Source organism: Gossypium hirsutum, chromosome D04, assembly GCF_007990345.1.
Source record: "Gossypium hirsutum isolate 1008001.06 chromosome D04, Gossypium_hirsutum_v2.1, whole genome shotgun sequence".
Lineage (NCBI taxonomy): Eukaryota > Viridiplantae > Streptophyta > Magnoliopsida > Malvales > Malvaceae > Gossypium > Gossypium hirsutum.
The window spans coordinates 16343488-16415576 of NC_053440.1; the positions used below are offsets into that span (position 1 = coordinate 16343488).

The window sequence follows — 72089 nt, forward strand, 5'->3', positions numbered from 1 at the left end:
TATTAAACTAATGGTTTAATTTCCTTTTGAGTCCCTTATTAATGTTTTACATTATGATTTAATAAAAAATAAACTTTTGACACTTTTATGATTTAGTCCCTATACTCTAATTAAACATTATTTCGACACTATTATTTGACCAAAGTTCAATTCACTTCTAATCTAACTCTATAAATATTTAATAAAAAATACTTACGATTCCGGTTTATGAAAATGGGGTTCTGAAACCACACTTTTTGACACTACTGGCTTTCGGGTCTTTACAATCTTGATCTTGGAACTTGGCTATTAAGGGACACAAACATGTCTTGGTAGGCTTTAGTGATACGGATTGGGTAGGGAATGTAGATGACGGGAAAAGTACCTTAGGGGATTGTTTTTATCTTGAAACCAACTTGGTATCTTGGTACAGCTAAAAGCAATATCCAACCTCTTTATCTATAGCTGAGTTAGAGTACATAACTATAAGAAGTTCTTATGCACATATGTTCTGGATGAAGTAGAGGTTAGAGGACTTTGAAGTTGCTTCTCTAGTTGCAACTAACTATTATGACAACCTTAGTTCCATCAATACCACAAAAAAATCCTATGTTGCATTCTAGGACTAAGCACATTGAAGCCAAACATTAGTTCATAAAGAGTTGGTAGATGTTGAAAATATCAAATTGAAGCATGTTCCAATTGAAAATAAATTAACAAGATTGCCATAATGCATCTCTGTAATGCCCCAAATTTTTTAATTTCGTTATTGTGAAAATATGACACAAATATCTGTCAGCTTCAGTGGTTAAGTGTTCTGGGTGTGTGTGTGAGGTCCCAAGTTCAAGCCTTACTTGGGCAGATTTTGGTATTTTTATAAATAAAGCCTTAACCTTGTTCAAAGGGCTTAAGTTTAATTGTTGGTGAGTTTATATCAGAATGGGCCTACTGTTTGGGAATTAAGTGGAGTGTTGGAGTGTTGGAGGTCTTGTGCTCAATTCTCTGTGATGGTGTGGAGATAGTATTTTTGCTCCAACTTCGGCTAAGAGTTGTGTTGGGCCAAAATTCTGAGTAATTGTGTTTTAGTGGGTTAATAGGGAGTGATTTTAGGAGATAATTGGGGAGAGATTATTAGAAAATAATCTGATTATCTTTTTGTTGCAAAAAATAGAGTTTCAGTTTTCTCTCCAATTCCCCAAACTGTGAACCTACTGTAAGGTCGGTAAACGCTACTTAGATCCCTAAATGTGTGAAATTGTCTGAATGATATCTGTACTGAGCATGTTAATATCTGAACTGAATATATGTACTGAAATTGCATAATAGCATATCATCCATGGTATGTTGCATTGCATTGGGCTGGGGGTTGTTATTCGGAAGAAGTGTACTGAAAGGCTTTAAGCCTAATTTACTGGCAGCTCAGCTACAAACTACTGTTTTGTGCCGCATTCGGTACTACTTGGAGTGTAGGGATAGGTGGGTTGATTATATCCCCACATGGAGTGTAGGGTTGGACGGAGATTGTGTGTAGAGGCTGGTTGGGTAGGATTTTGCTACTGCATAACTGTTACTGCTACTGTACTGTGATCGGCGAAGGCCCTATTGTATTTTTGACACTATACTGAGATGGGTTAAGGCCCATACTGTCACTGATACTAAAAAGGGCTTAGGCCCAAGACTGTTTAACTATGCACTACGAATACTGATTGTTTGTTTGTTTCTGAGAGATTACACACTTAGTTTACGTAAACTCACCCTTTTTGTTTAATGTGCACGGGTAGTCCCCAGACTTAAATGGATCGGTACGACAGAGGACCCAGTGGTGACCACAGTAATTTTTGGACTTCATGGTTTTCAATTTACGTTTTATGATTTGATTATTATTGATTATTTGGGTTGTAATTTAAAGACCCTCTGGGACTTTGGTTTTAAATTTGTGTTTTTATTTATTTATTTTACTTTATGGACTTATACCTGCTAGTCATAGGAAATTCGGTTTTCAAAAAGTTAAAGTATTTTCTAAACGCATGATCACTTAAACTGTTTTATTAAAGCTTCCGCAACGAGGGATGTTTCAAAACAAATGTTTTAAATGAATAAAGACGACTTCTTAAGTTCTAACAAAGGTTTACTAAAGATAATAACATGAAATGTTTTCATCGTAACAACGAGGTTTCAAAAACACTATCGTGTGACATTGCCAGATACGGCAATAACGTCTAGGCTGGGTTTGGGGTGTTACAATATCAGTTTGAAAGGTTAAGGAATAATGTAGGAGTATTATGCATTTGACTTGGTTAGGGGGAAACTGCACCAAAACTCCAATCTTAAGTGTCCTTTTGATTATGATGAACATTTTAAAAAATTATTTATTGTTATCTTAGAGAGATTACTATTTCCAAGTCCATTCTCTTAAAATTTTTTAAAGAAAGATTCAGTAGGAGATATCTTGTATTAAAGGAACAAATTATACTCACTAATTGAGTTTGATTTTGCCTCAAGTACCAAAGCCCTAAATAAAACTTTCTTTAAAGTTTTCTTTCACTGCCAAAATTTCATTCAAGCTTTCTCAGATATTTCCTTCAATATTGTTACAATGGTGAGAGAAATCTTTAAAAAAAGAACATTCATCTATGCTTGAAACCCAATAGCTCCCATGGTAGTACAATTATTGATCCCAAGTCATCCAAAGGTAAGGGCATTATTATACCAAAACCTTAAAATGATGATTATGTTTATCCAAAATATTATTTTGCTTTCTAAATATATTGTGAGTAAAGAACTTGATGATGTTGAAGGACCAAAAAGTAGCATATAGTGCCCTAGCTCAAGATCTTTAATTGATTAAGACCAGGCCATATATTAAATTATTGAAGGATTACACTAGGGTATTGATGCCATTGAAACATGAGAATCCTTTGAAGGAGTCTCTCATAGTAATATCAATAACATCAAGTTGCTAAAGCAAAAATAGAGATAATGTATGAAGAACTAAAGGAAGTTGTAACTTTAGTCAACTAAAGTTACAACTTAATGTGTAAATCATGCAACAAAAAACAAGGTTGTTGAAGAAGCTTTTGATCAGAAGAAGTTGCTGAAAAAGAGAAAGAACATGTTCTTAATGCTCAAAAAAAGAAAATACTGGTGCATGGAAATATAAATAAATTTATGAGAAATTAACTGAAGTCTTTAATGTGTGAAACCATGCCACATCTCTAAGGTTCCATTTTCCCCAACTTATATTTTAGTGTACAAAAGAATTACTACAAAATGAACCTCAAGGATACAATGAAACCCAAATACTATCTACGTTTTGCATTGATGGAAACAGTCCACTAAGCACCAAGCGGAACATAACAAGAGTATCAAATTCTATATAGAACTTATTCAGTAATTCTTTATAGAACAATATTTGAATATCTAAAGATGGAGAAGAATAGATTTGTTTCTCAATTTTGGTGTGCAATGCAGATGAAATTTCACTCCTATTAATATGAGTTATCATGTCTCTTCCTCAAGACGTAATTATCCATTAGGTACCTTTGTTGATAGACATGTCTCTTAAATAGACCTAACTATTCAATTAAGTGACGTAAATTTTGATATTCAAAAGATATAACTTATCACCATAAAAAGTGACAATTCTTGACCAAGAAGTATAACTTTTTATTACTAACAACTTTTTATTTGCAATTATTGGAACATTACATATATTTGGAAAATGTGTTGGATATGGTGTATGTAACACCCCTTACCCGAGACCGTTTCCGGAGTCGAGCACGAGACATTACTTAGCTTATCTTACCAATTCGGAGCATAAAAACTAGGTTTGAAAATTTATTTCATTATTCGCAGCAAATCTGTCTAATCGCGCAGCAGTTACTAAATTAATTATAAATTGAGCTACAGAACTTGAAATTTAATCCCGTAAATTTTCCCTGAAACTAGACTCATATATCTACTCACCATAAAATTTTTAGAATTTTTTGTTCAGCAAATTAGTACAGTCTATTAGTTAAAGTCTCCCCTGTATCACCACCAGACTGCCCTGACCTCTAGTCACTAAAAATAAGTTTTCTCACTATAGGATTTTCATATGAAGTTCTTACTTGTTTCTATAGAAAATAGACTCATTAAGGAATCTAAGCATGTAAATTTCAACTCATAACCATTTTTGTACAATTTTTAATTATTTTCTAAACTCAGAACAGGGGACTCCAAAAATAGTTCTGACCCTATCTTACTAAAATTCACATATCTTAAAATATAAATTTCTTTTTTCTACACCGTTATTTTTCCATGAAAATAGACTCAACAAGCTTTAATTCCATATATCATTAACCCTCTAATTCATTTTATACTATCTTGGGTGATTTTTCAAATTCACGTCACTGTGCTGCCTGAATTCTGTTTCTTTGCAAAATTTTATCCTTTCATGATTTCCATGCATAATTTATCACCTAATCTTTCATAACAACAAACACCTTCATCCTTAATCATTTTAATAACCATACATCATCAAATACTTACACATCACTCATTAGCAAAATCATCACTACAAACATACAAAATAACTAAATCCCTATACATGCCATAATTTAAACGTGTTTCGATATAAAATACCGAGCAGTTGTAGTTGATAGTGTGGACGATCTCCGACTTCTTTAGGATCCTTGAAGTAGCTTTGCAATACTATAAGAGAAAGAGAAATAAAAGAAGTAAGCATAAAGCTTAGTAAGTTTACTAACAAATAAATAACAATATTTAACTTAAATAATTAAACTCAATGTCTATATCTCTAGTTTACTCTTTAGTTAATCTCATACTAGTTCTCTTACTTGTTTACTTAGAATATTTGTGTGCATAACTTACTCAATCCTTGCTGCATCGTTGAACATCAATTGATAGTATAATAAGTTCTTAAGTCTTACAACTTACCTGAGCTTACCATTTATGCTTTAAACTGAACTTTCATGAACATGATTCGTTTACAAGCCCGTTGAACTACATTGGAATAATAAGGATACTCGGGTCTCTTCTGATAATAACATGCCAAAGCCATGTCCCAGACATGGTCTTACATGGGATGTTCTCGTGATGGTGCCCATGCCATGTCCCAGACATGGTCTTATAGGGGACCTCTCATCTCGGTGCCAACGCCATGTCCCAGACATGGTCTTACATGGGACCTCTCGTCTCGGTGCCCATGCCATGTCCCAGACATGGTCTTACAGGGGACCTCTCATGATCTTAAGGATGCCAATGCCATGTCCCAGACATGGTCTTACATGGGATCTCTTTACCCAAATGTCATGACATTCGTATCCAATACCATCCTTATGTATCAACGGGACTTTTAAATTTTAATTCTCTATCATTTCATGCTTGGATCATCATCAAATAAATTCATAAAATAAATTCATAATTGCTGGAAATTAACAGCATTAATAATAAATATTGAAATATTGCATTTATTTACCGTAAACTTACCTCGGTACCAATTATAGCCAAATTCACCAACTTTTGAAATATTGCATTTATTTACCGTAAACTTACCTCGGTACCAATTATAGCCAAATTCACCAACTTAGTCTTCAACTTTATTCTTCCCTTTGTCTAACCTCGAGTTTCGTACTTCTTGATCTGAAATCGTAAATTTAACTTATTTAATAATCACATTCATCAAAATAGCCCTCGACTCTAACTTTTTCAAAATTACAATTTTGCCCCTAAACTTTTACATAATTACATTTTTGCCCCAAGGCTCGGAAATTAAACTTCATCTCTTATTCTTATGTTTTATAACATTCTGAACATTTTTTCCTTCTATGGCAACATCAAATTCTAATTTAATCCCTTATCAATACTAATTTTATTTTTGCATTCTAACTCTATATTCTCTCTTAATTCTTACTATAAACTCAGTTTAATTCTTCAATTTTCCCATAAATCCCTAATTTCGGGATTCTTTCAATTTAATCCCTATCAATTCAAAACTTATATTTTATTTTACAAATCAATCTTTTACTAACTTCTAACTTAAAATTCAATCATTTTAACCTCTAGTTCATCAATTAATTCAACATAACTCATGTCTAACAATCTACTAACTTTCAAAATATCTACATAAATCAAGTAGTATTTATCTCTAGGATTCCAAAAACTCAAAAATTATAAGAAAAAGACTTAATTTGACTTACCAATTGAGCTTGGAACCTTAAAACCTTAAATTTCCCTTTTTCTTTTTCTTTCTTTCTTTCTTTCTTTCCTTCCTTCTCTGCCCGTTTTGCTCTCTGTTTTGTCTCTTCTATTCTGTTTCTTTTCTTTCTTTTTCTATTCTTTCTTTTGTTTTATGTATATATATATAATATAATATAATATAATATATTAATAATAATATAATATAAAAACATAATCATTACTATAATATAATAATATTTTTTTAACACATAAAAATCTCAGATTTTTATACTTATGCCGCCTCAACTTTGGAAAAAGGCATAATTGCCTATTTGATCCTTTTAACTTTTCTTTAATCTATAATTAAACTTTTATCCCTATTGCAATTTAATCCTTTTTCATAATTAACTATCGAAACGTTAAAATTTCTTAACGAAACTTTAATATTATCCTATTGACACTCTGTAAATATTTATAAAAATATTTACGGCTCAGTTTATGATATCGAGGTCTCGATACCTCGTTTTTGACCCAATTTACCTAATAATTTCTTTTAAATCACAAAATTCACTAATTCAAAAATATTTCTAACTTTTTCATCGAATTTAGTGAACTCAAATCATTGTTCTGACACTACTGAAAATTGGGCTGTTACAACTCTTCCCCCCTTAAAAAATTTCGTCCTCGAAATTTCTCACCTGATACAGGCTATTAAGTCAAATCTTTCTTCCACCCTTTCAATCGAAGTCCATAAAAATTAATCATAACTCATATCACTTCCGAACTCATATCAAAACTCATTTTAGAAATTGATACTATGCCTGAACTTAACTGAGCAGCTCTGATGTTCTCTTGCCATCACTTTTTCACTAGTAGTATGACTACCAAGAAATGTCCAGTAATTGTCTGTCGAAACATAACTGAGAAACCCGAATTATCTTATTTAATACCTTTGAACGAAGATCTTGGAAACCCATCCAGCGATAAGAAAACAGATAATTTAAACCCATTGTGGAGACCCAAGATGTACTGATTCCATCACTGATTATAACTCAATTAACTTTTCAATGAATAACCCACTCTGATTAAAACAACTGAGTCGATTTTATCTATCAGATAATAACATTTCAGAATAATCCAATCTTCTTGTTGTCAAAACAATCCAGATATACCATATATCATAATCCTCTCGGAACACCAATCGAAAATTTCCACAAATAGCATTTAACTCAAACGAATTTTGACATTCCATTATTGACTTGTTGACATAATTTCAGAATTACCTGAGAAGTGAAAACCAAAATACAAGTTTGAGCTCAATCTTCCTCCATCTACACTTTTGCCGATGTCAACCCTTTCACGAAAACTAGAAAGGAATTATATATATAATAAAAATATTTCAATCATTAACATCGAAGCTTTAAACTATACCGAAGCCACAATCATCAGATAGATTAAAAACCATAATGCCATAATAGAACTGACGTTCCAACCGTATAGATAGAACAATACTTCAACATCAATAATGCACTCCAAAATAGTTGAAGAAAACCGAAGTAGTCTCAATAACAACTAGTGCAGTAATACAACTTCTATAATCTGAGATCCATATCACCGAGTTCCCATGATCAAACCAAGATTTATAACAGTAATAAATATAGTTACCTCCGGCCAATGAATATCTTGTACGGATGAACCATGGTTAATAAATAAGATTAGACCATAAGAATAATAAGAAAACCGAGATAATAAAATCCAAGATGTGAAGCTATACTAAATTTCCGAGAAGAAAAACCATATTGAATGATAAAGAGATCGATGATATCCCAGAGAAAATCCAAAAGAAGAATATCACTTGTACGTACTAGGAATAGTTGTGATAAAGACAATATAAATTCCATATATATAATTCGGAGCTTCAACCAGTAGAAATAGAAAATAGCTTCATATGAGTCTTATCATCAAATCTTCCATCGAACATAATAGATTAGAAAACCAAAGAAAGATAGAGGAATCCCGATCATGAATCAACCAGACTAATAATAATTTCGTCTAACAATACGATTAGCCAACCTTGCTATATGATAAGAATCATATCTGAAAATAAATAATTGCATATACCTCTGAGGATAAAAGAGCATATAGAATACCCATATAGAATACCCAGAAGAGATCATTGTAAAATACTCGACTATAACAACTGCATTCAGATATGTTTGCAATTTTCAACACAATCCCACTGATTACTAAAGTCATCAATAATCTCACATTATCTCAATCATTAAAGAAATCAATTCAGAAGAAATTCCGATTAACCTGCTCTTTAAATTTTATACCTGAGTAAGTCGGTTACTCGTGAATAGCTTCTTCCTTAATAGCGACATTGCAAATCCCAATAATCATTTAAAAAAAAATCTAATATCCTTTCTAGAACTCTCTTTACTTGCTATCCCATCCACAATTCTGACTGCATTATTATTCCTTCAATTATTGAACTCTTCAATTTCACACTTGTAAACTTAATGAATACAATTCTTGTAAATTCCATTGTTCAGGTGAGGGGGTGAAGGTCGTAAAGCCTCAAAATTTGACTCTTATATATATACTTATATATATATACACATAAAATGACTTTTATCGTCAATATATTCATTACAAACATTCATTTCATACCTTATAAATCTTTACTCATAAAGGCAACTCCCCTTTCTCTATCAAATACTCAAATATCACTTTCATCACTGTCGGAACTAGATCAATTGGAGACATTTTTGTCTATTAGTAAAACATTTCTCATTTATCAAGGTTACTCTTTTAAGTGTATAAATGTATATTTTCATCCTTATCTATAAAGATTACTATTTTAAATCTCCATACAGAACTAAATAACATTTACTTATTCACAACTTTAAATTATTTTATTACAAATACATACTTCTTTATTCACAGCTTTGTAACTTATTTTTCCTTTATAATCATTCATCATTGAATCAAAGATAATCTTTTATCTTGTAACATTTTTTTTTCTTAGCAGAGGCCCAGTAGACGAAACAGAACACTTAGGAAATATGGGACTGATATAACATCTGATGGCACCGTCCCTTCTGCGGGAATAGGTGCATTACTCTCTACTTCATCTGTACTAGCTCGTTCAGGATCCATAACTATAAAAGAAAACATTTTAAAATCGTCAGGAGTCGTCACACTATCAAAATATATAAGTATGGCATGTATAGGTAGACTCTTATTCTTACTGAGTATTTCCGAGAACCGACTAAACCTGCTCTGATACCAATAAAATGTAACACCCCTTACCCGAGACCGTTTCCGGAGTCGAGCACGAGGCATTACTTAGCTTATCTTACCAATTCGGAGCATAAAAACTAGGTTTGAAAATTTATTTCATTATTCGCAGCAAATCTGTCTAATCGAGCAGCAGTTACTAAATTAATTATAACTTGAGCTACAGAACTTGAAATTTAATCCCGTAAATTTTCCCTGAAACTAGACTCATATATCTACTCACCATAAAATTTTTAGAATTTTTTGTTCAGCAAATTAGTACAGTCTATTAGTTAAAGTCTCCCCTGTATCACCACCAGACTACCCTGACCTCTAGTCACTAAAAATAAGTTTTCTCACTATAGGATTTTCATATGAAGTTCTTACTTGTTTCTATAGAAATTAGACTCATTAAGGAATCTAAGCATGTAAATTTCAACTCATAACCATTTTTGTACAATTTGTAATTATTTTCTAAACTCAGAATAGGGGACTCCAAAAACAGTTCTGACCCTATCTTACTAAAATTCACATATCTTAAAATATAAATTTCTTTTTTCTACACCGTTATTTTTCCATGAAAATAGACTCAACAAGCTTTAATTCCATATATCATTAACCCTCTAATTCATTTTATACTATCTTGGGTGATTTTTCAAATTCACGTCACTGTGCTGCCTGAATTCTGTTTCTTTGCAAAATTTTATCCTTTCATGATTTCCATGCATAATTTATCACCTAATCTTTCATAACAACAAACACCTTCATCCTTAATCATTTTAATAACCATACATCATCAAATACTTACACATCACTCATTAGCAAAATCATCACTACAAACATACAAAATAACTAAATCCCTATACATGCCATAATTTAAACGTGTTTCGATATAAAATACCGAGCAGTTGTAGTTGATAGTGTGGACGATCTCCGACTTCTTTAGGATCCTTGAAGTAGCTTTGCAATACTATAAGAGAAAGAGAAATAAAAGAAGTAAGCATAAAGCTTAGTAAGTTTACTAACAAATAAATAACAATATTTAACTTAAATAATTAAACTCAATGTCTATATCTCTAGTTTACTCTTTAGTTAATCTCATACTAGTTCTCTTACTTGTTTACTTAGAATATTTGTGTGCATAACTTACTCAATCCTTGCTGCATCGTTGAACATCAATTGATAGTATAATAAGTTCTTAAGTCTTACAACTTACCTGAGCTTACCATTTATGCTTTAAACTGAACTTTCATGAACATGATTCGTTTACAAGCCCGTTGAACTACATTGGAATAATAAGGATACTCGGGTCTCTTCTGATAATAACATGCCAAAGCCATGTCCCAGACATGGTCTTACATGGGATGTTCTCGTGATGGTGCCCATGCCATGTCCCAGACATGGTCTTATAGGGGACCTCTCATCTCGGTGCCAACGCCATGTCCCAGACATGGTCTTACATGGGACCTCTCGTCTCGGTGCCCATGCCATGTCCCAGACATGGTCTTACAGGGGACCTCTCATGATCTTAAGGATGCCAATGCCATGTCCCAGACATGGTCTTACATGGGATCTCTTTACCCAAATGTCATGACATTCGTATCCAATACCATCCTTATGTATCAACGGGACTTTTAAATTTTAATTCTCTATCATTTCATGCTTGGATCATCATCAAATAAATTCATAAAATAAATTCATAATTGCTGGAAATTAACAGAATTAATAATAAATATTGAAATATTGCATTTATTTACCGTAAACTTACCTCGGTACCAATTATAGCCAAATTCACCAACTTAGTCTTCAACTTTATTCTTCCCTTTGTCTAACCTCGAGTTTCGTACTTCTTGATCTAAAATCGTAAATTTAACTTATTTAATAATCACATTCATCAAAATAGCCCTCGACTCTAACTTTTTCAAAATTACAATTTTGCCCCTAAACTTTTACATAATTACATTTTTGCCCCAAGGCTCGGAAATTAAACTTCATCTCTTCTTCTTATGTTTTATAACATTCTGAACATTTTTCCCTTCTATGGCAACATCAAATTCTAATTTAATCCCTTATCAATACTAATTTTATTTTTGCATTCTAACTCTATATTCTCTCTTAATTCTTACTATAAACTCAGTTTAATTCTTCAATTTTCCCATAAATCCCTAATTTCGGGATTCTTTCAATTTAATCCCTATCAATTCAAAACTTATATTTTATTTTACAAATCAATCTTTTACTAACTTCTAACTTAAAATTCAATCATTTTAACCTCTAGTTCATCAATTAATTCAACATAACTCATGTCTAACAATCTACTAACTTTCAAAATATCTACATAAATCAAGTAGTATTTATCTCTAGGATTCCAAAAACTCAAAAATTATAAGAAAAAGACTTAATTTGACTTACCAATTGAGCTTGGAACCTTAAAACCTTAAATTTCCCTTTTTCTTTTTCTTTCTTTCTTTCTTTCTTTCCTTCCTTCTCTGCCCGTTTTGCTCTCTGTTTCTTTCTCTGTTTCGTCTCTTCTATTCTGTTTCTTTTCTTTCTTTTTCTATTCTTTCTTTTGTTTTATGTATATATATAATATAATATAATATATTAATAATAATATAATATAAAAACATAATCATTACTATAATATAATAATATTTTTTTAACACATAAAAATCTCAGATTTTTATACTTATGCCGCCTCAACTTTGGAAAAAGGCATAATTGCCTATTTGGTCCTTTTAACTTTTCTTTAATCTATAATTAAACTTTTATCCCTATTGCAATTTAATCCTTTTTCATAATTAACTATCGAAACGTTAAAATTTCTTAACGAAACTTTAATATTATCCTATTGACACTCTGTAAATATTTATAAAAATATTTATGGCTCAGTTTATGATATCGAGGTCTCGATACCTCGTTTTTGACCCAATTTACCTAATAATTTCTTTTAAATCACAAAATTCACTGATTCAAAAATATTTCTAACTTTTTCATCGAATTTAGTGATCTCAAATCATTGTTCTGACACTACTGAAAATTGGGCTGTTACAGTGTAACACCTCTAACCCTTATCCGTCACCGGAATAGGGCTACGGAGCATTACCGAATAAATGTAACATAAAAACATACATTTCTAAACATTAATAAAAACATAGCATAATCCATTCATTTACATGCACATAGCCCATTAACCGAGCCTTTGAGGCCTTAAAAAATACTTTAGAAACAAATCGGGACTAAATTGAAAACATTTGGAACATTTAAGAAAAAGTTGAAACAAAATTGAACTGCAGGGGTCACACAACCGTGTGGCCAGGTTGTGTGAGTCACACGGTTGAGACACACCCCAATTTCTCAAGCTGTGTAACAATTGAAATAGGGACACACGACTGTGTCCTAGCTCGTGTCTGTGCCCGTGTAACTTTCAAAATTGGGTCACACGGCCAAGCCACACGCTCGTGTGTCAGGCTGTGTGCTAGACCGTGTAACTGCCTGACTTGTAAACCTTAAAACCTACAAGGGACACACGCCCGTGTCTCAGGCCGTATGGACATGAAATTGGCCAAATTCAATCCATTTCCATCACCATCCCAAACTGTACCTACAAGCATTTTGTGCATAACTTCAAAGCTTCAAAACCTTACCAAAACATGCATGAAATGACCAATTCAAAAGACCAAGTCCATACAACCAATAAGCCATACAAGGCACCTCAAAAGCAAATATACAACAAACCTAAACATATACACATTTGACCATATTTTATTCATATACATCTAGTTCAATACCTTTCCAAAGCATACCTTATCCTAACCATTTTGAAACTATTCCCTCACATATCATATTGGCCATTTAAACATGCATCAAACTTAGTCATATTAACACATACCAACAAGGCATCATAAGTACCAAAAGTACATTAATCCAAAATAACATATACATGCTAAACTTATCAACTAACATTCAAACATAAGTCCACCTATGCATGTCATTATAACTTTGGTCAAAACATCAAAATCTACCTATATAATTGCTGGATAGTGTGACGACAAGCTTCCAAACCGATCGAGCTTTCGATTATCTATAAAACATAGGAAAGAAAACTACGTAAGCATATAATACTTGGTAAGTTCGTAAAGCATGAACATAACTTATCGTTTCAAGCATAACATTAAAATTAAGCATGATATAATCCAACCATAAGCTTGGCACAAGCCTAAGCACCATCAAAAACACATGTTAGTGCATTAACACATAATTCACTTGAATTATCATAAGGTAAGCTAGGTGTACATGGATATACTACTTTTGAATTCATCCTTTTCATGAACATAGATATACTTTCATTGAACATTTCCATTTCAAACCTTTTCATAGTTTCATGACATAGTTCATTTGAACACTTATCGTTCCTTTCCTTTTCATGCCCGTTGAACCATTCAAAATAACATCAGATACGCGGGGAAGCTCACACGAAGTGTGCTAAACATATAACCCTTCCTTTTCTTTTACATCGTTGCTCACACGAGCTGTGAAATGAACTTGCTCACACGAGCTATGGGTCAGAATGTAAGCTACACGATTCTGCTCACACGAGCTATATAGTATCCACAAAAAATGTAGGACCTTAGCCATCGATAGGACATTCAAGACCAACACTCGAAACATGAAAACCCTAATGACATGTCATTTGTATCCTACGAATTCCTAAGGTTCAAACAAGGCTCAATAATCATTCTGACATCGTTGGATATACATAATTTAGTTATATGGAAAATAACATATTAACATTTAGATCAATATAACATTAAATCGATATTTAATCTTACAAACTTACCTGGATAACAAAGACGTAGAAACAGAGTTGACTAATCCGAAGCTTTCATTTTTTTACAATCTAAATTCGTTCGAGGTCTATCTTGATCTAAATAGATAAATTAAATTCATTCAATATTTCTATTATTCAATTCAGTCCACATTTCATATTTTAGTAAAATTACCATTTGACCCTAACATTTTCAATTTTTACAATTTAGTCCTTAAGCTCATAAATTGAAATATAAGCATTTTCATCCTCATTTCATGCTAGCCGAATACACTAGGGACCTATATCAACCCATACAAATCATTATTTCATAATTTCACCATGTACTTTTACTACTTTTACAAATAAGTCCCTAAATGACAATTTCATCAAAAATTACATTACAAAACTTGTTTATTAATCAACAAGGACTCATAATCCTTCATGAAACATCAAGAATCATGAAAGAATATTCATGGAAAAATCGTAAATCTTTAACATTTTTGTAAATTGATCCCCGAGCTAGCTAGATTAAGCTACAACTATCTCGAAAACATAGAAATCATTAAAAACGGGACAAAATTACATACCATTCAATCAAAAGATCTCAACCGAACCCTAAGCTTGAAAAATGGAGTTTCCTATGCTCAATTTCAGTGGAGAAAGAAAATTAAAGAAGATGACATCTTTTTCTAAAATTAAAGAAGATGACATCTTTTTCTTTTCTTTTGTTTTAGTTTTATTTTGTTATTTACTAAATTAACCTTTATAACTTATTAAAATTTCAATAAAACCATGCCATGTATGTCCACTAACCACACAAATGGTCTAATTACATCTAAGTCCTTTCGCTTTAAAATTTCATAGATATTTAACACTTATAACTAATAGAACTCTATTTTGGCACCTTTTACGATTTAGTCCTTTTCACATAATTAAGCATGCAACCGTCAAAATTTCTTAACAAAGTTTTATTACGACCCTACTAACATTTTGTAGACATTAAAATAAAAAAAAATTCTCATTGAATTTGTGGTCCAAAAACTACTATTCCGATTTCACTAAAACCGGGCTGTTATATATGGTGCCCTAAGTGTAGTATTTTCGTCTAAGTACACTTGTAATTTTTTTAAATAGATTGGTTAATAAAATTATTCATCAATTATATTAATACTTGTATATTTTCCTCACATAATTTTTGCACGCAAAGCAAAATAGAAGCAAATGTTTCTCATTGGTTGTCTAAATGTTTAACTAATACTAAGCAGTATTATGTAGTCGAATTGTAGTACAAAAAGACAACTTGTATTAGTAGACGAACCTAAACATATCCTTAGTCTAATCGAAAATGAGCAAACCGATTGAGAGACTAATATGTCATCTATCAAGTCCAATTAGGGAGATGTCTTGTCTTGGGCATCGGAGTGGATGACTCCTAGAAGATAGAGACATTGATATGACCGACTGGACTGATAGTACATTAGACTGGACCCAATCAGAATAGATTCTAAATTTATTTATAGATTTATTCACTTGTGACATTCATAGTGTGACATATCTAAATCCTGAATAGATGGAAAACTATGTATGTGTGACTAATACACTTTGATGTAAGTAAAAGCTTGAGTTCAAATAGATAAGGAACCAAAAGCTGGTGCCTTAGGTGTACGACTTCCGTAGTATGTAGTGTCATTCACAACAGTGGAATTCATAACCCAAAACATAGGTAAATGATATCTTGTCATTGACATTACATGGTTGATGAAAAGTAAATGTGACCACAGGTCATCCATCTTTGTGATGGATGACTTGATCACTATTTGATAATTATTGACTTTTTATGAAGGAAGATATAATGGTTATCATGAGATCAAATAGGATCATATTGAGAAAACATATATTATTCCAAAGAGATCAAGGATCCTATGAGGGTAGCACTAAGTTGTTAGGGAGAGCTCAGCCATGATACTATAGTGGAATGACTATGACTAAATGAGTTTATAATTAATGGGCGAAAAGCCAGAACTTAATTATAAATCATTTGAACCTCAACTATATATGTCCAATCGGTCCCTCCACTAGCTCGTCGAAACCATAAATGAATTACGTGTTTGAATAAAAATGAAATGAATGAATTAAAAAAAAGAGAAATGGAAAATATTCAAGAATGATTTGATTTTCTCCGAAATGGAGAAATGGAATCATTTGGAGAAAAATGTAGGTTTCCAAAAATGGAAATAGAAATAGAAATTTGCAATCCTATATAGAATTACTTAAAAATGATGGAAGAATGAGTTTATTTTTTTGGACTATTTTGAAGCCCAAAAATGAAAATAAATCATTTGGTCATAGTGAACACGTTGAGTTGTAACATATTGAACGAATTTTCTCAAAATTTTATCGGGGATAAAATCGTCAAATTTTACTAGAGTAAAATCAGGATGAGAAAATTATTTAATATGTAAATATAAAATTTTATTTTGAGAAATAGAAAAACTGAATCGGGTTGGATCATATTATAGAGTACTTGGTCAAAAAGCCCAATAAGTACTCGTAACTGACCCAATGTGAGAGAGACCCAAAACCCCTCATATAACACGAAGGGGGCGACAAACCTAGTAGAAATACAAAAGTGATTCGTTCACCCAGCTCCTACTCTAAGTAGGAGTTTTTCTATTTAAAATAAACTTCTACAACTCTACAAGGGTTCTACCTTCTCTTCCTATAAATAGATGGCATTGATAGAGCTATTTACACAACTTTTAAGAAATTGTTATTCTCCCAAAAAATAAAGAGAATTTATTCTCAACTTATAAATATATTTTTCAGAATAACAATTTTACTGGTTTCTATTATAGAAGAGAGAATTTACATTTTCACCTCAAAGGATAACTTTTTCTAGTTCTGTGTTTTGATTCAATTGGTTCGAGCTCACACTCGAAACAATTCATGGTATATGAATAGCAAAGAAGATCGTTTGGTTGAAAGCTAGAAAACATCAATGACCCTCTTATCCAAAAACACAAGTATGAATTCGGTTAAGGTTTATTGCTATAAACATCACAAACCGGGTCGATTTTCAAAGTTTTAATTTTTTTTTGTGCAAGAAAACCATTTTCAAACTAGATTTTTCACAAAAAAATTATCCAAAAAAAATTAGACAAAGGAAAGGCACTTATTTCTAGTGAGATAGTTAAGCATGCAAAAACAAAGAATAAGAGACATATGTTGTCATTTCCATCTCTGATTTTTCAAAGTTTTTCAAGCGAAAAGAGTGTGCTCATAAAGAATGATATCTATGAAAAGCAGCAATCTAAGCTTAAGTTTTCCAACAAGTGGTTGAACGGAAAGCATAAAGTTAATTTTCTAGCTGTAGTTAAGAAGATGCAAACTCAAACTCTAATGATGATTTAGGGCAGATGGAACTCAAGTTGCAACAACAGGCAAAATTAAAGTTGAGTGTGCTAGATTGTTGCAACATTTGGATATAATAATTAAATATCTAAATAATCAAATCATGTTTCTCACAAAGACAAGTCACATTGCTTATTATAAGGATGATATTCAAGCTAGTGCACCTTAAAGGTCTTTGGATTTTTGTCTGAAAAAAGGGGGGGGAGTGAGTTATTTAGTTACTAAGTTCAATGTGGAGTTTCTACTATGCATGTAATGACTCGAATTTCAATGGTGTCAAAAAATGCGGCATCAAAACTTCATTTTTGTAAACCAAGTCTGTAAATATAAAATAAAAATATTTACGGAGTTATTATGAAAATATTTTGAAGTTCGATTAAGAAATTTAACCGAAAATGTAGTTAATTAAAGCTCAAGGACTAAATTGTAAAAGTTCAATCACTATGGAGTTTTAACTAAGAAAAGGCTTGGGGCCAAGAGGGCAATTATCCAATGGACCAAAATGGTAAACAAACCAATAATGAATAATAAATAGTGGATGGTAATGATGATACTTATTTGGTTTTGATTAAAAGATAAAATTATATGATTAATTTAATTAATTTTTATTAATAAAAGTTTAATTACGTATATGATGCATTAGTGGAAGGAAAGATGATAACATCTTCTTCTTCCATTGTCTAAGGTTAAAAAGAAAGAAAGAAAGAAAACCATGGTTGAAGCTTAAGCATTTGGCCAAGCCAATTTCCAAGATAACCAAGCCTTTTTTCATTTAAGTTTTATAGATTTATGATCATGGGAGCTTGATTTAGTTAGTCCATGTATCAATTTGTTCAATTTTTAAATTTTTAGCAAATTTCCATTGTTGAGAAATTGATGAATTAGGCTTAAAAATGATAGAAATTAAGCTTAGATTATGATAAAGACTAAATTGTAAAGCTTAATAAGCTTGATAGTTAACTTTGTTACATAAGCGACCAAATTGAATAAATTCAAAACATGCTATGAAATTATGCTAGGAATAGAAAGTACAGGGTCCTTAATGAAAGAATATAAATTTGAATTTTGATCTGAAGCTAAATATCGAAAGATATGCTTATCTCGAGTTCAGGGACTAAGTTGAATAAAATGCAAAATATGTGTAGCTTTGTATTTGGATGTGGATTGAATGAAATTTGATATTGTTTATTTATTAAATTATTGATCACAGCGAAAGACGACGCCGAGTCGTCGAAAGGGAAAGGGAAAGAGAGAGTCGTTGACAAGTGACGCAAGATTTCGATTTGTATATTCATGTCGTATGAATTGATTTGCTGTGATTGACATTAAATATCGAGATAGTGGACTGAATTGAATAAAATGGAAAGTAGTATGATTTAGTGGAACATGGTTTGTAATACAAGAATGAATTAGAAGATGCTATATGGTATGAGATATTGTATGTTCATGATGAATTGAAATGTGATTTTGAAATTGAGTGCGAAATTATATATACAAATTGGATTGAATTGAAATGAAATGAAATGAGATAAATGATTGTTATGCGATAGAACATCATACAGGATACGAAAATACAAATGTGAACGAACACAGGGTATGATAGGAAAATGTAAATGATTACAAGGTATGAAAATGCAAATAAGAGTGATTACAGGTATGATAGTGAAAATATGAATATTGATGCCCATATGAACTTAGTAAAAGGTTAGGATATGATTGACATGTCAATAGGGTCATATGCGCACTTTTACGAGATATGTGATCATACGAAGATTATGACAGGTTATATTAAGATCTAGCATTTGTTGTGGATCATCGATTATTATTTGTCTTTATGGAAACTTTGGTGTGGTGGTGGGATGTAATTGAAAATATTTATACATTTGATGCCTACGGGCTTTGCAATTTAGTGTTTTGGTGTGGTGTAGTTTAAACTCATACGAGCTATTTGGAGTGGTGTAGTTCACCTGTGTATCCGAGTCCGTTTTACTAAGGTTCCATTGGGGGAAACATTGAAATCAAATCTTGGAATCAGAAAATGAAATAAAATGAATTTTGGTAAGCTATTGTAATGTATGATTTGAATTGAAATGGTATAAAGTTGATAATAATATATGAAATGACATTGATTAATAAGAAAATGGAGTATTAAATTGTTAAATGTATATGTTTGAAACTTAAATGGATTGTTGTATACACATCAATATAAGACATGATATTGAATGTTGTAAATAGTTATATAATGAAATGGTAAATAGTTTGGTATTTGTTGAATGGTATGGTAAGGTAAATTTCTTTGCAATGTTATATGACTCGTATGCAAATTGTTATATGCATACATATATAAATGGGAACGTAACTTCATGGCATAATGAAATATGTATTGGTTTGATATTGAACTTAAATTCAATGTGATCATTTTATATTTCTAATGTTTTATTGATTTGAATCATGAAAGTACCACCGAGCTTTATCGCTTAACATACGGTTTGTCTATTTCGTTCGTAGGTTTTAGTGGATTTCAAAGTTTCAATAGGTGATTTCAGCATCCAATCAACAGTTCTTGACTCAGCAAAGTTTGTATGGTTTCTTTTACGTTTTAATATATATGGCATGTATCTAAAGTTGAGTCGATTTTGTAATGCAAACGGTTATTTTGGAATCTTGAAATGGTATTGTCATTTGTGTCTAAGCATAACGATAGTTGAATGCATTCATGTGATTTAGTATAGTGTTGCATTGATTGAAATATACAAATGGTACTATATGCCAAGTTGGTTAAGTTTGAACTATCAAATTGCAAAATATGGTTTAAGTAACCTTGTAAATGGTATAAAGTTTTAAAGTGATGAATTGTGTAAAAATTAAATATGTTCATGTAGAAGAAAGTCCATATCAGGCAATACATGATTATTCAATCCTTTTGAGCACAATTTCTGGTAAGATCTTAGATTTGTATGCTTGACCAAAAAAGTAAGTTTTTAAATTTTAATCTCATTATAAGTTTTTTATCATATTTTTATACAATAGCTAAAATTATTCATATTTTTCCGAACCCTTAAATATATATTTTTTAAATGTAAAATTAGAATTTATTTAATGAATTGATGAATACGCAAAAACTATTTCAACTGATCTTTTTCCCCTCTTTGATAGATAAATTTCTTGTATTTTTCTTCAACTGGTTCCATCCAAAGTTCCCCTGGTCTGAGTAGCTACATTTAACCAATTAACCAACCAAACCATTGTCATCTACTTAAATGTACTTCCAATCTACTGTTCTTGTTTGCTTCTGTCCTAACATACCACGTGCCATAAAAAACCAACACTTGGATTTGCACTACGAACCAATTAATAATGCTAGCCCTTTGAATCTTCCATTCAACTACAAAAAAGTTTTCCACTTTTTTTTATTTGTTTTTGGCAGGCAAGGAAAAACTTTTCCTACATACAGACATGGGAAACAAAAATTTCGGTGATTTGTTAAATACCATCCCATTCTTTGTCTCATTCATAGGCTAACAATATATATATATTAATCACTAGCATTTCAATCATTCACATTTCATCAGAAACCACATCCAGTCCACTATTATATATTGGAATGGTGCAGTAAGCCATTGATTTAATGATTCTTTAGTACATTTAGTCACGTTTCCTTACATGGGGTGCCATTTTATGGTCGGCTACAGCGAAAACAAAGAGATTGCTTACTAGAAAACAAGAAAATAAAAGAAAAGATTGGCAATGTGTGGTCGAGAGCATGCATAGTTAGTACGACTTTGTAGCTAACTCGTGTCTGCTTCAATGCAATAATACATATATCAGATAGATAAAAGAATATGATAGGAAAAATGAGGGCAAATTATTACGGATCGCAGCCGTGGGTAGTAGTGCAGGGCATTTTTTGTGGTTAGTAATGATGGTAGTCATCTTTTATTGTTTCATTTCGATCATATATATAATATAAGACAAACATTGTCATAGTTATGTTTATCTTCTTCACTGCAACATTTTAAAGGCACGAGGGTTTGGTTTGGATACAATACCTTTCAATGAAGTTTAGACATCAATTTCCATGGATTTAGTCAAGTCAGGTCCAAACGTGTCTGCTAACATAACAGACATGAAGACAGGGTACTGTTTTTGTTTTTTCCAGCTTTCAAACATTAATACAATGACTTACACGTTTCCAAATTCATTTGAATCCAGGGCTGGTGTTAATGGAAGATTGGAGCATGAGTCCTTTGTCACTCATCCACCAAATTTATATAATTGATACCAGCAAAATAAAGCAGCTGAAAGAGGGTTTATAAAAAGCATCAAATAATAAAACATGGTAGTCACAATTTGACTACCATGGGAAACTTGAGTAGAATATTTGGAAGAGGATGAATAAGTTTTGTGCTAAAAGCCAATTGAATCCTGACAAAGTATTGCCTTAATCTTTATATAAAGAATGACTTTTGATAGTTCTATACTTTGGACAAAGATTAACTGCCCTATTCTTTAATCACTTTGTGAAAGAATCTTCTTGAAAAAGAAGAGAAATAGAGTAAACAATGAAATAATTACAGGCTTGTAGAAAAACCTGGCAAAGAAAACACACTCATCTATATCTTATTTCAAAACCTTTAAATTTACCATATCCAACACATTGAAGATTAACAAAGTAAGTTTTGAAAATAAAGCCACCATTAAAAATTAATTCAAATTTCATTGATTTATTGTTGGTGTACCTCAGGTAGAGCACAATATCATAATAAATCTCTACCTTTTTTAAAATATTTTATAGAAATATTGTTTTTCTCTCTTAATCCACCTTGGTAGTGGGTCAACTATACCTATTCATTATTTTGATAAAAGTACTAATGACTATAGCAAAAAAATAACATAATGTTTTAAAAATAATGAAACCAGTAGCTGAATATATATATATATATTCTCATACAACCATCTAGGAAGCTAGTTTTGCAAGCCCCCCTTGATGTTGCAGTTGCAGAAGTATCAAATTCTGCCATTTTTATGCTAATATGGGAATATTCACGTCTTTCTTTAAGCTTGTGCCCTTGGAGTTTGTGTTGATATCAGTGTTTTTCTCTTTGTTGCATGCAATCTTATGTAAAGTCTGCAGAGTTTCAGAATTATCAGGACATGGCCCCCCAAGTTATCCTATAATCGGCTGCATGATTTCTTTCTACAAAAACCGCACTCGTTTGATAGATTGGTATACAGAGCTCATCGCGGAGTCGGACACCAGTACAATTGTGGTTAACCGGCTTGGTGCTCGAAGGACTATTGTGACTGCAAACTCGGAGAACGTTGAGTACATGCTGAAAACCAATTTCAATAACTTCCCTAAAGGCAAGCCTTTCACTGAAATTCTGGGTGACTTTCTTGGCTATGGGATATTCAATGTGGATGGGGAGCTTTGGCGCATTCAACGCAAGTTAGCAAGCCATGCTTTCAGCACCAATTCTTTGAGAGAATTCGTGATGAGCACATTGGAAGAAGAGGTAGAGAATCAATTTTTACCTTCGTTAGAATCATTGGCTGCAGCATCAGCAGTGGTAGACTTGCAGGACTTGCTGAGACGACTTTCGTTCAATATGATCTGCAAGGTCTCATTAGGGGTGGATCACTGTGTTTTAGACCCTTCTCAGCTTGTTTCGCCTCTCAACAAAGCTTTCGACATGGCGTCGGAGATATGCGCCAAACGTGGAGCAGCTCCTTTGTTATTGGTTTGGAAGGTCAAGAAATGGCTCGGAGTTGGATCGGAGAAAAAGCTCAGGGATGCTGTTGAAGAAGTTCATGCATATGTTGAGGAAATCATTCGTAACAGGAAGAAAAAGATGGATGAAAGCCAAGAGAATTGCGGTGAAGATCTCCTATCGAGGTTGATATTGGCTGGCTGTGATGAGGAAGTGATAAGAGATATGATCATAAACTTCATCATGGCAGGAAGGGATACAACTTCAGCAGCAATGACATGGCTCTTCTGGTTGCTTTCATGCCATCCAGTTATAGAGCAAGAACTGCTGAAAGAGATACAGAGAAATGATAAAAGATTGTCAGATTATGAATCATTGGAGGGATTGAAATTGTTGAAAGCCTCTCTTTGTGAGTCCATGAGGCTCTACCCGCCGGTAGCTTGGGACTCAAAGCATGCCATGGTGGATGATATGTTACCTGATGGTACTTTAGTCCAGGCAGGGGATAGGGTAACCTATTTTCCCTATGGAATGGGGAGGATGGAAGCGTTATGGGGAAAGGACTGCATCGAGTTCAGACCGAGCCGGTGGTTTATTGAACCAAGTCACCAGGGAGGATCACTAAAGAAGGTAAGTCCATACAAGTTTCCAGTTTTTCAGGCAGGTCCAAGAATTTGTCTTGGAAGAGATATGGCCTTCATTCAGATGAAATATGTGGTGGCTTCCATACTGAGACAGTTTGAAATCAAACCAATCAGATCAGAAAAGCCTATTTTTGTGCCACTCTTGACGGCTCACATGGCCGGTGGACTAAAGGTTTTGATCAAGAAACGAGATCATTCAATATAAGGCTTTAAAAATTACATTATTTAGTGAGAGCCAATGTTTCCGAAATTAAAAAAAAAAAGATTTGTAAGAGCAATGTAAGATGGCAATATGCTATCATGTCTCATCTGTATTATAGTTAGGAGAAAAAAAAATTAGCTAAAACAATCACATACTTGTACAAATCTTTATTAGACCGTTCATAATTATTGGCATCAATCTAGATCATTGATTCAAAATCATGTGGTTATCCTTCAAGCAACAAATTTGTGATTGTAAGAGCATGAGCTTAGTTAATCACCTCTAATACACGGTCAGAAATGCACATGCATGCATGTTTGGAAGGATTATGTCACATGTATTGATTTTTTAAAGTGGGAATAGTATTAAATATTCAAAATAATATTAATTTCTTACAGCATGTATAATAAAAGCATCCTGTTTTAAAATTCAAAGCAACCTATGATATTCAAACATAGACTATCCTCTTCAGTATCCTGTTTCAATATTCAAAGCAATCTTTACGATTATAATAGAAGCTTTAGCTCAAATGGCATACGTGTTAGATAGAGACCCAGAACTTGACACTTAACTAGAATGAGGAATTTTATTTTTGTTCTTTCTCATCTTGCTCGGGGACAAAGAAATAAACAAGAAAAACAAAGATTAATAACACAAAATAGACATCATAGAAGTTTCTTTCTTTTCATAGAGGTTAAAGAAAGATGAATGTAACTGGTACAAGATGCTTTTCTTTCTTTTTGGTCGGGCCCTCATGGACACCTCCAGTACAACATGCTGATTAGTGCTTACAACTGTGGTTGTTTTCCACCACTTGAAAGAAAAAAAACAATTTCTTATTTTCTTATTTTCAGTCTTTCTAAAAACATAGATAAGTTTCTAAACTTTTCCAATCTTCATCGAGTACCAATTATCGGTCTTTCTAATGATAGATAAGCTTCTACATTGTTCCATTCTTCATACATGCCAATTCTTACAGAGAAACCGATGGCCTGGCCTCTTAATGCACAAGATGGCTTCAAGTGATCATGCTAATAAGAGTTCACTGTGTGGACATGGGGGCAATTTACTGCAGATTTGCATGTCATTACCTGAATTATTACTGGTTGCATATCCTTTTTCTTCATCCTTGTAATTTCTATGCCTTGTCTCAGACCCTTCCTAAGAGGCCCATATATGCATCCTTCACCAAGTTTTCCATATCTGATCCTGTGTAGCCTGCAAAGGAAAGATACTGGAAAAGGTAAATTTTGAAGAATAGCTAAGATAAACAAGAATAAGACAGAAGCTAACCTTCTGTTAACTTACAAGTGGCACCAATGACCTCTTCTGAAGGCTTCAAAAGTCCATTCTCCAGAATATTACCTACTATCGCGGCTCTTGCTTCTTCATCACCAATTAAACTCGGAAAAGAATTCTGTGTCACAATTGGCTAGAATTAGATAAGCTGAGTCCTGGCAAGTCTTCTCCTTGATGCTTCACCAAGTTACAAAATAACTACACTCATAACACGACTTTTCCATGATAGATATAAACCAAGAAATCTGCTAGGAGACTATGCTATAAACAAGCTACTTTGTGTTGCTAATAATGGATTGAACAAAATAATAAACCACCTTGCTAATTTCCATTTTTTGTTATCAAGTATGGTTATTATGCCTATAAAGGCTGCTTCCTGTTATACATTCCTCTCAATTGCCATCCAACAATATTTGGCAATTCTACTTCAATTAAGGGAAAGGTCTACACTCTACAGTAGGTAAATGATACAAATCAATGAAGTAAGTGAGGCCTATCAATGCTTTCAGAATGATAATTCATGTGCTTCCTGGTGCATCACTTCTAGCAGCTGGCCTGCAGTTTAGATAACAGCATCCTTGACCCTGTTAAAAATTTATACTGAACAAAATAGAACTTGATTATGTTTTCATCCTTTTCATAATCATCAGGTTTTCTATAAGAAATTTATTTAGGGAAGCCAAGTGTGTATAATCCAAGCACGCATTATACACATGAAAGAGTGGACTCCAACTACCGCAGGAAAGTTAATGTCAAATATTGGAAAGGTGGTCACACATCAATCAAAAAATCTTTAAGAAGATTCAATCTCAAAGCTTAAACAAGATCCGGGTCTGCCGTTTCACATGTGGTTTCTAGTAAAAGCATAAAAAAGCTTGAGAAATGGTATTACTTAGAATTCAGATATCAGAGGGAAGATTCAATAAATAGTTTTGACAAGGCACGCATATTAAATAGCAATAATGTTGAAGGGCCAATCAAAGACGGGTTTCTACCAAATCAATCACAATTCAATATGCCATTAGCAGCAATAACTGCACATCCAAAGTGACAGGCTAGGGTTTCGAACTTGAGGAAAATGATTCAAAACTCAACAAGAATTGTAATAAAACAGAAAAAAAAGAGCTTACCATGGTTGGTTGAAGAATTCGGATTTGCAGTTTTTCAGCACTTTGACTAGCTTCTCGAGCTACCAATTTTAGATCCATGCTCTGAGGCTCGATTAAAGCATTAACAAATTCCACTGGTGATTGATTGAAGCCTAGAAAGAACACACACCTTTTATGGTGCTAATGGATTTTCCTTATACTAGCACATATTGCTTCATGACAAGCATCAATCTCTTTGCACTTCTCTACATTTGCCAACAGAGAAGACAAATCATGGCATCAACTAACACATCATAGCATGCAGTTCCTGCAGGACTATTCCAGGAAAGATTGATTTTGTGTTCAAATGTATCGGTGGTGGAGACAAATGCTGTGATATATTCTGCGAAACCACAGTAAAATTTAACCTTTTTTCCCCAAAAACTTTCTGGAGTTGTTCATCACCATTAAAGAAAGATGGATCATTTGGGTTCTGAAGTTTTCTAGCCTTCACATAATGCCAAATTGCAGCAAAAGTTCTGGGGCACGTATCAACTTCAATACCAAGGACTTCAAATTAAAGCTGAAGAAAGCCTGAACTGCTGTACATAATTTGTTTCCAACCGTATATATACAGTGAACTCCTTATCTTCTTTTCTCTTCAGTTCAAAACCTTCATGAGGTGCAGGCGATCGTGCATGCTTCCATATAATGAAATGATTATTCGGATATAGTCCCTGATCCAAGGAATTTGTTACTCTCTTGAAGAAAGATAAGAACTTAGGGTACAAGGGGTTTGATTTTAGGACAAACCCGGGCTGATCTGGATCTACCCCATCTTCCAAGAACCTCTCAATTATCGTAAGGGTCTATGTAGGGACCTCTGAATTAGGCTTATTTGGAATTATCCTAATGTGACTAGCATATGTGTTGAAAACATATATTCGAAGAGTTTTTTCAAACAGAAGGTGGGTTAGTAAGTGCATCCTGAATATCAACTTCTTTTACGAGCTAACTCAAAATCAACTCGTTCCTAGAACTCCAGAAGTTGGGTATACAAGGCAGATTTTGGAAGAATGGCTGCCACTCTTTCCTGTCATTATTTCTCAGAAAGCTTCTGCTTCTTTCTATGTGCAGGGGTGTAAATTCCATTGCTCTCAAAGGGGGCATTGTGTTTGTCATAGGCACGTCAGGAGGACACAAAGGGGGCTTTTGAACGATCCTCTTCGCAGTTGCACGGCCAGGGTAGGCATGGAGAGCGAAGACGAGCCTAAACTCCCAATACCAGAATTCTAAGCCTGGTTAAGGGACAACCCTTGAGCTTGAAAGCGTGCTTGGAGTTGGGGATGAGCTACCCTCACTTGCGCAAGGTCCTGGGCTTGGGATAGCTGATTCTGAGCTTGAAAACCAACTGTGAGAATGCAGAGTTTCCAGACAGAGAAAATATCAAATAGCCACCAAAATCTATAACATTCAGAACAAAGTAAACCCACCCAAGCTATCTCAGCAAACACCTAACAACCCAAAGAAGCAAAATTTCCAGTAAAAAATCAAACCTTTATAAATTGAACCCTAAAGGATAACTAAACCTCAAAGACGCTAAATAAGAACTTAACCCCACAAAAGCAAAAGCTTCTAAATATGCAACAATGACGAAGTGAAGGGAATAGAGATAGAAAATGCAAGAAACGTAGAATTTGAATTACAATGTAAGATTCATGGAAAGAATAAATTTATTATTAAAAAAGATGTCTCACGAAAGAGTGAATTTGCCAGCAATTAAAGAGCAGCAGTCAGCAGTCAGCATTCAGCAACAACCTACGGAGCATTTGTCTACTCTTATGGGTCGGTTAATAAATAATTTCTTTTAAAAAGCGTACGGTAAATTTTTAATTTCACTTTTACTAAATTGAAAAAGAAAATACCATTCAAGTATCCATGGAAGGATTTCATTAAATCTCTCTTTTTGGACGCAAAAGTTGAATTATATTTTTTATTTAATAAATTTAAATTAATTTTTATATGTTAGATTAAAGAGTAAATTGATTTTGTTAAAAAATTTTATTTATTTTTACTTTATATATTAATATGACTGATAAAATAATTAGATAATAACACTTATTTCTTACTAACATGATCATATTTAAAAAAAATTAAATTCCTAAAAAATAAATATTCTTTTTTTTTGTCCATCTTCATTTGTACATGGTTTTTCAAATAACTATAGAAGGGCTCAAAATTAAAAAAAAAATTAAATCCTTACAAACTTTTTGCTCATAATTGAGTTATTAAACCGATAAAATTGGTCAAATAAATCCTTTGACGGATGTTGACAGTTAATTTTTAATAGCAACACTGACGTGGCCGTTAACAGACACCACATCTACATTGTTTGTTAATGTGGTAGTGTCATATCATGTTGAATGTTGATGTAGTAGTGCCGCATATCACCAATTATCTAGATTCATTCTAGAATTATTAATAAAAAATTTATTAAATTTTATATATTTTCTAAAAAAAAATTATTAAAAATTATAAAAATTTTATAAAACAATATTGTTATAAAATTTGTAAAAACTTTTTATAATTTCAAAATGTAGTGGACAAATAGATGTTCAGATTCATTGTGTACTTATTTTAAATATACTTTATTTTTTGCCATCGAGGATAACATTGCACTGCCATATCAGTGATTGAAAATGATGTGGTAGTGTTATGTCAACAAACAGTGTTGATATGGCGTTTATTAACGACAATGTCCATGTTGCTATTAAACACTATTGAATAATGTCAATCAAAGGGTTTATTTGATCAATTTTGTTAGTTTAGAGATTCAATTAAATGTAAAAAGTTTGAAAGAACTTTATCGATTTTTTTTAAAAAAAAATTTGATGCCATTAAACCTTATAAAAATATTAAAAATTATTTAAAAAATATAAAAAACTGTCTATAACGAACCTGAATAAATTCATCCAAGTTGATTTTAGATTAACTCATTAAATAATTATAGACAAATTATGAGGATGCCATCCCCGTAACTCAACAACTTAGTATAAGTATTTTGATATGAACCTAATATGTGTGATGAATCAAGAAACAGCTTTTATGAGTACCGGTACAACCGTGTCAACCCGTCTTCTACCAATATCAACAAGTAGAATAAATGGCCATATGGTTTTTTCTTATCTTTATAATTTAATATAATTGATAATTTTAAATATTGATGAAAGGATTTTGTTGATGGGGGAGAAATATTCAAGATTATTTCCAATGGATTAATGTTGGAGGAAATTTTAGCGTTTAGGGACGGATTTACTAATGTCTTTTCCGAAAATTTCTGTCGAAAAGACTCTGGGGTGTCATATGTGGAAAAGTTTATTAAACAGTAACGTGCGAGTACAAATTCAAGCCACCATGACTGAACAGTTGAGAAGAAAGAAGTTAAGGCGGTCTTTGCAGCCCTCAACGCGCCGCCATTTCAAGTCATCCGACTCCGGCCGCGGGCTGCAAGTGTAGATAGTCATGCCACTGCCATTGCCGCCACTTGAAACGGAAGACGAGAATCCGATCACCAGCAGTTCATTGCCAAGAGACTTGAATGCCACACCCCATCCTTCATGAAGATCAGCTCTAACTGGTACTTTTCCCAAATTCTTCCATGTCTTGCTGCTCTTCATGTACACCCTCACCTCATTGCATGATGTTTCAAGACAGTAAAGCTCATTGTTCACTACCGCAACAAGCGGTGGCGATTGCAGCAACATCGCAGCAGCGGCTGCAGCTGGTTGGGTAACAGTACTATCATCTTTCAACATGTCTGGGATTCATTCCCATGTGTTATTGTCCTTATCATAAGCCTCCCCACAAGTGAGCTGATTGTTGTGCTCATCTCTCCCACCAATCACATAAAACTTGTTGTCCATGAAACAACCTGAGCAAAGCTTCCTCTTCTGATGCATCCTAGGCAGCAACTCCCACGATTTCGTCTCCGGGTTATATTTCTCGGCCGAATTCGAGACTCTAGTATCCATCCCAATCCCACCAGCCACAAAAGAAAAGGTGCCACAGGTTGCAGATGCAAACAAGCACCTAGGATCAATCATGGAAGGACCCTTGAACCATTTACCTATTTCGAGTTCAAATCTCCACACAACAGAACCAAATGTTTCCCTGCCGGATACAATTAAATGGCTCCCAGCACAAACTGATTCCTTATCTCCATTTATAAAGCATATATCCAATGATGGTAACTCTGGGAGCTTCCTGCAAGACTTGAACAGCCCATCACATGCCCACCAACAGTTTTGGCCACTAGGTGACATGAATATGGATGATTCTTTGAACCCAATTTCCTTCCTGATTTTGTTCAACTCGCCACTCTTTAGAAGATCCGAGAAATGCTTGTTTAGCAAGTAAAGTTTCCAATGCTCTGACCTCGGAAATCGAGCCAAGATCAAGCTCTCTAGCTCATCACTGAGCTCAGGAACATATGAATAATCTACATCCTGAGATCTTAAATCTGAGGGTCACTGCAGCTCTCCTCAGCCATGTTGTTCATCAGAAAACAGGTAGAAGATTACATGAAAACGCCCTACAAAAGCATAGCATGTTGGACATAAAGCTTACAATTATTTCAGATCAAGCTGATATACTCATCTGACATATTCAGATTATATTAGCATATCCATTCATGAACAAATATATACATATATATAACAGAAAACAACCAATAGGGTGTCTGGAAATTATGAAAACTAAACAAAAGTACAACAGAAACAATACATTACACATAGAGAAATATAGAGAATGAAGAAGAGAAGCTTACTTACCAGAGAGGGTAAGTCAATAAAATGAAAAACAAAGAAGCCTACAGTTTGTAGAGAGTAAATAGTAACAACAGCTATAACATTTGAAGCAAAGAAAGAGATAGAAGAGATATATAGAGAAAGAAAAAAGAACAGGGTATCAGAGTAATGAATTTACAATTGCAAGAAACCCCCCCATTTGCCGGAGAATTTTGGCATTTAATTTAGTATGGCTCATATGTTGGATTTACAGTAATGATGCATTTGGTTTTATTATTTATTGTTTCAATCGTCAAAGAGATGTTTTCAAATCAGAAAACAAATATTTGATGCTGTCCATGATTAACATCTCCTTTTCCTTGGTTGGCTCATTTCTAGAGATACTGAAAAAAATGTAGTCTTTTGATATCAAAGAGTAACAAAAATTGAGAATGGCCAATACTCAATTCAAGGAATAGAATAATGTCACTGTTAATATTGGGCCATCACATTTACATTCAGATTATACCATATTAAGCTAAGGTTAGAGATTAATGAGAACCAATGGAAGAGAGTTGCCACACCCACAGCCTAGAAATGGCATTCCATTGGATGGACATCTCTTTTAGAGGGTTCGTTTTTTTTACATTTTTTAATGTGGTAGCTGTCCACTGATTAGTGTTGGTGGATTTGCCACTGATTTAATAAATCCAAGAGTCATTGTCATAGTTGAATAGGTATAGCATTTGTGTAAGATAGATGTCTTCATTTAGGACAAAGGCCAAATCAGCTTTCGCCCACAGATAAGGAAAAAAAGCATGTTAATAAACCTTGAAATGCTAACACAAGAAGTTAAAGCCCCCACAAGGTTCATGGAGGTGAAAGGAGTAACAATTATTGATTAAATTAACAAAAGGAGTTACCTAAACCCACCACTTTTTAAGGATGCTTTCATAGATCTTCTCCACCATTAGTGGACAATTGGAAATTGGAATAATGCCACTGCACTCGTTCTCATTCTTTTCTTAATACACAATCAACACTAATCCTTTCGTATTATATTACAAAAGAAGACATGTTACAGACAAGAACAAGGCTGCTAAAACCCGACAAAGCAACAACGACAACAGCCAAAAAAAGAGCTCGAAATGCAGTTAAAGATATGGTGGTGGATGGACCAGCCTTTGATTGGCTTATTTCATTTCATGCGCGGTAGAAAACTAGCTTTCTATTGTACGGCACTTGTAACTTAATATATAAGCTGAGGTGGTTTCCAAAATTAAAGAAGTCGCGGTCAACCTTTCCTTCTCTTTTACTTTTGGGATTTTAATTTCTTTTTATTTGTCAAATTTCTACATTGTTTTTAAACAAGTGTCATGTCGAATATCAATATGATAATAATAATGGAGAACCTTTGGATTAACCATATGTACACCAATGGACTCTCTCCTTAACTGCTAGCTAAAGCTTTTGGTTTTTCTCTTTCCATAATATTAGTTTTTGATAAATCGATATATATATATATGATTAAATGTAAGATTATTAAAAAAATTATTAAAATAACAACTAAAAGATACATTAAATAAATTTGAATAATGCGTAACTTTTTTACATTTGTGCAGGATGTTTTCTCATATGTTGAAACCGTTGAATACTTAATTATCTTATCTTTGTCAATGTTGCTAAAAATATGTCTTTCTTATATTATATCTATCATTTAAATGGTAGTTTGTAATATCAGTTCTCAATCTTGAATCGGCTAAAAAGTTTTCGAGGCTAAACTCAATTTGACTCTTTTAATCTTTTTTTTTTCTTTTTGAATTGGTTTTGTATCACACTTTGGCTATTCACTTTTGTTTTCCTCTTGTTCTTCCTCTACTTCATTAGTAAATTTTCTTTTGAAATATTTTCTCATTTCTATTAAACATTTAAAACAAAAAAATCTAAGCCTGAACTACAAAAGTTTTCATGAAGCCAACATACAACTAGTAATTTTCTTTCACAAAAATAAAAATCACTTTAAGTGTTTTTTGGTATCATGAGAATGCAATATGTTAATTTTCAAACGCAAGATTCACAATAATCACACTAGCAACAACAATTTCTAAATAAAATTGTTGTGTTTCTAATCAATATTCAAGAAATTTAAGATTATATAAATACAATCAATCCTAATTTCTTAAAGGATTTATATTAATTAACCTCTAAAATCAAAATATTAGTAATCTTGCATATAAATAAATAAATCTTGCATAGATCCTAAACTATCACAAGGAAAGTCATAATCCTAAATTTTTAGAAATTAATCAATAAAACTTGAAAAGAAAAATAAAGTTATTACCAAATTAGAGAGACCCACTTGAAAGTATTAAAATATTTATCACCTTTTTTGAAGGAATTCTATAAAGTGTGAGAGAATAAGAAAATTTTTTAAAAAAATGATGAGCGCTAAAAAGGAGAATAAGGATTATATTATAGAACTAAATGAAGAATACAAGGATTAAGAGAGAAAGAAAGATAAAGAAATGAAAGGATGATTCAACTTTCACTTAGTATACAATAAGCTTGTACATTCCCTCTATTTATAGGACTTCAAGTACTATAAGCTCCAAAGCATTAAGGACCAATATTAAGGTACCTTATAAATGATTTAGGGGTTATAAGATAATGAATTTAGGGGTTATGGATATTCATTCTTTAGGGGTTACAATAGGATAAATTTGAGGAGGTTATGTACATCCATTTATCAATGGATTTACAACATTCCCATTGGATGTCAAACAATGAAAATGTCTCGTAAAAAAAACTTTATTAGGAAAAACCCTATGGGATAAAAGCCTAATGAAGGAAAAGAGCACATAATCTATTATTACAAGCTGCTTCGTCAAAACCTTTACCAGGAAAACGTAATGGGACAAAACCTTGGTTAAATGAAAAGAGTGCAATGTATTTTTTACTCCCCTAATGGCAACATCAAATTACATCTTTGAGTCGACGCATTCCAATCTTGTGTAGAGTCTTTCAAACTTTGAAGTTGGCAATACCTTAGTAAAAAGATCTGCTAAATTATCACTAGAACAAATTTGTTGAACTTCTATATCACCTTTCTTCTCAAGATCATGAGTGAAGAATAATTTTGGTGAAATATGTTTCGTTCTATCACCTTTGATGTAACCATCCTTCAATTGAGCTATACATGTTTGTTAGCTCGATAATTCAACTCGAAATCCCCAAGAATGGGGTGAATTGACCTCTTAAAAATTTTTGGTTGCTAAGAAAATGATAGAGACAATGAACACTTCAATTTATAATGGTTTGACCCCAATTGCCTACTCCACTACCTTAGCTTTCCACAACTAAGGATTTTCCCAAATTTACTATTTTGATAACCTTTGAAAACAATGTTTAACCTTATAGTATCCCTTAAGATTTCTACCCAAAATCTTAAGATTGCAACTCCCTTAAGGTTTCTATCCAAACCTTAAGACTGAACCCTCTTAAAGAGTAAATACAAATAGCAAACTAAAAAGTTGTAACAACCTATTTTTAGTGAAATCAGAACAATGGTTTCGGGATCACAAACCTAATGTGAGAATATTTATTTTATTATTATTTTAATATCTACAGCATGTTATTATTTTATAAAAAATTTGTTAAGAAATTTTATCGTTTGCATACTTAATTTGGTAAAAAGGACTAAATTGCAAAAGGTGCAAAACTTGAGTTCTATAAGCTAAAGGGGTTTAATAGCTATGATATTTAATGGTCAGAAGGTTTATATTGTATCTAAACCATTGATATTTTGAGTGGACTTTTATGGACATTATATAAGTGATTTTTAAAGGTTATTAATAAGGTTAAATAAGTAAATTATTAAATAAAGGTTAATAAAAATTAAAGAAAACAAAGAGATCATCTTTGTTATTGTCTTCTTCCACCAAAATTAAGCTAAGGAAAAGCCATTAATGAAGCTTCAAGGTTCGGCCATAGTTCATCTTTGCATGTGAGTGATACTTTGTCCCGTTTTTAATGATTTCTATGTTTTTGGAGTCGTCGTAGCTTAATCTAGCTATCTCAGGGACTAATTTGCAAAAATTTTAAAATATTAGGGTTTTTCCATGAATTTATTCATGTTTTTTTATGAATTTTGATGGAAGAAAATGAATCCTAGTTTATTTATAAACAACTTTTGTAAAGTGATTTTGGTTGAAAATGTCAGTTAGGGATTTATTTATAAAATATGTAAAATGTGTGGTGGAAATTATGAAATAATGAAATGTATGAGTTGCTATGGCTGTATATGAAATTTGGCTAGCTTGGGTAGGGATGAAATTGCATGAATTTTAAATTACAAGCTTAAGTACTAAAATGTAAAGAAATCAAAACATTAAGGGCAAAAGGATAATTTTACAAAATATGATTTTTGGATTGAATTGAATAGAATGATTATTGAATGAATTGAATTTGATTATTTAGATCAAGTTAAGCATCATACGAATTTAGATCGGGGGAAAGAAAAAGTGTCAGACTAGTTGATCATATCTCTTAGTTTGTGATCGAGGTAAGTTCGTACGTTTAAATAGCATTTTTAATGTGTTTGATTTAAATGCTATTATGTTATACTAACTTATCATGTTTCGACGAAAAATCCAATGACGTTTTGACGACTACTGAGCCCCGTTTGAACCTTAGGAATATATAGGATACAAATGATATGTTATTAGGGTTACCATGTTTCGAGTGCTGGTCCTGAATGTCCTATTGGTGGCTGAGTTTCGGTATGTGTTGCGGATACTTAACAGCTTGTGTAAGCAACACCGCGTAGCTACATTCTGACCAACAGCTTGTGTGAGCAGACCCACTCATGGCTCGAGAGACAGCATCTATGTAAAGGAAAAGGAAAGAAATGGTTTCGACCATATGTTAGCACACATTGTGTAAGATTCCCCCATATCTGATATTATTCTAAGTGATTCAACGGACATATAAAGGGAAAGAGCGGTACGTATTTCGATTTGCAATGTCATAAAGGTATGGATACGTATGAAATGTTGATGATCAAAGTGTGTATAGCTATGCTCATGAAAAGTATGAATGCTTATATGCTATATTCATGAAAGTTATTTTACCATGTGGTGATTTTGCTAAGTTATGTGTTTAATCACTAATTTGTGTTGTTAATGATGCTTAGGCTTGTGCCAAGCTATGTTGGATTAATTCATAGTTATTTATAAGCTTATGCATTGAAATGGTAAGCATTGTTTATGACTTACGAACTTACTAAGCATTATATGCTTACTTTGTGTTCTTCTTCTATGTTTTATAGTTAATCGGAAGCTCGTTCGGGTTGGAAGCTTGTTAGAGACCTATCACACTATCCATCGGCTATATCGATAGATTTTGATGTTTCTGAGTCATGATTATAGTGGCATGTATAGGTGTTTTGTGCTTGATGAAGTGGTCATTATGTTTGACTTGTAAATATGGTATTTTGGTTTATGAACTAGTTGTCATGTTGGCATGTATATATGTAGTTTTATGATTGATGATATTTTGGCATTTTGGTGCTCTTATGGGTAATGTTGGAATGGTCAAGTTGATGTATATTTTAGTAACCATTTTGGTATGTTTGAGTATGATTTTGGCATGTGGTCATGGTGGTAAGTTTGGTAAGGAAATTATATGAGAAATGTATGGTTGGTTAATGGCTAGATTTTGCAAATGTTTAAACATGTTTGGATTTTGTGATTGAGGTGCCTTTTGGGCTTATTGGTTGTATGGATAAATACCATTATGATCTAGCTTGAATATGCATATTTTAGGTACATTTTGAATGCGTGAGTATAGGTGCAAATGGCTTGAATGGGTGAACTTGTTTTGGGTGAGAGAATTGGCTTGAAAATGGCCTATTTCTTGTCCACACGGCCTAAGACACAGGCGTGTGTCTTAGCCGTGTGTGACACACGGCCATGCGACATAGCCGTGTGTCCCCTATAGGTTTCAAAGGGTTGCAAGTCAGGCAGTTACACGGCCTAGCACACGATCTGGCACACGGGCGTGTGAGACCATTTCGAGAGTTACACGGCCTGGCACACGGGCGTGTAGCTTGGTCGTGTGACCCACTTTAGAGAGTTACATGGGCACGGACACGGGTTGGGACACGGTCGTGTGTTTGATTTAGTCCCGAATCATTTCTAATGTTATTTTATGGCCTCGATGGCTCAAATAAGGGAGGATATGCATGTGTTTGAATGTAATATAATGTGTTTTATATAATGGTTGTATTTGAATGTTTTAAGTTAAAAGTTTTCGGTAATACTCCGTAACCCTATTCTGACAACAGATACGGGTTAGAGGTGTTACAAAAGTAATCCTTACAAGATCAGGATGTTTACCAATTAAGCACAAATAAACAAGAATACACTTGAGCTAAAGAATGACAATGAAGGCTCTCAATTGTGTACAAGAAAAGTATGAAAAAATTAAGCACTAAGGTTGTATTGATTGATCTTTTGGCTTGATCATCTTTCTTGTTGTTGTAGGACCTTTGGAAGATGGTATTTATACCCTCTAACTCATTTCCAATCGTTGTGGTTGTTGGAAACATGAATAGAGTCGTTGGGGATGCATTCTTGAATTGCCGACTTTAAGTAAGGTATTCATTCAAACTATATTAAAATAATAATAATAATAAACTTAATTATCTATATACTACTAATTTTTAAATAAACTACGTTAATATTATATAATTCAAAATTAAAAAATACATACCTCCGCTTCCGATCGTTGGTCTAACAGAAGCCGTTGGTCTAACAGAAGCCGCATATCTCGAAGCTCGTCAAGTAGTCTTACGTAACTCGGCTCATGGTTCCACCTATTGAAATAATATGTTAACACAACAATTTAAAATTTAAATAATTTTATTATGGTAAATATCTTAACTAATGAAATTTACCTTGTTATGAGTGGGAACGTATAAGGGTAGTTCGTTCGATGACATAAAAATGACAATCGGTACCATGCCCGTGATTGTAGTAGAAGCATGCAACCATTGATTTTGATTTTATGTGGTTCGATCGTCTGTCACATCTCTCGGTACAACGTCGTCAACACGACTGACCCCTAGTTGAGTTCGTCTACTTCTCTAAATTTGACGTGTTTTAGAAGCCACTTTAAATGGACAAGATTTCGTGACTTATAGGGTATTAGGAGACCCCCAATAATCATAAGGATGTATGCCCGAGTGTCTTGTTCTCTTTCAATTTCAGTCGAATCCTCATCGAGCCCACCGAAATTTCTTCTTAGCCAATTCATATCTATCCAGGCTCCAATAATGGTTCCCAGAACCCACCCAAAAGTTGCTCGCATACGTCTCTCTAATCAATTGCGTGAACTGACCCAGTCATTACCGACCCATCCACCGGTAACTTGAGTTGTAACTGCACATCCTCCAGAGTGATAGTGCACTCGTTGCATGAAAAGTGGAATGTGTGTATCTCGAGTCTCCACCCTTCCACCAACTTGCTTACAAGTGTGGGGTCTAATTTAAACCCCCGACCAGTAAGAGCCGCGTGCAAAAATCTGACATCTCTTAAGTATGATTCGATCGATGGTGATGGATAAGCGAGTAAATTAAGAATATAAGTCTCCAAAATTCTATCCGCCTATATATATATAATATAATATATTAAATTAAAATATATCAATAAAATATTTAAATTAAATTACATTAAATATAATAAAAAAATTCTTATCATTTGTAATTGATCGACGAAAATGTACTTCCCTCCAAACGGATTAGAGATGTTGTCATTGTTATATTCAGAAAACACAAAATAAATTGTAATATAAAAAATATTTTACAAAAAATTAAGACAATTTCTTTAAAAAATTTTGAGTTAGGTCAAGTACTATAAAGTAACTCCCATATGAACTTACCTGCAAAAAATAATATAATAAAAATATATCATCAATTATTAAAGTAACTCTCATATGAACTTACCTGGAAAAAAAAACAAGCAATTATGGTGTTAGGGACTAATATGTAATTTCTTTTTTTCTCAATTATCTTCCGATTAGCTCAAATCTCGATCTATATAACAAATTATTTCAATTTATCAATTTCAAACATTTTAAAATAGCCTATTGTAATCATATATTAATTTAGTTTTATTTTTTAGATGCCCCTAAAGTTTTGCATTTTATTCAATTTAGTTTCTAAAACTGAAACAACTATAACTTACAAAACTAAGCTCCGATTTTTAATCCAATTTCAATTACATCCCTCTATTATCTATAATTTCAAAAATTAAATATCAATTTTTAATTTTTCATACTTTAGTCCCTTTATTCAAAAAACTAATAATTAAACTATACAAACTAGTCATTTTTCATTTCTAAGCTTAAAACTTAACATTTTAACACCAAACTTCAAGCATTCATCAATGAAAACAATTTGAAACTTTAAAAGTTTTGAAAAATAATATATGGGTTAGTTAAATCGAGCTATAGTGATCTAAAAATATAAAATTTATGAGAAATAGACTCTAAAATCCTTACCATGCACTTGGCCAAACCTTAGAAGCTTAGAACAATGGCTTATTATGTTCTTTAATGTTTTCGGTGGAAGAATGAAAGTAAAAATGATAGCTTTTCTTTTTATGTTTTCTTTAACATATTAAAATACTTTAAAATTTAATTTATTAATATTATTAATAAAAACTATCACACTAACCATCCATTATATCACATAAGGTCTAATTGCGATTAACTTTGACCGTTTTTACAATTTAGTTCTTTTAACTTAATTAGTCACTAATTCGGTAAAATTACTTATTCAAAATTCAATTCACCTATATAATAACTTCGTAAATATTTAATAAAAATATTTATATGCTCGGTTTACGGAAACAAGGTCCCGATATCTTATTTTCCAAAACCACTTTGTATCTTAATTAACTTTCAATTAAACACATTGGTTTAACTTCTAAACAAATCCTTTTAACTTTTGAGCAACTAAAAATCTATAGCGATTAACTTTTACCAATTTTACAATTTAAACATTATACCTTAATTAGTCACTAATTCAGGAAAATTACTTATTCAAAATTCAATTCACCTGTATAATAACTCTGTAAATATTTAATAAAAATATTTATGGGCTCGATTTATGGAAATGAGGTCCCAATATCTCATTTTCCAAAACCACTGACTTTAGGATCATTACACTTGTACCTTAATCAACTTTCAATTAAACAAAATTACAAGACCAAATTCTAATATATTTTTATACTAGCCTTCATAAATATTAAACCCAATTTACGAAAATGGCATTTCAGAATCGTAATTTCCGACACCATTGGAAAACCGGGTTGATAATATGTATATAAAATTGATTTGTATGCTTTGAATATTTCTCTTTTTGTAGAAATATGATGAACAAATTAAAACAATGATGAAAATATGTATATCGTATATAGTTCAACGAGAGCTTTACAGGCAAGTTATATATAGTCGCAATGACATTAACTTCACTATGAACTTGTAGAGGCTCGTGTTGATAACATATTGTAAAACTAAAAGAATAATACAAAGATTAAGAGAGAAAGATATATAAAGAAATGAAAGGATGATTCAACTTTCACTTAGGATATAATACGCTTGTACATGCCCTCTATTTATAGGGCTTCAAGTACCATAAGTTACAAAGCATTAAGGACCAACATTAATATACCCTATAAATGATTTAGGGGTTACAAGATAATGAATTTATGGATTATGGACATTCATTATTTAGGGGTTACAATAGAATAAATTTGAGGAGGTCATAGACATCCATTTATAAATGGATTTACAACAGATTAGGGATTTTTGTTTTATAAAATAATTCTTTTTCATAAAATTTTGGTGGATGATTTTCGAATTTTGTATGAAATCAAATTTTTGGTGGGGTATTTTTCAAATTTTTAGGATAAATTACATAAAATTTTTAAAAAGTATAACTCAGTTTTTTTAGTTAATTTACCCCCACAATATTTCAAGTGGTTTTCCACCACTTATATCAACTTAAGAATTGAAAAATGTTTCAAGTATATCTCATGCTTATTTTATCAAAAAACACCTCTCAACCCTATTCATTGTAAAAAAGCATTCATGCAAAGCCTGCATAATTAGAGGTGTTCAAATGATTAACCGAATCGAACTACGATTAACCGAATCAAAATTTTTCCAAAAAAATTAACCGAACCAAAATATTTCGGTTAATTCGATCGATTAACCAAATTAAAGGAAATTTTTCCACAACATCTTACTCATCTTCTAACTTGGCAAAGCTTGTTTATCATTTTTTTCAATGTTTTGAATGAATTTTGGATATGTAACAGCCCAATTTAGACCCTAGTCAGACAGTAGTTTCGGGACCACAAATCTGAGTTAGAAAAATATTTTAATATTATTTTCCATGCTTTTAGTATGTGAATTGACATGTGTGAAATTTTCGTGATTTAATTTATCCGTTTGTGTGTTTAATTAGAAAAAAGGGCTAAATTGCATAAAAAGTAAAAGTGACATTCTCATTGTTAAAGTGTTAATTTGTCATGATTTGATTTTTGGGAAGTCCTTAAAGGGTTATTATACCATTATAAAATAGTGGATATTTATGTCCATGAGTTAGGTGACTTATATTATGATTTTAAGTAGGGCTACAATAGTAATTAGTAAATAACTTATTATTAAATTAATTAAAACATAATATGGCCATGCAAATGGCTTCATTTTGCCGAATGTTGAAGAAAGAAATAGGCTTTGAAGCATTTTAAGTTTCGGCACATTCATAGCTCAATTAAGGTATGTTTTGAGGTCGGTTTTTTTTATGATTTTTAAGTTTTTGAGATCATTGCTTCGTATTCTAGCTAATCCGTGTCCTAATTTTTGAATTGGTTGTGTATTTTGTGAATTTCCATTGATAAGAAATTTTTTTGTTGTTTGATGATGAAAATAAATATTTGTTGATAGATTATTAAATTTTGTTAAGTAATTTTTGATAAAAATCCAAATTAGGGATTTATTTGTGAAATTTGAAAATTTAGGGACCTAAATATGAAATAAAAGAAATATATGGATTGCTAAGGACTATATGAAAATTCGGCTAAGGCATGGTTTTGATGAATTTTGTGTATTTTGTGATTTTATGAAATAGGGAAATTGTGAAAAATGTATATTTTAGGGGCTAAAGTGCAAATTTCCCAAATTATGTGGTTATGACTTGAATTGAATGAAAATTTTCCTTAAATAGCTAAATTTGAATTTATCTAGATCAAGAACCAAAGAAAACAAAATTAGAACGGAGGAAGTCGAAAGTGGTTGAATAGTCGATTCCATCTGTTTGTCTTCGTCCGAGGTAAGTTCGTAAGTGAATAAATGTTGTTAAATTGATTGTATTTATTTTATACATTGCCGAATTAAATTCAGCATAGATTGATTAGTTACGAGCCTAATTCGATTGATTTACAACATCCGAAAACGATACGAACTACAGAAATGCTAAAATGTGACATCGTGTAAGACCACGTCTGGGACGTTGGCCTCGATTTGAGATTTATGTGTAAGACCATGTCTGGGACATTGGCGTCGTATATGATTACGTGTAAGACCCTATCTAGGACAGTGGCATCATTATTTGATTACATGTAAGACCATGTCTGGGATGTTGGCATTGTACGAGCTTTTGAGGTATCCGAGCATCTTTTCTGTGAATTCGAATGGTATATAGGGAAATTATATGGCAAAACCGAACATGTATTTGAATTAAACAATTTCAGGTATGTTTGAATTATATGAAGTCGAAAATATGGGTAAGTAATATGTATAGCATGAAAAGATGAACGAATCACTTATATATGAATATATATGTATGTGTACAAGATTAGTGAAATTAGCCTACTTGTTTAATTTGTATGTGAATTTTGAAACTTTTTGCTTACAACTTACTAAGCTATTTAACCTTACTGTGTATTTGTTCGTTCAATGTTTTATAGATTTTGGAAGCTAGTTACAAGCTCAAGGATCGTGAAGGAAATCCGTCACACTATCGATCTTTATTTCGGTATTTTGAAAGCTTGAAACTTTGAATATATGGCATGTATAGGCTAGCACTTCTTGTTTAGTTATGATGTGTGTATTTATATATAAATTTAGCCATGCGAAAATAGCTTAATTTTGATATTAGTACTTATGTGTATTCGGTTATAGTAAAAGCTTATTATGAAAGTATATGTTAAAGTTTGTGTATATATATTAGGCTAGAATTTGAACCTATTATAAAAGTATGTTATTAGTATATATATACATATATATATTTGGGATGTTGGTTGAAATTCAGCAATGAGAAATTGGTAAATAGATTAAATGGTTGGTTTGATAGTTAGCTAATTTTTGAAAGTTTGAGTTGTAAACAATTTTGAACAGTGGATACTTTGATTATATTATGTAAGCAGATATATGGCAGATTATATATGTTTTGGTATTTGATGTATAATTTGGTTATTTAAAGGTTGGATTTTATTTAGGTGTATAATGCTATATATATATGAATTAATGGTAGTATGGCCACATTAGATTGATTATTTATTAGTGATAATTAGTTATGATAATTAGTTATGTCTAGCCTTGCATTCGGATTAAAAATAGGTTAATATAGTTGATCACATGATTACATTACAAGCATGTCTATATTCGGCTAACAATAGGTAAGACTATTGGTTATATGTTTATGGTATCTTTGGTTGTGGATTGATCTTTCTATTAATGGATATAGGATATGGCTAATATTAATCAAATAAGTAGTGCATGAATGGTATAAAATTTTATATTGTAACTTGATAGCCAAATAGAGAATGGAACGAATGGTAAAGTGTGCACATGATCATGCTTGAATGATCTATTTTGATGTGATTAATTGTGCATAAGGTTTTAATGACTAATGGAATATACTTGAACATATTACGGAGTGGTTAAAGTCGTATTTGCTTATGGACATTAATTTAAGTATAAGCATGTAAAGAATTATGAAATAAAGTGTTTAATTATTGTTAAGTATTCGAATACTATTGAGATGTTGTGCATATGATTTGAGTATTATGTTTGTAAATCATGTGTACATATTGTATAGCTTTGAGACATGTCAAATCGTTTGAAATGTGATTATATTCATGGTATGGATTTGAAAAAAAAATTCTGAGGTATTGATTTGTAATTGTAATATGAATTATATTGTATGATTAACCTTTAATTAGCCATATACTTTATATATATATGAATATGACTTGCATAAATATTCGAATTTGTACTTTAGTTCGGTAATACCTCGTTACACTAATTCGACGACAGACACGGGTTCGGGGCATTACAGAATAATATTATGCACTTATTTTAATATGTTATAGTAGAAAATCGGCATTAGATTGCTATCATCATTAGAATTGGGAATGCATCCAAAGATGAATGTAAAGTTTCAATTTGTATTTGAGGTGCATGGTAACTAACCTGCATATATGAAAAATCCAAGAATTGCAAAACAAAGAAGCAGCAGAACAAAGAAGCAGCAAATATGGTCAATAACCTTTCTACTAAATTACATTCACAAACACATGTTGAGAACAAAAAAGCAGCAGAATTGCAGAAATATCGAAGAATGAAAATTTTTTCATAAAAAAATAAGCAGCAGAAAAATTCATTTCAATAAAAAAAACCTGACAAAAAGCACCTGAAAAATCCAAGGTGAGTGTCAAATGGTGGTGAGTGAAGTCGAAATCAGAGTTGTGTCACCGGTCATTGCGTTGGGTTAGGTGTTCAGGGAGATTTTTTATTAGGGATTTTGGGTGAAGTCGAAATCGATGGTAGACAAACATCGAAAGATGATGGTGACCTGGTGTACATTGGATGATGTGACTAGTGGACGTCGGACGATGGTGACTAGCGGTAGAGATTTTGGGACTTGGGAGATTTTAAATTAGGGATTTTCAATTTAAGGTTAGGGATTTTTGAGTTTGTGACATTTTGGGACCTGGTGGCTGGTGTATTACCATGTGCATTGTTTTTAGGTTTAGGAGGAATTAGAATTTTATGTTTGGGTTTATTTTCAATGGATAGAGTTTATTTGGGAGTGGATTAGTGTTTGGGGCCTGGGTGGGGTGGGTAGTGGCCTGATGGGTTAATATATAATATTAATTATTAAGTTTGGTTAATTAATCGATTTCGAACCGAATTAATCGTTAATCGAACTTCAAAAAAATTATTAATCAAACTTCGACTGAATTAGATCGGTTAACCGACCGATTAACCAAATTAGTTCGGTTCAGTCAGTTAAATCAGTTTTAATCGAAATTTGCACACCCCTATGCATTATGACAACCCAAGCTATGTTAATTCATATATTGAATTGGTATAAATTTAAAATTTTAAAGTACATATAAAATGTAATAACGAAACTGATTCTAATGGGGATTGGGAAGAGAAAGTATTGTATGAAGCAGGATATTATCTATTTTCAATAGTTTAATACCACATCAGTAATTTTATCTTGAATTTTAGGACTTTCATTTAGAATTGATTTTTTTTTCAAGATGAAAATGCTGATGTAATATTAAATTATTAGAAAAGGGATACATATGGCGTGATGTCATTGTTTCATACAATCATTTCCTTTCCTAAAAATATCACCATGCTTTGCGTGTTTAACTTTCTATATATTTTTTAAAATTATCTTTTAATCAATTGATTTCTAATCAAATTGAGCCTTTAATCAACCTAATTTTTAATTATTCTGTATATTACATTTTACGAAATAGATTTTACTTTTTCATTTTCATTTTCTTTGAGCCAAAACAAAATAAAAATGACTTGAAATTTGATTTGGAAAGATATAATAAATTTAATAAATAAAAGAGAGATAATATTTGATATTAATTTAGGTACCATGATATTGTATTCAATTTTAGAATGTGCCAACAGCTTCAATGAAATTTGGGAGAGAAATGAGACAAACATATACAATTCATTATTTATAGGATAGAGCGTAAGACTATTCAAATAGGTAATAAAGTTTTATGCAGAAAAACAATTACGTAAGAACGTGACAAAAAAGATAAGAAATTCAACAATAAAAAAGTAAATAATTTTCCAATATACTTGTTTTCTATTGATTCAGAAAAATATTTCATTACCAATGATTGAAATTGGAAATTTAAAAATAGCATGCAATAAAAAAATTAAACCAAATATCTCAATTTCTTTACAAACAAGCTTTCTCCTGCATGAAACCAAAAACAACCTTTTTTTCAAAATAATAATAATAATCTATAGAAAGCATACGTTTGGGATGAGAAACTATATTGATGGTGATTTTTATATCTACTTCATTTCTTTTTATTTATTCTAAAATATAAGAAAATAAAAACAAAAACCAAATTTAAGATTCAACGTGAAAATGTATTGCATAATATTAATATGTATAAAAATCAATAAAAAAAACATAACTATAGCAAAGAAATAAAAGTTTACGGATTAAAATGTGGCAGACTGTAACATTTCATGAACTAAAAATCAACAAATGTTAAAAACCATGATATATAACAAGAAAAAGATTTAGATTAAAAAGTAACTAAGTGCAACCTATTTTTCAAAATCTAATATGAAACAACATATCTAAATTAGGCTCGACCTTAGGGGTAGCCTCGGAGTATGGCTACCCAGTGCTCAAGGCTCTTGCAATTAATGTGGGAAAAAAATTCATCCTTTTAAGTTTATTCATTGATACTTTATTGCAGGTAGGAAAAAATAAAATAAAAGGCTCTTGCAATTCTTCGTCATAAACACTTCATCTCCAACTCCTTGGCTTCTCCAAACCTCCTGTAGTTCCTAAATTCCAACTCCTACCATTAAAGGTAATGGAGAATTTCAATTTTCCTCAACAAATTCAATGGTTACTAAACATTCAACCTTCTTTATTTTCTCATAATTATGGCAACAAGAGAAATTTTCTACAAGTTAAATAGGGCCAAATTACATTTGAGTAATACATCATTCATCAGTCATCAGTCATCAGTCATCAGCATCAATCCATTGAAGTTATTAATTTTTACTTTATATTTGAGAGATCGAGAGTTTGAGATTCTAAAATAATTTTTCGACGGTTGACGACGGCTTTGGCATGATAGTCATTCTCTCTCCTATTGTCCTATGTGACTGTGTCGGACTGTCGGTATTCAATTGGCCATTGCACCTACTTGCTACCCATGGTGCCTCTGTGTCGGACTGTCGGTATTCAATTGGCCATTGCACCTACTTGCTACCCATGGTGCCTCCTATCTGCGGTCTGCTGAATCTACCATTGTTGCAGGTATAATTCTCCCTCATTCCTCTTCTTTCTTGTAATCTTTTCATTCTAATTTGATAACGTATTTGGGTTTTAACTTGTTACATCCCAAATCCAGGTTAGTAGAAATTGACTTAGTGAACTGAGAGCTGTCACACCTTGACTTTTTTAAGGTTATCTTCACGCTTTTGATAAATAAAAATCAATTATTGTGATTGAGTAGTGGTGAAGCTATCCTTGATGATCTGTGTTCAAATCCCTTCCCTCGCACTAATTTCTATTAAGTGCAAATTTGTTTCAAACCCTTAGCAAAGGTCATACTATGCTTTTCAATATTTTCTGTTAAAATGATAACAATCAAGTGAGTTGGTTTTATAGTTAAGTACTTAATTAGTATTGTAAAGGTTCTAGGTTCAAGTCTCTACACATTCCATTTTTTTATTTAATTGTTTTGCCAACTTTAGTTGTCAACACCCTCAAAACTGTCCATGCTAGTTACCATGAATGGGGAAAAATTCTTTCCTTTTGTGTGAGTCAACCTTCCCTCATTAAGCATTATTTTCACTCTTACCACTCTTTTCCATAACTTGCCATTGTCTTCACCCTTACCATAAGTGATGTTCATTGAACCTAGACATGTTGTCAACACTCATTTTCATCCATCTTTGCATTCTTCCCCTCTCATTGCTACACTTCCCTAAAGCTCCTCCCTATTCTCTCATTTTTCTTTCTTTTGTTTAGCCATCAACCATCCATTTTCTCTCTAATTCCTCCTCTCCTCCACCGTTCTTTGGTTTTGAACCACCTTCACCACCATCGAACCTCCATTGCAACATCACTTTTCTTCTTCTTTTTGTTCCACTGCCGCCTTTAGTGCCGCCCTTTACCACCGTGACAACCACTGCGCACCACTGCAAAACATCACCCTTTTCTTTTTTTTTCTCTCTTCTTCTTTCTCCTTCTTTAATCTAGTGACCGAAACCCTCCTCATTTCTTTCTCCTTCGTCAGACTTTCACCTCTATCACCGGACCATCGTTGTAGTCGCTGTAGCACCATCACAGCCGACGGTTGTGTTTCCTCCTCCTTTCTTCATCATTTTTCAACCTACATCATTTCTTTTAGTAAATAAAATTATGCACTATTTATTTCACTTAGTTTCTTAAATTCTAAGTCTTTATTTCGTAAACTTACTCTTAATCAACCCCCTCTTTAGATCATTCAATTTTCTTGGATCGAAATCAAGATGATCCATCGATCTCTCTTTTTCGACCAAAATAAAGTAAGTACAAGGGTTGAATGAGAATAACCCCTCCCTTACTGTTTCTCCATTAGCCGTTTACTTTAAGGGGGACCTTAGTGATTTATTTTCTCAATGATTAACCGTTTACCATTAACCGTTGGGATTAAGTCGCTAATTCAAGAGATCTTTTAAGGGTAAGTGTTAATAATAATCAATAATCAATTTATCAGATTAACTCTTAAGATGATAGTCCTAACTCAAGATCATTATTTGTTGCTCAATTAGGTAATTTAATTGTAGATCCATATGTAAGGGTTTTGAGAGATTTATTGCACATCAGATCTACGATCAAGTGTGGGTTTTAACACTAAATAAATTAATACTATTATTATATTGATAAAAATGTTGCTATTAAAATAATGTTATTTGATGGGGATACTATATGTATCCATAAAGTGAGATAAGTCATCCTTATGGATTTTTTTATCAAGTAAGTGTTTTTCTTAAACCGTTTACTTATGAAAAACATGTTGTGTGGTATTGATGTTTGCTAATAATATGAAAAATATGTACATCTCATTCTCATGTTATGTGATTATATGGCATATATAATATTCGTATGAAAATAAGATGTGAAAATTTGGTACATTGATTACGTATGTGATTTGCATGCTAAACATGCCTATATGATTTAGAGTGTTTTGGCCATATCACATGCATGGGATGGGATATGTGAAAAGTGGAAGTATATGGCAGTTTATCTGCATTAATGTGACACTGCTTACGATTCTGATTATATGAAAGTTTATCTGCGACTTTGGTGGCTTGTCCATGATTTTGTTTATATGGTAGTTTATCTGCATTACTGTGATACTGTTCACAATTTGATGTGTTGGTTGGACGAGTTTTGGGTAAACTCAATTATGGTGTGTAGCAGAGATGGGTAGGACTGTTTTCCTAAAATCTGCATTGTTTTACGAATTATGCATTGACATGATCATGCATGATATGCTTATGAAATATTGAGATATGTGATTTTATGACTTTGTATCATATATGTTTTATGTTGTGAATGAGTTTGTGTTAATCTACATTGGGCTTAAAAAGCTCACCCAATTAGTGTTTCAACCTTTTAAGTAACACTCAAACATAGGACTTGGATCAACACTTGGTGGAGGCTCTCAGAAAATTTTACATCATGGATATTTATAGGATTTTTAACTATTTTGATTTTGGGTTGTGTTTTTGTGGACTTTTGGACTTTGGACTTTACTTTATTTTGGTTGTGATTCATATTTTTATGACTTTAAAACTATCATGCATGCATGCAAAATTATGAGATTTTAAGTATTTTAAATTATGTCATTCTTCTAAATTAATTATATTTTTTTTCAAAATTTTAAACAAAATAATAATTCGTGAATTTTCGAAATAGATTTATGAAAATCCGTTGTTGGCTTCTTTATAAAAAATTAATTTTTATAATTATAATATAATATCCTTCATTTTTAGATGTTTTCAAACAATATTACAATTAAATGATGCTTTTCTTTTAAAAATAAATATATTTTTCTAAATAGTTTTTGAAGAAATAAAATTAGTCAATTTTAGAAATTTTTACGATTTCAAACTCAAACCTCTATTTTTTTCAAAATAAACAAATGATTTCGTACGTTGCTAATGTAGTTTTTGAGATTTGGTTGTAACGTCTAGGCCGGGTTTGAGGTGTTACATAACTAATAAAATCATTAAGCCAGCCTTATATTTAGCTTCCCCCCTTAATTCCTTTTTTGATGAACCATAGTACAATATACTACTGCATACCTTTTCTTTATAACTTTATCCGATTGAAATTTTATTTGTTTTTATTACTCATTTAATTTTTTAGCTGCATTTCCCTCACAAATAATTGGATATTGTTAATTACCATGTCTATTTGTAATTGATTATTATAATTATATTTACAGAATTCCAGTGACTCGATTTGACTTTTGGAATTAGCAAATATGAAAACAAATATTCAACTTGGAATTCTTCTATCAGGTGCTATTATTTTATTTTCTTGTGTTACTTGAGTATCTGATTTATCTTTTTATATACAATGTTACCTAAAAAGCATTTCTCTGGAAGTGAAAAAAGAAAAAAGAGAAAATATGCTGAAGAGTGAAAAAAATCATAGCAATGTGCTATTGATAAATTTGTTTTTAAAAAAGTAATTTCTAATGAAAATTTGGATCAATTAAATGAAAGTTTGCATAATGATGCCAATGAAAATGGTGAAATTAATGATCCAAATGAGCCCTAATGATGTGCCAAATGTATCCAATATTGAAAATCTTAGTCTTAATGAAGAACAAACAATTTCTTCTTTATATATTTATGATCCTAGAAATTGGGCTAATCTTGATAACAAAACAATAAACATTTTAGTTGAAAAGGGACATATATTAAGAGAAATGAATCTTGATTTTCCTCTTGATAATAATAATAGAAATTTTTTATATGCTTATTTTTCTAGGAAGTTGAGCAATTGTGAGATTAGCGATAGAAAATGGTTGGTTTATTCCAAACATGTTGCCAAAGTATTTTGTTTTTGTTGTAAGTTGTTCAAATCTATTAGTAACAAAAGTTTGTTAGCAAATGAGGGTTTAAGTGATTGGAGGCATATTAGTGAAGGACTCAAACAACATGGGAACAGTATTGAGCATATGACTAATATGAATACTTAGAATGAAATGAGAGTAAGGTTAGATAAAAAATGAAACAATTGATAAAAGCTTGTAAGAACAGATTATGAAAGAGAAAGAGTGATGTAGGCAAGTTTTACTCATAATATTTTCAGTTGTGAAATGTCTTGCTACTCATAATTTAGCTTTTCGAGGATCTAATGAAAAACTCTATCAAGATAATAATAGTAATTTCTTAGGATTGATTGAAAAGAATACGAAATTTGATGTGATAATGCAAGATCATGTTAGACGCATTTAAAACCATGAAATTCATTATCATTATCATTATCATTATCATGGGCATAAAATTCAAAATGAGTTGATTTCCCTTTTAGCTGGTAGTATTAAAAGTTCTATAATTAAGACCATCAAATAGGCAAAATATTTTTCTATAATTCTTGATTGTACCATTGATATTAGTCATCAAGAACAAATGACTCTAATAGTACGATGTGTGAATATTTCAACTAATAAAATAAAAATTGAGGAGTACTTTTTAGAGTTTTTGAAGGTTGATGATATATCTAGATTGAGACTTTTTGAAGTCTCTTGATCTTAATGTTGATGGTGTAAAGGGTCAGGGTTATGTTAATGGTTATGATATGAAGGGAAGCATCAATGTGTTCAAAAGCGATTTCTTGAAATAAACTCGAGAGCATTATATATGCATTGTGCTTGTCATAGTTTGAATCTTGCATTAGATTTATTATTTTCGGGTTCTACAAAAGATGGAAAATTTTGCTTGACACATTCTTGCATTAGAGCTATTTCATTTTTTGGAGCTGTTCAATGCATATATTTATTATTTTCGGGTTCTACAAAAGATGGAAAATTTTGCTTGACAATGCCCCTAAATTAACTGTGAAATTTTTATCTAAAACTCATTGGAAGAGTCAAATTAAAAGTGTTAAAGCTATTATACGAATCTTGTGATGATGCAAAGTCAAAGAGTGAAGTGGAGAGTTTGGTTAATGCGCTTGGGAGTTTTGAGTTTTTGCTTGGTATGGTAATTTGGTATGAAGTTTTATTTGCTATAAATATGATGAGTAAGAAATTGGAATTTATGTCTATGTGCATTGACACCACCATAAAGCAATTAGAAGGTGTATTATCATATTTTGAAAAGTATAGAGATTAATGCTTTACTTCTAGTATGAATATTGCTAAAAGTATTATACTTGATATGGATGTATAGCCTACCCTTCCAACAAAACATCATGTTATTGTAAAAAAAAAACAATTTGATGAGAATAACTAAGAGGATGAAGAAATTCATTCGGCTGATGACTTATTTAGAGTTGATTATTTTTTAGTTATTGTAGAAATGACAATTACTTCTTTGAAAAGCAGATTTGAGCAACTAAAAATATTTGAAAGTATTTTTGAGTTTTTGTTTGATTCAAACAAGTTAAAGTCATTGGATGAAAAGGAATTGAGAGAATGTTGTGCTACTTTTCACTCTACCTTTTCTCATGGTGATTCATCATATGTTGATTTAAATAATATTTTCTCTGAATTGAAAGTGTTGCAATTTACTTTATCGAATGAATTAATGTCAACTACTGAAATTCTTGAGTTTGTCAAATCTGTAGATTGCTATCCAAATGTTTCAATTGATTGTAGATTTCTTTAATGGTCCCTGTGACTATGGCCTCATCTAACAAAAGTTTTTCAAAACTAAAGTTAATCAAAACATACTTGAGGTTGTCAATGTCACAAGAACGGTTGAATGGTTTGACAATTTTATCAATTGATGAGGTTTTTTTAGAAAATATTAATGTTGAAGGGTCCCAATAATGTAAATTATTAATAGGATGATTTAAAAATTTAGTTTTAATCACATATATAAATTTTAAGATAATTTTTCCTATCAAGAAGTGACTTTTGGTTGCCGCTATTTTTTTTAAAACTTCTTTTAATTTTCTTTTTTTCTATAATATATTTTTAAAATAAATTAAATTTTGTGAATATTATTAAAAATTTAAAAATTTTATTCTATCACCATTGTTTAAAGGAGAAGCTAAAAATATGGGTTATGTACCAATAAAGGCTCATTTTCGAAATTATTTAAAAAAATGGGCTATAATACCCAATTTTGCCCCGTGCCTATTAAAACCAAATAATAAAAAAGGTCCAAATGTAACAAGTCCATTTAAAATTTCATTCGGCCCAAATTATACCAGGCCTAAAATACATGACCCAAACCTAAAGCCCAATTACAATATGGCCCAAATGCCCAAAACAGTTTCTGAAACCCTAGGGCAACAATAGCAGCATCTAGCGCCGCAGCCAAGCCACTCCGCACGAGCCAAATCTCCACTCGCGCACCTTCTCCAAACTTTTACCTGCAAGGCAAGAAAAGCAATAAACAGTATAAGTAGCAAAGATGGCAAGAAAATCAGAAGATCGCGAATCAAGCAAATATGAATGGATTTTCTTTTTATTTTCTTGTTTCATTACGGCTATAAAAAGCCATTGAAAATATTGTAAAGGGGGATTCGAGGATCAATAAACAAAAACGAGTATTTCACAAAAACAACAAAGAATACAAAAGAGAACAAAAATTGAATGTTGATATCTATTTTCTTGCCTCGTTTCATTATTTTTTTACTTTTATTTTTTTATTTTTTATACGCGAAAATAAAATAAAAAGGAAGAGGAAGGGACTTACCTTTGCTAGGTTCTGTAACACCGCCGGGACGGCCGAGGGAGTCACCTCCGAGGATAGGTGGCCGGAAACCGAAAGGTTTCTTTGTTTTTTTCCTTTTTTTTCTTTTTTGTTAATGTTTTGGGGATTTTTGGACCGAGATTTTGGTTTAGGGGGTTTGTAAATACCAGATCTGAGGTTTTCTTTTTTTTCGGCCACCGCGTATGGCGACGCCGTCGTCGGTGACAAGTGGCTGATGCGGTGGTCCCTTCGCCGGATTTTGGGCTGGTGCCCGAAGAAGAAGAGGGGAGGGGAGAGTGTTTCATAGTTTTTTTAAAAGAAAAGGGGAAAATGAAATATGTGAAGGGTTTTTTTTGGCTTAAATAGCCTAGTAAAACGACGCCGCTTCACTTGGCCTCCCCAGGCGCCAAAACGGCGTCATTTTGAGGAGGCCGACTCGAAACCGACCGACCCGGGTAAGATCCGCGTGTTTTTTATGCGGAGGGGTAAATTGCGCTTTGAGCCCTTCCGCTTTTTAATGTTTTCTCAATCAGGTTTTTTTTATTTTTAAATTTGCCCCTTTGGTTTATTCTCGATTTCAATTTAGTCCTATTTGAACGACGCCATTTTAGAGGAGAAGGGAAAATTTCCCTTCCAGTCCCTATATGTTATTCGCGTGTTCAATATAGTCCTTTAGTTTTCATTTATTGGTGGATTTAAACCCTGAATTTTTTTAAAAAGTTTAATTAAGCCCTTTTTCATAACTTTCATTTTACTTTAATAAATTTATTGTTGTTGTTATTAGTAAATACCATTGTTATTATATACCCATTGTACTTTAATTTTCTTCTTTTTATTTCCGTTGAACATATAGATACGTGCATATATACGCCTTTATAATATATATATGTGTGTGTGTGCATGAGCACGTTTTATAAACTATTTATATATACATGTATACTTATATATTTTTCTTATAATATATATACATACCTATATATATATTCTTTTTTATTTTAAAATATACCCCGTTTTACATATATAGTTTTTTTTATATTTTATAACTTGTATATACATACATATTTTTTCATGTATTTTGCAGTTCATATACGTATATATATATCCACACATATGACTTTTATACTTCATAATTTCAATGTACATATTTATACGCATACTTTATATTCTTTATTTTTTTATATAATTTTGTTTATTTTCTTCACTTATTTATTTATGTTTTCATTTAAGAGAATGTCTTATTTATTTGCTCATCTACTTGTTATCTTATATGTCATTGATTTGTTTTTTTTCTTTATTTGTCTTAATTTCATTATTATCATTCGTTAATGCGGCATTTATTCATATATCTAATGTAACATTACATCGACTTTCATTCGAATTCATAAAGATAGAAAACTTTGAAAATAAAGGTAATACTCGTATTTAGGATCTTCGAGAGAATTGAGTCCTAACATATTGGGTTCCAATTTTCTTCGTTGAATCTAATAATCGAGAATGCTCTTTAATCAAAAATAAAACAAAAAGCTCATTATCGGGAATTCAATACGTTGTGTCCTAACGCATTGGACATGACACATTGATTTCTCGAGATGAAGATTTTTTCTAAAAATAATAAAGGTAATATTCAATGTTTAGAATTTTGAGAAATTGTGCCCTAATGTATTGGGCTGCGATTTCTTCATCTAACTTAAACAATTGAATATCCTTTTAAATTTTATTGCACGAGTCTTTTAGACAGACCCATTTTTGAGGAAGTGAAATATCATGCCCTAACTCATTGAGTGTGACATTTTCTTTCTCCGAAATGAGAGAGTCTTAATGAGTAATTTGTTTTTACAAAAGATCGTATTTTAAATCTCTTCAAAATTTTTAACTCTCGACATTAAGACACTAATTAATCAACTAGGTACCAAATTTTGGGCGTTACGAGGGCGTTAATCCTTCCTCATACGTAACTAACTCCCGGATCCGATTTTTTGAAACTCGTAGACCAAAGTCGTTTTTAGGTGATCCAATCACACCTAAATAAAAGATTGGTGGCGACTCCAATTTTCATTTTTAAATCGACAACTAATTTTTTGTTTTCAAAAAAGAGGTTTCGACATGGACCATTTCTAAAAATAATTACAGGTATGGACCAAAAACCTAAAAATGCACTGATGTGGACACGTTTTCAAGGGATAACTCAGAAAAACGCTTCTACATCAACACTTTTTTCCTTTATCAGGAAAAAGTGCATTGACGTGGAAGCGCTTTTGCTCGTGCTCCAACGGCTATCGAAATAGCCATCAGACTAAATTTTTAAAAAATGTCATTTTTTAAAATATTACAAAAAAAAAAGACTATTTTTTTGAAAATTTATGAGAATAAGGCTTTTGTAAATACCCAAAGTGGCAGCACCATATATATTTTTTTATTTTTTGGTGCCACCGGAAATAAAACTTACAAAATAGATCTTTATATAGACCTAAAGTCTCATTTCTCTTTTTTTTAAGCAACGTGGGATGTGAGATATATGTATATATAGACTCATGAATAGGTTTGCAGTTTGTTCCTAGATATTCCTTCCTTTTTTAAACTAACAAGATAAAATTAAAGACTACACTATATTTTATATTTTCTTTACTTATAGAGTTTAATTTTTTTTAAAAGTTAACATTTGTTACATTATAAATAAAAAATTTAAACTCTATAGGTAAAAAGTTATAAAATATAAAATGATTTGGTATTTGGTCTCTTCTTGTTTGAAGATGACCAAATAGGTTTGAAATAAAGGTGTTTGGAGGACGTGTGGAAGATTATATAGTATTTTCCATTAATGCAATCTTGTTTTGTTGCATTTGTTTTTTTTTTAAAGCAATTTCATTTTACATACTTCAATACCAATATTATTTGATATTCACTAAAAAGATTATATAGATTTATTTACTGAACACTAAAATTTGATGCAAACAATCAATATAATGTGTAGGTATGAAACTATTAATGAATCGATTCATATACATTTGTTTTCTTTTCAAATGAATGAAAGTTATATTGAAACAAAAATCATTTACATATTCTTATGTTTTTAAGGTAATTTTTTTTCACTTAATTATAAAATAGTCATTTAATTATGTTTTTTTTAATCGTCTATTTATGAAAAGTTACAAAGTTGTCATTTAACTATTCAAATTTGTCTTTTTTTTTGTTACATACCTCAAAATTCAAGTTAACTGGGTGACCAAAAAAGATTACTAATAGTTGAGTGATCATTTTGTAAGTTTTTATAATTTGATAGCCAAAAAATCATAGTTAAGTGACTACTAATGTAATTTAATCTAGATATAAAAATATGAAAAGTAATTATTATATTTTATGTATATTATATATTTCTATTAAAAAACTTATTTAACATAATTATATACTATGTTTAAATAGATTACCTATCCAGTCAAAATACATCTGAAATAAATTTATTAGAATTCATTAGGTGATGAAAATTAAATTAAAATTAGGATTAAAAAATTAATGAGTATAGTAAAATATTAAAAATATATATTTAGAAAAAGAGATCAATTTTTTAAAATTACAAAAAAAAAACTATCTAAGTACCAAACAATTCTAAAATGCAACAAGATTAAAAATCTCAAAAGATAATTTTATAATACAAGAAAACGTTAACAAAATATAAAAAAATAGAAATTGTTTTGTAAAAAAAATTATAAAATATAGTGTAGCCTTTAATCTTATGTTGTTAGTTAAAAGAGGAAGAAAACTCATATTGCCTAGGAACAAGCTGTAAACTTATTCATGAATCTATATATACATATATCTTACATCTCATATTGTTTAAGAAAATAAGGGAAATGAGACTTTGGGTCTATATAAAGTTCTGTTTTGTAAGTTTTATTTTCACATTAATTGGTGGCATCAAAAAAAAAAATAGTGCCGTCACTTTGGGTCTTCATAAAGTCTTATTCTCGTATATTTTTAAAATTTTGATCTATTTTTGTAATATTTAAAAAAAAGGACCTTTTGTAATATTTTAAAAAAAATTTTGAAAATTTTGGGCAAAAGTGTGTTCACGTCAGCACTCTTTTGCCAGACACAAGAAAAAAGCGCTGACATGAAAGCGTTTTTCTAGGTTATCTCCTGAAAACGCGTCTATATCAACGCGTATTTAGATTTTTGGTCCATACCCGTAATTATTTTTAATAACGACCATCTTTATAAAATTATATATAGAATAACTAAAAATTACTAACCATCTTTTCCACACAAAAAAAAAAGCTAACCATAATTCTGACCTCAATAATATAATATAGAGATTAAATAATTATTTTACCCTGTATAAAAACAATGATAATTATTTAATTAACAATGCCTTCAAAATACAATGAAAACAAAATTTATAAAATTACAATAACACAATTTAAAAATATTAGTATAGTAATAATTAATATTATAAAATATCAAAAGTGTCCTTAATATATTCTTGAAATATCAAAATACATCTATTTACTTCAATAACTCTAAAAGCAGTTGAATATATATATATTTAAGATAGATAAATGCACATTAAATAAAAATAACAAAAAATATAATAATAAAATTTATAATTTATAAGTAAATTAATTATTTTTTTTACAAAATACATGAATTTCCCTTATTAAGTTCTAATGCTTAAAATATCCCTAACTAACCTAAAATATCCCTATTAATTTTTTTATATTATTTAAAATACCCTTATTAATTATTTATACTACTTAAAATACCTCTATTAACTCTTAAACACTCCATTAAGAGTTGATTTTATATAATTTATATAGATTATTAGCTATTTTCATTGTTGCCAAATAATCATAGGTAATATCAACTTGGATATATATATATACACACGCGCATGAAGTTATTTGAATTTGACAATTTATATTAATTTGGTATTTAATTTTTTAAAATTTATCTGATACCTAAATTTTGAATTCATAAGTCAACTTGACACTTTTTTTAAATACTTGATTAATAGTATTAAAATATGTTGACGTGACACTGACGTCCAATAACATGGTGACATATAACAATCTCATATTCTGACAAGTGGAAAAATAAAAAATTATAACTTTTTATAAAATTTAAATATTTTATTTTAGTTTGCCATGTATCAAAATATGAGGCTTCCACATGTGCTCATGTTATTGGTCATTAATGTCACGTTAATATATTTTAACGGCATTAATAAGGTACCTAGAAAAAACATCAAGTTAACTTACAGTTTCCAAATTTAATTTCCAGTTAGATAAAAAAGAAATTTAAGCTTTTTCTCCGTAAGTTTTTTTGACTCAAAAAAGGCTAAAAGCCCAAAATCTTTTAGAACCCAATAAAATTTAAGACCCAAAATTGGCCTAAACTTTTAATCAAGGCCAAGTCAGCTTATCTTCAAATAGTACACAAAGGGATAGTGTCAATGTGAGAAAGTAGAGTCAGAAAACATCCACAAACTGAAAAACTCAAAGCCAGGCTGAGCCTATCAATCTACACCACAGACCACAACAATGGCTACTTCACTCTCACTCTCAAACTTCTTCTCCTTCCTTTTACCTCCTAATCCTTCTCCACCCAAAGCCCCACCGGCTCTCAACAGCCTTTCACTCTCTTCCCAAAAACCCAAAAATGCTCCTCTCTCATGGTCAGCTCCAGAGGATCAATCTTCTTCTTTATCCACTGAATTGTCATCAGTAATAAGCCCTTCTCTTGCAAATGCCAACACCCTTTTCTTCAAATCGGCTTACAATATCCAGGTTATTGTGGATGACAATGAACCTGAAGAAAGACTGCTTAACAGGTTCAGAAGAGAGGTCATGAAAGCTGGTGTTATTCAAGAGTGTAAGAGGAGGAGGTTCTTTGAGAATAAGCAAGATGAGAAGAAGCGTAAGTCACGCGAGGCTGCTAAGCGTAATCGTAGAAGGTAAAATTTTGGCCTTTCCTTTGTTTTTGTAAACTGTGTAAAGATAATGAAGAAAAAGAAAGGAACTTTGGATGCTATGCAATGTATGTCATATGCTTAGGCTCTTTTGTTTAACTTTTTTTTGAGTAATTTAGCATTGGAATTTGTGGGTTTTATTAGGGGTGGAAAGGAAGATAAGGGCTGAAGAATTCATATGAGATTAGACAGTTTTGGTTCCCTGGTGGAGCTTGGAGGATATGAAGGGGAAAATTAGAAAATTATTGTTGGGTATTTGTTTCTTAGCGATGAAAATTGAAGCCTATGCAGTTTTCCTTGTGATTGATTTACCAATGCAATGTGTCAAGGCCTAGCTGCTTTTGTTTTCCTTTGCGCATGGTGTTCAGTTGAGCTGTTATCCCCAGCATTTGATTTCTAAATATGGTTTGAGGAGACAACTTCAGTATATTGAACGAAGGCTTTCAAATTTGAGCTTGTAGAGTAGTGTTTAAGAAGGGTATATTCTATGCAGTTTCTGATATTAGTTGAACATGTAACATATTTGGTGTAGTTTTATTTGTTTCTTCTACATTTACATCCTCCATGAACTAGTTAGGCCTTGCCTTTTTCTGTTTGAGTTCATGGTCAATTTCCAACCCTTTTATCTTAGCTCTCAATGAGCATATTCTGTTTTGTGGTTATATTATATCTGTTGATAATAATTAGTGATGATTATGTCTTCTCTGATGCATATGTGATCAGGCGTCCCCAAGCAAGATTTTCACAACCAAACAAGCAGGAAGTATCTACAAAGAAGAGGGATGAGGATGACGAAGATAACTGGGACATTCCAAATGAAGCCCTTCCCTATTGATCGCATTTTGCCATGCCTTTTATTTACTTATCTTCTTCGTCTTTGAGCTCTGGCAGTTTTGTCTGTCCATTGTAAGTTGAATTAGGATGAATTCTGCCACTTGAATTGCCCTATGCTTTTCTTTTTACATAAATGAAGTCAAGATTTTCATTCCTTAAATTGATCTGAAGGCTTCCTTGCATTACCATGTTTTTGTTGGACCTATTGGAAGGTAACCCATATCGAACATGTGGAAGTTTGTGTTTGTCTATGTTTTCTCTTTTCTTTTTTCCAATTCCCACTTTGAGTTGCAAAGGAGACGACCGGTTCTTATTCTTGGTCATGGAAATGTCTTGTGTTCTGTAATGAGAAAAATATATCGGAGCTTGCTGGCTGGTGGTATGTCAATATAAGTTGGTTTGGAATTTGAGTGGGACAGAGTCTGAAATCATGTGATTTAAAGCCTTATTGTTGAATCTCTAGGAGTGTTTCGGAGCAAACATAATCGAAGTCTGTTACTAAGGTGCTTATGGAGATACTGTAATTGATGGTTTCTTGGATTGTTTTCAACAATATAGTTATGCTTTTGGATTTATCCTTGATTGTTTGCTAAATAAGTTTGTGATTACATGTTACATACAAGCCATTGAGGGACTCAGGTCCATTAGAGGCAATAAGCCAGTGCTCTTCAGAAATCTCAGATGAAACGCCAAGTTAAAAAAATAGCAGTTTTGGAGGCTGAAAGAGAAGTCTTGGAAAGATGGCATCAAACAGCAGAAAGAGAGAGTATTTAAGTCCTGGATTCTTTGTTCAGTTTAGCGGAAATCGATCGTTTTGTTGAGTCTCTTTCTCTATTTACACGAACAAGCAATGCAAAACTTTTTGCAGAAACAAAGAATTAATCAAAATGGTTAAACTTTCAAAGTTCAACCAGAGGTGCATGTACTGTTCCATTAGTGCCAGTAATCAAAAGTGGCAAAACATTCATTTCGACAACTTGTAATGGTTGGGCATCTAGGCAACCTTTTCAACATTTCCTTTGCTGTATGAAATGTTACTTTCCTGGTGCAAAAGTTGAGATATAAAGTAAGAGATGCTGCATGTCACCTTTTTTAAGTTTAATAAATGAATCAACCGAGTCAGGATATAAAACCCGATTTTAGTGAATCATTTCATCCGCTTTGACTCTCTAACTCCAAAGCCCTTCATCATCACTAACAATCCAAATGTTTTGGTTCCTAAAATCAAAGACAACTTTAAAATCATTTGTCCAATTTAAAAAGGTCTAGTTACTGATTGAGTTTTAATTCAATTGGCATCAACATTGTTGTCAGTGCAAGAGGACGTGGATTCAAGTGTACTTCACGAGGACGTGGGTTCGAGTGCGCTAAAGTACATTATCTTCCTATTTAAAGATAGTTCTAGACATTCTATAAAAAGGAGAAGATATAATAAGAACTTATAATGAAATTAATATTAAAAAAGAAAAAGTATAGTTGATTTGGTGGGCGATTCATAAGTTACACATAATTATATGGAGGAAAAACAAGTATGAAGTTCTCAACCAAATTGTATATTAATCCCTTGTAGGAAAACAGATCAAATAGAATATATATATGTATATGTTATATATGTTAGACTTTAGACTATGAACATGGGCCAACTATCTGTCTTGATTCATTTCTTTGAATGTTATCATATTAACAATTCAAAAGAAATTTACATTGCGTTTAGCTTTCGCTAAAGTTTATTTAGGCCCCATGTGTTTTTATTATATTCCAAGAATATGCTACTTTATGCGTTAAAATTTTTTTATAAAATGATTCTTTTGAAAATTAAAATAATTTATTTAAATATATAAAATTTGGAAACACTTTTTTTTTGGTGAATAAAAGAAGTGTTACAAAAAAACTAGAAAGAAACTAAAGGAGAAGCTACATATAACTGTAATCTTCCTTCTCTATCAAAAGTCAACTTAGTAATTTGATCAGCTTTCATGTTATCTTCTCTAGGAACATAACCAGTGGCCCATTTAACCTCCTTCCTTAAAAGTTGAAAAATGCGCATTATTAAATCAGAATTTGTCCCCTTCAAAAAGGACTCCTTAATGCTCCTAATAACTTCCATGTTGTCACTCTATATCAGAATTCTGTCATGACATCTTCTTTGCCCCAAAGTCACACCATCAAGAATGCCCCACAATTTAACTTAAAAAAATAGAATAAATTCATATTTTGCAATTAAAACCAAAGACCCAATCTCCATTTTAACAGCTTCATCAGTCCTAATGCGAATCCACTTGTCTGTTCCCATAAAGTCCTCCCCCGATGCATGACTACCAAACTTCCCTCCCTTGTGAGTAGAGCTATATTGTTGAACCCAATTGTAAGCGCCTTTAACAACCTCCTCTATACTCCATGGCACTACTTGGAAAGTGACTATATTACGATTCTTCCAAATTCGCCAAGCAAGAAGGCCAAAGAAGCACGACCAATTAACTTTCCCCCAATCGATATTAATATGATTCTCTAAATTAAACTCAAGCCATTCCTGTAAATTACCTGAAAAAAACCAGTTAGTTTATTAGAGGGAATGATTCGAAACCATACATTTTTCGCTGCGTCGCAATCCCTAATAGCGTGAAGCATATCTTCATATCCATGACCAGAAATTGAGCATCTTGAGTAAGCAACCTGATACAGCCACGCCCCGAGTCACACCTAGCTCAAGCAAGGAGCCTTTAGAGCTACCTCAAGGTCCTATCACACGAGCACGAGCCAAGCACTTCAAGGAGGCTATTTCGGCCTTAATAGAACAAGTGTGGGGCGAGACCTTGGCTGGACACATCGAGGAGGCTTGGGCCAGCCCTATGAGTTCACTTGAAATCTTTTGCGAGCTGAACTAAGCTCAAACTTAGCTCAATAAGCTCAAACCTAGCTTAGTTTAATTTATGCATTTTATTAGTTGCTGGAATAAAATTAAATGTGCTTAGGTAAATTAGTTAAATTAGCTCAAATAATTATTATGTGTTTGATATGTCAAAATCTAGGCATCTTAAATATGTTTTAAAGGTGTTTTAATTTAATGCATATTTTTAATATGTCCTAGTTAATACATGTTATTAATTTATCTTAGCCTATTACATAATTTTAATATGTTTTAGCTCCAGCCGAATTAATGTGCAGGTTTAACATGTCCTAGCTGCTGCTGAAATTAATTTGTCTTAAGACTAATTAATTTTGCTGATTTATTAGGTGTAACTGCATACATGAACGGCTTGAATGAAGGTGTGCTAATGGTTCAGCTCTTCCAAGCGTCACTTCGTGGAGTCCAATGGCCAAAAGAGCTGCTCCTTTATGTTCTCCAAGCTACCCATTAATTTCACCAACCATTTAGCTGAATAAGGCAATGCATTTAAGCCTATTAAAGCACCATAGCCGAACATAAACATGGCCAATTAACTACCAATCACTCCAAGTACATTTCAGCTGATTATACATCATCTAGAAGCTGTCCAATGACGTTTTCAAGGCTGAAAAAACCTCTTGGCGCTTTCATGAATTATTCTAGAATTTTTAGCTCATTAAAAGCTGAAACAAAATATCTACTTGTTTTCCTATTCGGCTAGCCTTAGGATTTTACTATAAATATTGTGTTATTTGCTGGTTGTAAGGAATTTTTGACAATTTTGAACGAAATTCTGTTAATTTTGTGATATTTACTTCTCTCAAATTTTGTCCAAAGACTTAGCTTGGCTTATTTGTTAGTCAGTGGTGTCAATCTTTGTCTTTTCCGAACTTATCACTCTAATCCGAGTGTGGCGTTCAACCCAAACTTATACCTTTGATTCCTACCTTTTTAGGTAATGGGTCAAGGTCCTTTTATTTCCATCACCTATCCACCTTAAGGTCGTATAAGTCCCGGGTCAACACTCTTTCATAGTGTTGGTTCGATCTTGACACTTAAGATTTACTTCCATCACATCCAAACCACCATTATTTCATTTTATTTTTCTTTGATAGCTTAACCTGAAACAACTTAAACTTAGCTATTCTTGAATCTATTTTGATATCTAACTCCATACTTAGTCAATTACAAACCATACTTCAAAATCAAAACGATACTTCTTCGTTAGACGATCGGGCATCTAAACGACTCAACTCACCATACTGAGGCGAGATCGTATCACAATATTTGTTTGAAAACCAACCAAAAGAAAACTCGGACTCTTTGAGGCATCTTAGCCTTCCAAGGTAATTTCCAAGCTTCCTCCACAGAATTCCACAAACTTTCTTTAACCTTACGATAAGAATTTTTAATAGAAAAATAACCAGATGAAGTTTCTATCCAAGCGATTTTATCCGGACCTCCTAAAGGATGCGGAGGCGGAATGCTAGAGATACGTTCAATTAAATCTTTCAATAACCATACACGAAAAAGATCAAGATTCCAACATCCCTCTTTAGTAATCATCTTCTTAATACAACAGTCCGTAGGAAAGAGAGTATTAGCTGGGATTAAATTCACCAAGCGCCCAATCTCCGGAATCCAACTATCTTCCCAACATCTAACTGTGTAACCATCTACCACAGACCAGAAAATGTTTTCTCTAAATAGGGGCCATATCTTAGAAAGATCTCTCTATAGAAAAGAGTCATTTATGTGATGTTGGAATATCTTCCTGAACAACATACTTCACTTGTAAAACCCGCACCCATAAACCTTCTGGATTCGTTAGAATATTAAATCCCAACTTCAAAAGAAATGAGGTATTTTGATCTTTTAGCTAGCAAATCCCAAGCCCACCACAAGCCTTAGGTTGACAAACTGAGCTCCAATTAACAATGGCCATTTTTTACTCCTTTTAGATGATCCCCATATGAATTGTCTGACAATGCTCTCAATCTCATCATAAATTCCTTGTAGGATCCTTAAAGGTTGCATAAAATAGCTAGGAATAGAGAGTAGAACCTATTAAGCTAACGTAACTCTACCAGCTAGAGATAACTGCCTTGCATTCCATCTATATAGCCTCGACTTGACTTTTTCCACCATGAATTTTAGAGAACTAATAGTAACCCTATCATGAAATAGAGGAACACCCAAATACGAACCAACTTTATAAACTTTATGGAAACCAAGCGTATCACAAAGATGCCTCGCCAAATTATCACTCACTCTTTTGGAAAAAAAATGTTTATTTTTTGAGCATTCACCCGATGTCTAGAATAGCCACAGAATTTATCCAGCAATTCCTTTATTAGCGTAGCCTATCTAACATTAGCTTTTCCAAATATAACAAGATCGTCAACAAAAAATAAATGACAAAGAGTAGGACCATACCTGGACAAATGACTGGGAGACCAAATGCTTGGATTTATAGAAGAATTGATGTTTTGTCACAACTAGTCCATTCAAAGAACAAAAAGATAAGGGGAGAGAGGACACCCCTATCTTATACCTCTAACTGGACTGAACTTTTGAGTAGGAACCCCGTTCTAAAGAATCTACATTGTAGAACTCGTGATAGCAAACATAATGGCTTTCCTAAGAAAATCAGGAATGTTTGCTGCTTGAAGAGAAGCGTCAATAAAGTCCAAACTCACTCGGTCATAGGCTTTTTCCAAGTCAATATTTATAGCCATCCACTTTTTATGTTTACTTCTCATTGAATGGATAACTTCTTGGGCCACAATAATGTTGTATGTCATGTTCCTTCCAGTAATGAAACCAGCCTGCTATTGACCTATGATTATTGGAAAAACCACCTTAAACCTATTAGCAATAATATTCATGACCAGTTTATAGAAGACAGAACACAAACTTATTGGACAGAACTACATAAAGTCTTCAGGATTTTGAATCTTAGGGATAAGCACAAGTAATGAATTATTAAGCTTCTTATCAATTGTCTCTCCATGAAAAAAATTCCTAACCTTATCACAAATAGCTCCACCTATAAACTCTCATTGACTTTGAAAGAAAAGAGCGTGAAAACCATTGCTTCCAGGTGCTTTTAAATGAGCCATGTCTAACATAGCCGCCTTAATCTCTTCATTAGAAACAAATCTCCTCAATAAAACGGCATCAACACTGCTAAGCTTCGAGAAAGAGCTAGTCAGTAAATTTCTCGTACAAGACAGAACTTCACCATACAAATTATGGAAAAACCTATCCGCCTCAAAGACCTCTGAACCTTTAATATTTTCCTTGTGTGACCTCTGAACCTTTAATATTTTCCTTGTCAATATGATCATTAATTAAGCCAACTAAAGAATTCATAGAATTTGACAGCTGAACCCGAGCATTCCCAATAGGTTTAAAACTATTCCCACGACTGCGGATAGTCTTATTCAATTTTTTCTGCTACGATTTCTTCCATCAAATTCAAAAGATCCACGACTTTTGGAATTAACGCCTGTTTTCACCTCATTTCCTAGATTTTTTATTGGTTGTATTTTTATTTTAAAAAACAACCGCAGTATGTTTTCCTGTATCCAAAACCTTACCATCCAATTGAACCATAATCCCTTCGACTCTTTAAAAGTGGGATTGAAGTGTAAAGTAGTCTATTCAAAATTATTTAACAAATTAGTAGACTTTACCGAAACAAATCGAGAAGGATCTCCATAATTGTTAAGCCCCAAAACGGTCCCATTCAAATTAAATTCAGCAAACTGTTCATGTGTTTCCAAAGGAATTTCATCACACTTGTTAGAATGGCCTTTATTTGAACCAGACCCAATCAAAAGTGGGTCAGATAGCTCTTCTTTTGGACCAGCCTTCTTAAACTGCCCAAGAGCTAATTCCGTGGGAACTTTCCCCATAGACTGCAAGCCAAATCGTCACCATATTTTAAATTCAGCCTAGCCTCCTTAGTTTTCTTAGCTTGAATTTTCGGTTCCACTAAAGAATCCTTATGGCCTGCATTACTGACATTAAAATTTGGGCCTTCTTCTATTAAGACTTGACCCACAGATCCATTTATAAGCCCATATGCCTCAGCAACCATATTTTTATTAATAAAAGGAACAATCATTTCTTTGGTATAGTCCACCGACAAGACCGTATTACCTACCTTTTCTTTCCCTAGTAAACACGCCACTATTCCCTCATTATTATTAGTTTCCTTAGCAACAACCCTTGAAATTCTATCTTCCCTTAAAACCAGATTCTCTTTGCTATTCAAGACCGAAAATTTCAACCCCAATCTAGTATTTTCTTGATTTTCTCCCTTTTGATTTCACAAATCCCTTTGTACCCTTCGAGATTTTTGCTCCACCACCATCCACAGTCCGAACGCCAGTCCCTCACCCCCAATTGTCGAATCCACCACACCCGCTTTTCCACTAACTTCCCTGACCATAGTGCTTTTTTCTATCGCCAGTAAGGTACACTGATCCTTAAAATGGCCATATTTCTCACAAAAAATAAATAGTCGGTAAGGCTTCATACTCAACCATTTGCATCCACCATAGCTTAACAAACAAGAGGTTTATCGGGATCAACGAACACAACCATTCTAGCAAAACAGCTTCTTGTTTTGGTATCAATATTAAGGTCAAACTTGACCACCTTACCCACCAAGCCTCCAACTTCTTCCAGAATTCTCTTTTTATACATGAATCCCAGTTGACCCAAAAACCTAATCCACGCTAAAACCATACTTGAGTAAGGTTTCACGGGATTGAAGTACTTTGTCCATGGCTGAACAGTGAGATATTGACCATATATAATTCAAGGCCCTTGCGAAAGAGCTTTGTTATAATCCTCAATGCATTGAAAGTTTAACCAAAAAATAGCATTCTCTATATCCATTAGATTGAACGGCTTCGTTGGACGCCATAGACTACTAATCTGATTGAATAAGGCTGCGTAACCAATATTCTGACCCAGTAATTTCAGCACTATTGTAGTCTCCATACCCTTGAACAGGATTTGTTGATTACGTTCCAAAAATTCAATAGCCGGGATACCATTAACCATAAAATTTTTAATGCCACCTTCCAGAAATTTAAGATCTCCATCATAATTCTTACCAATAACTTTCAGATTTTCATCTTGATTTTGTTCCCCTTTTCCAATAAGCATCTGCTTTCAAGAGACCTTTGTCGGCGAATCCGAACCCTTTGACGGTGAGTCAAAATCCTTTAGCATTTCAACATCCTTAATCCCACGTCTTTTTTAAACCTGACATTTTTGTACAATCCATTTTTAATGAAATCAGAACAGTGGTTTCGGGACCACAAATCTGAGTCTGGAAGAAAAAAATTATTTTTATATTATTTTTTGGTCTGTATTATGATAGAAATATAGTATGAAAATTTCGTAAAGAAATTTTATCGGCTGCATGTCTAATTAGATGGAAAGGACCAAATTGCATAAAATGTAAAAGTTGAGTTCTAGTAGCTATAGGTTTCAATTAACTATGGAATTTAAAATTTGAGCTCCTTATATGACAAATAGACCATTAAGAGGAGTTAGTAGATAAGTATGATGATTCATCATTGGAAAATTTATTAAAGAAAAAGATGAAATTAGAAAGTAAAATAATAAATGATGATAAATGATTAAATAATGAAAATATCATCATATTATCATATTTCCCAAATTAATTTTACATGGAAACCCTAGTTAGAAGAACTTGAAGGTAGCAAGCTTATTTGACTTAATTGAGTCAGTATCTCTGTCCCGTTTTTAATAATTTTCATGTTTCCGAGATCGTAATAGCTTAATCTAGCTATCTCGGGGATTAATTTGTAAAGTTATCAAAGTAATAGGGTTTTTCAATGGATGAATATAATTGAATTATGAAGTTTTATGGTAGAAAATGAAAGGTTTTTGATAGATAAACAACTTTTATAAAGGGAATTTTAATGAAATTATGATTTAGGGACTAAATTGAAAATATGTAAAATTCATGGAAAAATTCTAAATTTTATGAAATACATGGGCTGTTAATTTTATATGTAAAAATTGGCTAGACTTGGAATAATGATTAAATTGCATGAATTTCATTTTCCGAGCCTAGAGACGAAATTGTAATTAATCAAAAGTATAGAGGTAAAATGGTAATTTTGCCTAAGTTGTGAATTGGATTGAATTGAATATGAATTGTATTAAATTTATGTTAAATTTATTTGTATAGATCTAGATAGATCAAATACAGAGTTAGATCGTGGAAAAGAGAAAGTAATAGATTAGTAGATTTTGTATACACGAACATTGTCGAGGTAAGTTCGTGTAACTAAATTATATAATTATATGTTTGAGTTTAATAATATTCTTATGAATTGTGTAATTTTCATATATGAAAATAAATCATATATCTGAAAATGTCTAACAAGTATTAAGCCATGTTTGAACAAATGAAATTCGATAGATACATGATTTTCGAATTGGTTGTGGTCCTGCTTGTGTTGCGGACACACCACAACTTGAAAGAACGTTTCGTTATTAGCTCTCATGAGCATCCCAATAAATGAATCTCACGAGCACCCCGTTATATGGTTCTTGTGAGCTTCCCGTTAATAGCTCTTCGGAGCATTCCGATTGGTTGTGATCCTGCATGTGTTGCAGACACACCACAGCTCTTATGAGCGTCTCGATATATGGCTCTTTAGAACTTCCCGATTAATGGCTCTCTAGAGCTTCTCCATATTGGCTTGCTTGAACTTCTCAATTACGGCTCTTATGAGCTTCCCGTTATACAGCTCGAATGAGCTTCCTGTTACATGACCCACATGAGCTTCCCGTTATATGGCTCGAGAGAGAGCTTCCCGTTTAAGTTCTTGTATGAGTAGTCTCGAATGTGAATTGACGAATTACAGATTTGTACACTTCATGTGTACTACTCGTGTATCCATCGATATTTTAAATGATTCAACAGGTAACTTTCTGACATGAGATAACATGAAATCAAAATGAACTATACCAATATATACCTGAAATATATGGAATTGATGTATGGACACAAGATGTAGAAAGTTTATGCACATGGAAATTTGATATTTGATGAGTTCATACATGTTTCTTGAATTCATGTGAAATACATGACTAACATGTTTGATGAGGATATGTGTGTATAGGCTATTAGCGAAATTGCTTTGGATGTATTTTGTATGCTTACCTTAAATGTAAATGAATGGTAAGTTAATTTCTGTTATATGAACTTACTAAGCTTGAGAGCTTACTCGGTTTTATTTTCCCTGTTTTATAGTAATTTGGAAGCTCGATTTGGTTGGAAGCTGGTCGGAGCAACATCACACTATCCATCGGCTCATTTCGGTATATATAGTAAATCAATTTTGGTTATAATGGCATGTATAGGTTAATTAGCCAATATTGACATGTAAATATTTGGTTGAAATTAGCCATTGGTATGGCTTGTAATGGATATATCTAAATGTGTATATATGTGTGGCCTTATCATGCTTAGTATGTGTTTGAAATGGTTGAATGATGGGTATCTAATAAGCATGTTGAAGATTTATATGAGATAACATATTTGATCAATTTGGTATGAATGAATACTTGAGTATACGTGGTAATATATCATGTTTAAAACATGATTTTGGCTTGCTTTGATTGCTTTGTTATTTCTTATTAATGTATTAAAATGCTTATTTAGGTAAATGACAAATTGGGTGAGAAATATGGCTTGGAAACGACCTTATTTCATCCACACGGGCAGAGACACGGGCGTGCGTCTCAGTTGTGTGTGACACATGGCCTAGCACATAGGCGTGTGGTTTGGCCGTGTGTTCCCTGCATCTTTAAAATTTCAAAATAGAATTTTAAAAATATCAACACAGCATAGCACATGGGCGTGTAGCTTGGCCGTGTGATCCCTGCATCAATTTAATGCAAGTCAATATGCTGACACAACAAAGCACACAGGTGTGTGGCTTGGT

General features: G+C 32.2%; 4 protein-coding genes and 1 pseudogene across 4 annotated transcripts; 2 read left to right on the top strand and 3 right to left on the bottom strand.

Moving 5' to 3' along the window:
• Nucleotides 1-22346: 22346 nt before the first annotated feature.
• LOC107899717 (cytochrome P450 94B3) lies at nt 22347-24421 on the top strand. The gene has a single exon (XM_016825495.2). The coding sequence runs from the start codon at nt 22696-22698 to the stop codon at nt 24220-24222; it is 1527 nt and encodes a 508-aa protein (XP_016680984.1). The 5' UTR covers nt 22347-22695; the 3' UTR covers nt 24223-24421.
• A 463-nt stretch (nt 24422-24884) lies between these two features.
• On the bottom strand, nt 24885-29369 carry LOC107898290 (SWI/SNF complex component SNF12 homolog; annotated as a pseudogene).
• Nucleotides 29370-29858: 489 nt separating this feature from the next.
• LOC107899716 (F-box/kelch-repeat protein At3g27150-like) lies at nt 29859-30421 on the bottom strand. The gene has a single exon (XM_041092068.1). It carries the CDS (start codon nt 30419-30421, stop codon nt 30011-30013), a length of 411 nt encoding a protein of 136 aa, XP_040948002.1. The 3' UTR covers nt 29859-30010.
• Nucleotides 29859-38215, bottom strand: LOC121216090 (F-box/kelch-repeat protein At3g27150). Its single transcript, XM_041091388.1, has 2 exons — nt 38162-38215; nt 29859-31111 (listed from the first exon to the last, which is right to left on the bottom strand). Exons 1-2 carry the CDS (start codon nt 38213-38215, stop codon nt 30431-30433), a joined length of 735 nt encoding a protein of 244 aa, XP_040947322.1. The 3' UTR covers nt 29859-30430.
• Nucleotides 38216-59754: 21539 nt separating this feature from the next.
• On the top strand, nt 59755-61356 carry LOC107899715 (30S ribosomal protein S21, chloroplastic). Its single transcript, XM_016825494.2, has 2 exons — nt 59755-60347; nt 61086-61356. Exons 1-2 carry the CDS (start codon nt 59935-59937, stop codon nt 61195-61197), a joined length of 525 nt encoding a protein of 174 aa, XP_016680983.1. The 5' UTR covers nt 59755-59934; the 3' UTR covers nt 61198-61356.
• Nucleotides 61357-72089: the final 10733 nt, after the last annotated feature.

Coding starts and splice junctions, on each gene's coding strand:
- LOC107899717 (XM_016825495.2), top strand. CDS start 22,696: ATGGGAATATTCACGTCTTTCTTTAAGCTTGTGCCCTTGGAGTTTGTG.
- LOC107899716 (XM_041092068.1), bottom strand. CDS start 30,421: ATGTTGAAAGATGATAGTACTGTTACCCAACCAGCTGCAGCCGCTGCT.
- LOC107899715 (XM_016825494.2), top strand. CDS start 59,935: ATGGCTACTTCACTCTCACTCTCAAACTTCTTCTCCTTCCTTTTACCT. Junction 60,348..61,085: donor GCTAAGCGTAATCGTAGAAG/GTAAAATTTTGG, acceptor ATATGTGATCAG/GCGTCCCCAAGCAAGATTTT.
- LOC121216090 (XM_041091388.1), bottom strand. CDS start 38,215: ATGCGGCTTCTGTTAGACCAACGGCTTCTGTTAGACCAACGATCGGAA. Junction 31,112..38,161: donor ACCAACGATCGGAAGCGGAG/GTATGTATTTTT, acceptor TTAAGATCTCAG/GATGTAGATTATTCATATGT.